Source organism: Nicotiana tabacum, chromosome 24, assembly GCF_000715075.1.
Source record: "Nicotiana tabacum cultivar K326 chromosome 24, ASM71507v2, whole genome shotgun sequence".
NCBI lineage: Eukaryota > Viridiplantae > Streptophyta > Magnoliopsida > Solanales > Solanaceae > Nicotiana > Nicotiana tabacum.
This window is the reverse complement of record NC_134103.1, coordinates 76,690,452-76,749,703: the sequence shown is the minus strand read 5'-3', so window position 1 is coordinate 76,749,703 and position 59,252 is coordinate 76,690,452. Positions and strand designations below refer to the sequence as shown.

Genomic DNA, 59,252 nt, shown 5'->3' with positions numbered 1-59,252 from the left:
CAGTTCTTGATTTTAGGGGAAAACATATGAAGGTCCTCGAATTAAAATATAAAGACCTTGTCCTTGTGTATATAACTCTTCTAAGCCCAAAATAGCTTGGACTTCAATTGATTTATTCAGTTCAGTTCTTTGCATAGCACATGACTATAGAAAGAAATTTTCGTTCCTGTTGCACTATTATTGTTCGAATTGTTTGACGATCAATAAAATTTGAGGGTATTTTATTTTCCATCATTGACAACCATTAAAAAGTTAAAGGCTTTGAATTCAAATTCGGCATGTCGAACAATATATTGGACAATAACATACAAATATAAAAATAAATTTCGTACAAATTTAATACAAATTGATATATCTACAACAATATACATACTAAAAATAAATTTCATACAACTAATTATATAGTATACACTTATTTACAACTTTCATACATTATTTTTACCCATTTAAATACATCTACAACATCATACAACTTAAATATAATTTTCATACAAATTTTATTGTGATGACCCGATAGGTCATTTTGAGTTTTAGCCTTTATTTATGTGTTCCGAGATCTCGATTAGTTCCGTTTAGCATTCCTCGATTTGCATGCACAGTCCGTGTCTTATTCCGGAAAGTCTTTATGAAAAAAATTGAATAAAGTGTGAATTTTTACCTTAAAAATGATTTGAGTTGACTACGGTCAACAATTTATGTAAACGGACCCGGATCAGTATTTTGACGGTCCCGGTGGGTCCGTATCATGATTTGGGACTTGGGCATATGCCCGGAATTGAATTCGAAAGTCCCTAACGTGATTTATTGAAAACTAGTAATTTGAAGGTCTAAAGAATTTTGAAGTTTTACCGTAGGTTGAATTTATAGCTATCGGGTTTGGATTTCTGTTCCGCGACTTGGTATAGGTTTATTTTACTATTATTGACTTGTCTGCAAAATTTGGTTCAAAACGGAGTAGATTTGACACGATTCGGACGCTCGGTTGTAAATTTGAAAGTTCTTAAGTTTCGTTAAAAATTTTATACATTTTGATGCTCGATTCATAGTTCTAGGTGTTATTTTGGTATTTTTATCGCGCGAGCGAGTTCGTATGATATTATTACACTTGTGTGCATGTTTGATTTGGAGCCCGAGGGGCTCGGGTGAGTTTTGGATAGGCTACAGGTCATTTTTGGACTTAGAGGTTGCAGCTTAAACTCGTTTTCTAATATCTGGTGTTTTGTTCTTCGCGGTCGTGAAGCAACTCCCGCGATCATGAAGGATAACTTGGGCTGGGATGGTTTTTCTTCTACGCGAATGCGAAACATCGAAGGGATTAATCTTCGCGAACCCGACCCTTCACTCGCGAACGTAGTGAGTAAGGGATTATGGGGGTTTGTTCTACGCGAACGCAAGCCCACGTTTGCGAACGCGATGGCTAGGGGAGACAGAACATCGCGAACGCGTGCAATATATTTTGTTAGATTTGATTGGTTTGGAGATGAATTTTAGAGGAAAGACCCCGGTTGAGCTTTGATTTGATTGCAGAGTGAGGTAAATATTGGATCTAACCTTGACTTATGGGAATTAGGAATTTTTGAACTATGTGTTGTGTGAATTATGTGAGAAAAGAGCGTATATGCAAGGTGACCAGTGTATATACGCTGTCAAGATATTTGTTTCAATGTTTCTCGTTATTTCATGAATTGTCTTATCCCATGCCTTAATTGTTACATGCTTTATTTGACTTCTATGTCGTAATAGTTACTTGTAATTTATTTATTCTTGTATTATATTGTTCGTCCCTTCCATGAATCCGTGCTTAATTGCTACTTGCCTTTAATTATTTTACTTGCACATCTTGATTGTCACATGCTTTACTTGTCCTATTATTTTTGTAATATTTGTTGCATTCTAAGATGTAGTTTCATTTGCGTGAGTTGTTGAGTTTGTTAGGCACCGATAAACTTGTAAAGTAGAAACTTCGAATTTTAAAGATTCTTTGATTATTATGTGGTCCTTTATTGCCTTGTACTTTTACTCTTTGATGTAGAAATTCTTGTAAATTAAGTATTGGATTATTTATGCTAATTAAAATTATTTGAGGATCGGGTTGCATGTTGCAACAGAAATTGAAGGATATTGAATTGAAATGGTAGATAAGGGCAAATACTTGATGTTGATAAATGATGATATGGCGGGATCGGATTGCGGGCTGCAATAGATTGTATACGTAGAAATTGATGTTGATAAATGATAATATGGTGGGATCGGATTCCGCGCCACAACAGATTGTATACGTGGTACTTGATATTATTAACGGATGATATGGTGGGATCGGATTGCGCCGCAATGGATTGTGTGTGTTATAATTATTGTTATTGTTGTGTTGGTTTCAACATTTTTATATGAGATTACGAGACTTGTTATTCTAGGCTTTCTGATAGTGAGGTTTGAGTTCATTTTCACAAATTAATTATTTTACTTCCATTTCCTGCTTTTCCTTTCATGTTATTATTATTATTACTGCGTACAGGTTAATGTAAGTGGACCACTTTAGCCTCGTCACTACTTCGTCGAGGTTAGGCTCAGCACTTACAGAGTACATGAGGTTGGTTGTACTCATACTACACTTTGCACTTCTTGTGCAAATACCGGAGTTGGTCCTAGTGGCGTTCAGTAGCTTTTGCTCGGATTCAGTCGCTGGCAGAGACTTGAGGTACAATTGTACGGTATCCGCTGCCTTGGAGTCCCCTTCCTCCCTTCCTTTACTGTTTTATTAAGTTTCAAAACAGTATAGTTTGTTCAACCATGTTTGTAGCACTTTAGATGTTCATGTACTCGTGACACCAGCTTCTGGGTTTTATTTAGACTTTGCTGTTCGGTATTATTTTACTATACTTCAGACTTATATCGTTTTTATTGTTAATATCTTGTTATAAATTGTTAAAATCGGCAAATTTTCTGTTCCACGTCGGCTTGCCTAGCAAGTAGATGTTAGACGCCATCATGACTCTGAGGTTGGGATTCTGGATCGTGACAAGTTGGTATCAGAGCACTAGATTGCCTAGGTCTCACGAATCATGAGCAAGCTTAGTAGAGTCTGGAGAATCGGTGCGGAGACGTCTGTACTTATCTTCCAAAGGCTATGGAGTTTTAGGAAAAAATTCACTTCTTTCTTTCCCTATCGTGCGATTTTGTTCTATCATTGATGTTTGAATCATTCCATTCTTGCTCTCGCGCAGAGTGTGAGAACACGCACAACATCTACAGTCGGGCAGGAGCCGGAGCCCCCTATTGCAGCTACTACCAGGGGTAGAGGCCGAGGTCAAGCCAGAGGCAGATCTCAACCTAGAGCTCGAGCAGCAGCACCCGCAGTGGAGCCTCAGATTGATCATGAGGAGGAGATCCTAGCTCAGACCGTACCAGTCGGACTAGCTCAGGCCCCTGAGGGATTTTTAGCCACTCCAATGCTTCAGGACGCTCTAGTTTGCTTGGTGGGCCTTATGGAGAGTATGGCCCAGACCGGTATATTTCCAGTTGCACCAACTGTCTCTCAGGCTGGGGCAGGAGCACAGACTCCCGCTACTCACAGTCTGGAGTAGATGGCTCCCCTATATCAGACTCTAGCAGCCTAGCCAGTTGGGGTAGTTCAACCGGTTGTTGTGGCCCAGGCGGGGAATAGGGTCGATATGTCTTCTAAGGCCTTGATGAGGCTGGATAAGTTTACCAAGCTCTTTTCTGTTCATTTCAGTGGTACACCCTTTGAGGAACCATAGAATTACTTAGACCGTTGCCACAAGGTGTTGCGCAACATGGGTATTGTTGAGACCATTGGGTCAACTTTGTAGTGTTCCAGATGACTGGTTCTGCCAAGAGATGGTGGAGAGATTATGTGTTAACCAGACCAGCTGGTTCGCCTTCACTTACCTAGGATCAGTTTCATAGCTATTTCTAGAGAAGTTCATTCTTTCACTCTGAGAGAGGAGTATCGCAGGCAGTTTGAGCGCCTTCAGCAGGGTAGCATGACCATTACCCAGTATGAGACTCGAATTATGGACCTAGCTCGCCATATCATTATCTTGCTCCCTACTGAGAGGGAGAGAGTAAGGAGATTCATTGATGGGCTCACTTTCAGTATCAGACTACAGATGGCCAAGGAGACTTGAGATGATATTTCTTTTTAGAGGGCCGTAGAGATTGCTAGACAGATAGAGATGGTTCGTGGTCAGGAGAGGGGGGCGGTGTCAGATAAGAGGCCTCGTCATTTTGGAGGTTTCAGTGGTGCCTCATCTAGAGGCAGGGGTACTTTGGGTAGAGGCCATCCTCCCAAGCCGTTTTAGTCAGCACTTCAAGCATCTCATGGTAATTCGGGTAGTCGTGGTCCTTATGTATCTCGTCCTGGGCAGCTAGCCTGCAATGCACCATCAACTCCTATTAGTGCGCCTCTGATCTAGAGATACCACAGTGGTTATCTGGCTTGTTCGGGTCAGCCTCAATAGCCACAGTAGCCGGGAGGTTGTTTTGAGTGTGGGGGTACAGGTCACATCAGGAGGTACTGCCTGATATTGTTGAGCAGCATGCCATAACAGAGTTCTCGTGCAATGGTTCAGGCACCAGTTGTTGTACCGCCTGCTCAGCTAGCTAGAGGCGGGGGTCAGGCTGCCATAGGTGGAGGTCAGACCATTAGAGGTGGAGGTCAGGCTGTTAAAGGTGGAGGCCAGCCAACTAGAGGCCGTCCGAGAGGTGGAGGTCATGATGGTGGAGCCCAACCCCATTTTTATGCATTCCCAGTTAGACTTGAGGCCGAGTCATATGACGTCGTTATCACAGGTATTGTTCCAGTTTGCCATAGAGATGCTTTAGTTATATTTGATCCGGACTCTACTTATTCCTACGTGTCATCCTATTTTGCTTCATATCTGGTTGTGCCTCATGATTCTTTGAGTGCTCATGTGTATGTGTCCACACCAGTGGGAGATTCTATTATTGTAGATCGTGTTTATCGCTCGTGTGTGATTACTATTGGGAGTCTTGAGACTAGTGTAGATCTCTTACTACTTGATATGGTAGACTTTGATGTTATTTTGGGCATGGATTGGCTGTCACCTTATCATGTTATATTGGATTGTCACACCAAGACGGCGACCTTAGCCATGGCGGGGTTGCCTCGATTAGAGTGGAGAGGGACTCTTGGCCATTCTACCAGCAGTGTTATCTCTTATATGAAGGCTCGACGTATGGTCAAGAAGAGATGTCTAGCTTATTTGGCCTATATTCGCGATTCTAGTGCGGATATTCCTTCCATGGATTCGGTACCAGTTGTGCGTGAGTTTTCAGAGGTGTTTCCTGCAGATCTGTCGGGGATGCCACTCGACAGAGATATTGACTTCTGTATTGACTTGGTTTTGGACACTCAGCCCATTTCTATTCCACCATACTGTATGGCCTCGCCTGAGTTGAAGGAACTGAAGGAGCAGTTGCAAGATTTACTTGATAAGGGATTCATTAGCCCTAGTGTCTCGCCTTGGGGTGCGTCCGTGTTGTTCGTGAAGAAACAAAATGATGGTTCGATGAGGATGTGTATGGACTATAGGCAGTTGAACCTGTTGGTATTATTATACTTGATAATGCAAAGCCAAAGATTTCTTTGTGGTCCATTTTTCTTCTTTACTTCTTTGTCTTTTGTAAAAGACAAAGTGTCCCTTATTGGTTGTGGAAAGTCCTTTTTTTTCCTTATATTGAATTGTTCTTTGTTGGGCTTGTAAAGAGCAAGTAAAGGGAGTGGTCTCACGCACATGAAAAATTAGTCCTAAAGGCAAAACGGGGCGATTTGCCCCCCCTGCGCGCGAGATATACGTGAGGCCTAATCCAAATTTGGTTTTGCTAAAATTATTTTTTATTTTTTGAGCTTACCAGAAAAGTGTACAAATACATGCTTACCAAAATTCATTCTCTTTGAATCGGATTTTGTAATGTCCAATTTATTACTTTGTAACAACCATGATTTAATTCTTGTAACAGTTGTGTTTAATTCTTGTAACGGTTGTAGTTAATTTTGTAACGGCCCCATTTTAATTTCTGTAATAGCTACAAATTAATTCCTTCATCTGTAACTGTTCAACAACTTTGCAAAGGCAGTCTTATTTATGAATAATGGGACATAGAAAACACCTTCAGCTCTCTTCTTCTTCTTCAATCGATTTCTAGGCAATTATTTTTTGCAAATTCTAAACTTTCAATCACGAGTGCACGTGTTTGAAGGTGTTGTGGAACCTTGAGAGCGACCGGTCTTAACAATTTGCACCCAGTCAGACAGAAATCGCTTTCAAGGCAGTGACTTGCCATGACATAGTATTTTTGATAAGTTGTTCTTGCTTCCTTCTTGTTCTTCGTCAATATTATCTACTCATTTTTCTTACAATTTAAAAGAGATTCTTTATATATAATATTGACTAATGGCTACCACTTTGAACAAAACACTTTGTGATATGTCAAAGCTTGAGCCTTTAGATGGAAACAATTATAAGCGCTGGTCCCAGAAACTTTTAATTTTCTTTGAACAATTTGTAGTTGATTACGTGTTGTTCACCAAACCTCCTGCTAATGTTGTTGCTGATAGTTCTAATATTGCTACTATTGTTGTTGCTGATGATGCTGCTAAGAAGAAATTTGAAAAGGATAATAAAACTGTTCGAGGGCATATGCTTAACCATATGACTAACCCTCTCTTTGATCTGTTTATAAATTATAAATATGCTAAAGTCATATGGGACAATTTGGAGAAGAAATATGGTGCAGATGACGTGGGAAAAAAGAAGTATATGGTTGGAAAGTGTATCATGTTTCAGATGGTTGATGATAAGCCAATCATGGAGCAGGTTCACGAGTATGAGAACTTGACTGCTGATGTTTTGAACGAAGGCATGGAGATGTGTGAGATTCTTCAGGCTAATGTTCTACTTGAAAAGTTTCCACCTTTCTGGAGTGATTACAGGAATCAACTGAAACACAAGAAGAAAAACTTAACTCTTCAAGAACTGATCAGTCACATGAGGACTGAGGAAGAAAACCTTCTCAAAGACGAGGAGTTTGAACGGCTTAAGGATAAGATGAAATCTCTCTCTCTCTCTCTCTCTCTCTCTCTCTCTCTCTCTCTTAATTCTTCTAAAGCTAACCTTGTGGAATCTTCTAGTACTTTTGTGAAAGACGGGTTTAAAGGAAAATAGAAGAAAGGACATGTGAAGAAGCATAATTACTTCAATAAGCCAGAGGGCCATATTCAAAAGTCGAAAGAACCTTGCTATGTCTGCGGCACAATTGGTCACAAGTTTTTTTAGTGCAACCAGAGACAAGGAGAAATCTTAAAGCAAGGAGGAAAAGCTCCAGTCCAAGCTAACCTTACTGAGGGTGGTGATGTCATTGTTGTTGTGGTCATTGAGGTGAACATGGTGGCTAACAAGACTGACTGTATACTAGACACAGGCGCTTCAAGGCACCTTTGCGCCAACAAGGAGTTGTTTCACGATTTTGAGGAATTTGCTGATGGCGAGTGTGTCTACATGGGTAACTCCACTAGAGCTGGAGTTATGGGTAAAGGAAAAATTCTATTTAAGTTAACTTCTGGAAAAACCTTAGCCTTGAACAATGTTCTGTATGTACCCTCCCTTTGTAGAAACTTAGTTTCTGGTGCGCTTCTCAACAAAGTAGGTCTTAAACTTATTTTTGAATCTGATAAAGTTGTTATTTCTCGTGGGAAAGACTTTGTTGGGAAGGGTTACCTTAGTGGGGGTTTAATTGTACTGAACATCACTCAAGAGATTAATAATAATACTAGTACTTTCAATTCTGCTTATATTTATGAGTCTATTGATTTGTGGCATTGTAGACTAGGTCATGTTAATATTGCTTCTATTAAAAGACTTGAAAATGGAATTAATTTTTACAGTTAATGTTGATAATTTTTCTAAGTGTCCTGTTTGTGTAAAAGCAAAACATACCAAAAAGCCTTTTAAGAATGTAACTAGTAGAAAGACAGAATTACTTGAACTAGTGCATTCAGACTTAGCAGATTTCAAGAACACTGTTAGTAAGGGTGGAAAAAAATACTACATCACCTTTGTAGATGACTTTTCTAGATACACTAAGTTATAACTTCTTAAGTCAAAAGATGATGCTGAAAGCATGTTTTTGAAATACAAGGTAGAAGTAGAAAATCAATTAGACAGAAAAATCAAGAGACTTAGGTCTGACAGGGGTGGTGAATATAGTACTAATACTCTAGAAGCCTTTTGTGAGAAAAATGGTATTATATATGAGGTTAGTGCTCCCTATACTCCCCAACAAAATGGTGTAGCCGAACGAAAAAATAGAACCCTTAAGGAAATAATGAATTCTATGCTTTTGAGTTCGGGTTTATCTGATAATATGTGGGGGGAAGCTATTTTATCTGCATTCTATGTTCTTAATAAAGTCCCTCATAAGAAGCTAAATAAAACCCCGTATGAGTTATGGTAATAGTTTGCCCCTAACTTGAAAATTCTTAAAGTGTGGGGATGTTTGGCTAAGGTTGGTCTACCTGATTTTAAACAAGTAACTGTTGGACCCAAGAATTTTGATGCTATTTTTATTGGTTATGCTCAAAATAGTGTTGCGTATAGATTTATGTCTTTGAATGATAGTTTTGTTTGTGAATCTAGAGATGCAGAAATTTTTGAATATGTTTTTTCATTGAAAAATAATTTGCCTAGTGATGTGCATAATAATGCTTCTACACCTATGTCTGTTAATTCTCATATTTTGCCTTTTTCTAGTGTTACTGCTAATGAGCATGAAAATGAACTTAGAAGGAGTAATAGACGTAGAATTGAAGCTAGCTTTGGTCCTGACTTTATCACTACTTTCTTGACTAAAAATATTAATTTTGATGTTTTGAGTGACGAATTAGTATCAATCTATTTAATAGAAGAAGACCCGAAGACATATAATGAAGCAATGAGGTCAATAGATGCTAGTTTTTGGAAAGAGGCCATTAAAAGTGAATTATATTCTATAGTTTCTAATCACACTTAGGACTTGTCTGATTTGCCTAAAGGTTGTAAACCCATAAGTAGCAAGTGGATATTTAAGAAGAAACTAAGACCTGATGGTACAATTGAGATATAAGGCTAGACTTATTATTAGGGGTTTTAACCAAAAGAAAGGCATTGATGACTTTGACAATTATTCTCCTGTGACTAAGATAGCGACAATTAGAACTCTTGTTACTTTAGCCGCTATTCATAATTTAGTGATACATTAAATGGATATTAAAACAGCTTTCCTAAATGTTGATTTAGAGGAAGAGATCTATATGTCTCAACCTGAGGTATTTGTGATCCAAGGACAGGAGAATAAAGTATGCAAATTGAGAAAGTCTTTGTATGAGTGTATGGTCTAAAGCAGGCACCTAAGCAATGATATGAAAAGTTTAACAACACATCAGTGGGTAAAGATTTTGTTGTTAATGCATCTGATATTTGTGTTTATTCCAAGATGTTAGGATCAGATTGTGTGATTATATGTCTGTATGTGGATGACATGTTAATCTTTGGCCTTAATGTGAATGTTATTAATGAGACTAAGAACTTTTTGTCTTCTAAATTAGAAATGAAAGATCTTGGAGAAGCAGATGTGATTTTAGGAATTAAAATCAAAAGAACTTCTAATGGTTTTTCGTTATCTCAGTCTCATTATATTAAGAAAATATTGAAAAGGTTTAATTGTTTTGATGTAGCACCTATGAGAACTCCTTATGATCCTAGCATACACTTGAGAAAGAATAAGGAATCTAGTATTTATCAAACTGAATATGCTAAGATAATTGGTTGTGTAATGTTTCTCATGAATTATACAAGACTTGATATTGCTTATATTGTTAGTAGATTGAGTAGATATACTCACAACCCCAGTAGTGAACACTGTAATGCTCTTCATCATTTGCTAAAGTATTTGAGAGGTACTATGGATTGGTGTTTGCATTTTAATAAATTTCTTGTTGTTTTAGAAGGATTTTGTAATGCAAACTGGGTTACTGACAATGATGAAGTTAGCTCCACTAGTGGCTATATGTCACGATCCCAATTTCCCTCCATAGGATATCGTGATGGCACCTAGTCTCTAAGACTAGGTAAGCCTAACAGCTTGCAGAATAAATGAATAATAAACTAAACTCCAATCTCAACACTGTATATATAAATATAAAATTGCAAATCCATAATTACAACACTCAAAACCCGGTAGAAACAAGTCACAAGATTCTAAGAGCAAATACTAAGTGTCTCTATACATCAGAGTCTAAAGAAAAATAAGGAAAACAACATAGTAAGGATAGGGAGGGAGGGGGGGCTCCGAGGTCTGCGGACGCTGGTAGATATACCTTGAAGTCTCCACGTGCGGTCCAATTCACTGGTATCTGATCTAGTGGGAAGAACATTGGTTTTTATTAACTTATAATCTGTAATCTCAATAAACAACTTAGTAGTATCAGATACTCTCAAACTGGTAATTTAGAAATCATAGGTCTAAAGTGACGCCCTGCATCTGAAATTGCTTGCATATTTGTATGAGGTCATATAGAAACCATGTCTATAGAGCTTAATGACTTCAATCTTCTTCAATTCTGAAACTGCCTAATGCCTAAGGTAGAAATCTGTTTGCTAATTGCGGTGGCTAACGTGAGCCTTTAACTGTCCTTAAGTGCAGTCCTATTTGTTTTGAATTGTCGCTTAGATTTATCATTTTTGAGCAACCTAAGTAAAGTCTAGAACCATCCAAATAGAGGTCCAAAACCTCTTGGACCATAGGCATGGGACGGGTAGTGCACGCATAGGGTACGACCTATAATCAACTAGTACGCTTTAGGCAATAACTTAAAGATAGTAATCGGGTAGCAGAAAATGATAGTATGTGCGAGTAGTGAAGAGATCAGGTCAGGGCCAAAGTAAATATGCAGTACATGGGGAGCTCCCGAGGTACCGCCTCATAGTCCCAAAAGTAAATATGCAGTACAGGGGATCTCCCGAGTAAATGTCTCGTAGTCCAAAAGTAAATATGCAGTACAAGGGGATCTCCCGAGGAACCGCCTCGTAGTCTCAAAGTAAATATGCAGCATGTAATCGAAGGAAACACGAATTTTCAGCAAGGATCTTACAGTGAAAGATTTAATTCAAATCAAGGAAAGCAGGAAATTCAGCTAAACATATTGCACAAATTTGCAAGAAAGAGTTAAGGCACGTAGAAATCCGATACTAGGCTAAACATGATGTCTACATATGCTAAGGCAACTCAGTAAATGATTTTTTTTTAAAAAGAGACAATTCAGTTAAGGAATTCAAAAGATGACAAATCAGCAAGAACCGAATTTTGCATAATCAGCCCGTGTACACACTCCTCATCTCGTGTACACGGCGTCACATATCACAAATGGTTACAACAGTTCCAAAACCTAAGGGGATTCCCCCCCCCCACACATATAAGGTTAGACAAGTCACTTACCTCAAATCTCGCTCAATCAATCGATAAGGAGGCCTTTCCCTCGATTTTCCGACTCTGAATGGCCCAAATCTAGCCAAAAGTAATTACATATCATGAATACAATTACGAGAAACTACTTTAAATAATAAATCTATGACTTTAGCAAAGAATCAAAAATTCAACCCAAAAAGTCAACCGGATCCATGTCACGGAATCGGGAAAAATCACAAAATACGAACACTCACTCGACCACGAGTTCACCCATACTAAAATTATCAAAATTCGACACAAAATTGCCACTCAATTCCTCAAATCAACTCACCAAATCCCTAACCTCCAACTCCCAATTTTTACCTTAAATACACACTAACTAGGTGAAAAAATAAATGGAAAAGCAAGATTATTGATAAAAAATAAGCACAAGAGACTTACCTCAAGAAATCCCTCGAAAATTCTCTTAAAAATCGCCCTAGACCGAGTTTGCAAAGTCCAAAATAACAAAAATCACGAAGCCCTGCGGACTAGTCTCAAACTCCCGCGTCCGCTTCTGCGACCCTCCAAGCGCAGGTACGAGTCCGCACCTGCGAAAAACCCTCCGCATCTGCGCTCCACAGCCCCCAATTCGAACCTTCGCATCTGCAAAACCTGGCCCGCACCTGTGAGCTCGCACCTGCGATCAAAGCTCCATAGGTGCGGTTACACCAGCAGAGTCTTGCTTCAGCCATGCACCAAGTCCTTTTTTCGATCCGTTAGCCATCCGGAATCCACTCGAGGCCCCTGGGACCTCAACCAAACATACCAACAAGTACTAAAACATCATACGAACTTAGTCGAGCCTTTAAATCATATCAAACAATGCTAAAAATACAATTCACGCATCGTTTCAAGACTAATGAACTTTAAAACTTTAAACTTCTACATCTGATGCCGAAACCTATCAAATCAAGTCCGATTGACCTCAAATTTTGCACACAAGTCATAATTGACATTATGGACCTATTCTAACTTCTGAAATTAGAATCCGACCCCGATTTCAAAAAGTCCACTCCCGGTCAAACCTTCCAAAAATTTATCAAATTTTCAACTTTCGTCAATTGATGCTAAAATGACCTACGGACCTCTAATTAAATATCCGAACACGCTCCTAAGACCAAAATCACCCTACAGAGATATTGGAACTGTTGAAACTCTATTTCAGAGTCATCTTCACACAGTTCGAACTACGGTCGATTCTTACGACTTAAACTTCTATTTTAAGGACTATATGTCACATTTCACTCCGAAACCAAAAAAAAAAATCCTCCCGATAAGTCACAAAATCCAAAAATGAAATAGAGGGAGCAATAAATAGGGGTTCAGGGCTAATACTCTCAAAATGATCGACTGGGTCGTTACACTATGTGTTTACTTTGGGTGCAGGTGCTATATCATGGAAGTCTTCAAAATAGACTTGTATAGCACGATCTACTATGGAGTCTGAATTCATTGCTCTTGAGTTGGCAAGCCAAGAAGCTGAGTGGTTGAGAAACTTATTGGCAGACGTGCCTTTATGGGGAAGACAAGCTTCACCAGTTTCTCTACATTGTGACTCACAGGCGGCAATTGGAATTGCCAAAAATAGTGTGTACAATAGAAAAAGAAGACATATTTACATTAGGCATGATGCGGTAAAACAGTTGTTGAAATATGGTGTTCTTTCATGGAATATATAAGATTCGAAAGAAATTTGACAGATCCTTTAACCAAGGGTTTGGCAAGGAGAGTTATCCTTGAAACGTCGAGGGGATGGGGCTAAAGCCCATGGATTGAGAAAGTATGGTGGATACCCGTTTGTGATCAAACGAAGCCATATGAGACCTCAATATGCACTGTATTTCCTATCCCTATGGCGTATGGTAGTATTTTATAAGGTTGAGCTTATTTTGCTCGTAATGATTTCATAGCCTTAAGGTGGTCTATGTGTAGATAGACTTGATGGAATCACCTACGTGAGTGTAAAGGTGCGGTCGCCTTTTATGAAAAACCTGGGATGTCTTTCTAGAGCACTCATGAGACCCAAGGTATGTGCATGACCATGAAAGCACTTTGTTAATATCGCGGAGTTTGCATAAAATTAAGAAAAAAGTATGTGATGTGGGGGTCTCAACTAATGTTCATTCAGTTCAAGAGTACTTCACTTCGTGGATGTTAGTTGTCGCCTCATTTCACTATGTGTCAATTCAAATCAAAAGATATTGACACTTAAGTACATGTTCCTTCTTTTGCCCAGAATTGTTCTTATTCTACTTTTGTCTTTTTATTAGTAGGGGATTTTTGGTATTATTATACTTGATAATGCAAAGCTAAAGATTTCTTTGTGGTCCCTTTTTCTTCTTTACTTCTTTGTCTTTTGTGAAGACAAAGTATCCCTCATTGGTTGTGGAAAGTTTTTTTCTTCTCCTTATATTGAATTGTTCTTTGTTGGGGTTGTAAAGAGCTAGTAAAAGGGAGTGACCTCGCGCACATGAGAAATTGATCCAAAAGGCAAAACGGGTCGATTTGTCCCCCCTGCGCGCGAGATATATGTGAGGCCTAATCCAAATCTAGTTTTACTAAAATTATTTTTTATTTTTTGAGCTACCAGAAAAGTGTACAAATACATGCTTACCAAAATTCATTCTCTTTGAATTGGCTTTTGTAACATCCAATTTATTACTTTGTAACAACCATGATTTAAATCTTGTAATAACTGTGTTTAATTCTTGTAACAGCTGAGTTAATTTTGTAACAGCTCCACTTTAATTTCTGTAACAGCTATAGATTAATTCCTTCATCTGTAACTGTCCAACAACTTTGCTTACAAAAGGCAGCCTTATTTGTGAATAATGGGACACAAAAAACACCTCCAGCTCTCTTATTCTTCTTCAACCGATTTCTGGGCAATTGTTATGTGTAAATTCCAAACTTCCAACCACGAGTGCACGTGTTTGGAGGTGTTGTGGAACCTTGGGGAGAGACCGGTCTTAACGATTTGTACCCAGTCGGACCGATATCGCTTTCAAGGCAATGGCTTGTCACGACACAATATTTTTGATAAGTTGTTCTTGTTTTCTTCTTGTTCTTAGTCAATATTATCTATTCATTTTTCTTACAGAATAAAGTCACTATCAAAAACAAGTATCCGTTGCCAAGGATTAATGACTTATTTGATCAGTTTCAGGGTGCCAAAGTGTTTTCGATGATTGATTTGAGGTCTGGCTACCATCAGTTGAAGATTAGGGCATCGGATGTCCCTAAGACAACTTTTCGGACTGAATATGGGCATTATGAGTTCCTAGTAAACAATGTATAATTTTAAGTATTTATTTACTGTTTAAGCAAATATGGAAGAGAACATCTATTTTACTATTTAAGAGAAACGGGGGTGGCAAATGCAAGATTTTAGCAAGAAGACAATCAATGAATAAAGCAACAACTGCCACTAAGCCTTGTGCTCTCCACACTACACAAATTTTTTATGGCATCACTTCTAGCCATTTTGTTTACTTTTTACTCATCCTACTCTATAAATAACATGGACAGAGTTTATTAAACACACATCTTGCAAGGGAAAAAAGGACTTCTCCTTTAGCTAACAATTTCTCACAAGTTAATAACTTTTTTCATGGCTGCTCAAAACAAAGTCTAAATTACCATCCCAAAGACCATGATGATCAAAACCAAGCCCCTTAAAATGATCTTGACTACTCCAAAGAGCACAGTTGCTTCGAGCTAATTTTAGGAGCAAATAATGGATTAGTCTCAATTGTATCCTTGATGATGAGTGTTGGCGCTGTCCAAGAAAACGTTAAAACTATGATTATTACTGGCTTTGCAGGGTTATTTGCAGGTATTTATAGCATGGCAATAGGAGAATTTGTCTCTGTGTACAGTGTACTCTCAAGTCTCAACTAGACATAAAGCTAGATCAAATGAAGAAAAACAAAACAGGAGGACGGAAACAAGAACATCAACAAGAAAAAGAAGGTAACAAGGAACAACTGCCAAATCCATTTCAAGCAGTCGAAGTCTCGAGTATTGAATTTTCATTGGGTGCCATTTTTTCAATTAATTCTTGTTGTTGCATTTGTAGCAATTCATAAGGTGACGCTTGCTGTTAATGTGGTTGCAGTGAGCTTCGCATTTGGAGGAATTGATGCTTTCTTGGGCAGACCTTGTGATGACCCAAAATATCATCTTTAAATTTAATAAGTAATACTGTATTCTAAAATCACAAAAAATATCACTTATCATTTTTCGACTTACGTGCGCACTCCGTACAATTTTTCGAAAAGTTTTTATGTAAAAAATAGATTAAAATGGAAAATAGAGCTTTAAAACTCAACTAAGTTGACTTTGGTCAACATTTTGAGCAAACGGACCCGGATAAGTATTTTAAAAATTCTGGTAGGTCCGTATCGTGATTTGGGACTTGGGCGTATGCCCTGAATCGAATTCCGAGATCCCTAGCCCGAGTTATGGAATTTTGATGAAAAATTAAAAGCTTGAAAGCTTAATGATTTCTAAGAAATTACTGATGTTGGATTTATTGACCTCGGGTCCGTATTTTGGTTTTGGAGCTCGGTATAGGTCCACTATAATATTTATGACTTGTCTGCTAAATTTGATGAGAATCGGAGTTGATTTGACGTGATTCGGACGTCCGGTTGTAAAAATATAAGGTTTAAAGTTTTCTTGAAAACTTCCTTTGATTTGGTGTCCGATTCGTAGTTCTAGGTGCTATTTTGGCGATTCGATCACGTGAACAAGTTCGTATGATATTTTAAAACTTGTGTGCATGTTTGGTTTGGAGCCCCGAGGGCTCGGGTGAGTTTGGGATAGGCTACGGGATGATTTCGGACTTAGGAAATCTGGTTTTCTGCAGACTTCAGGCTTCTGGTGTGTTCTTCTTCGCGTTCGCGAAGGTACTCTCACGAATGCGAAGAGAAAATTGGGCTGGCACGTTTTATGCTTCGCGTTCGCGAAGGCTTGAGGTTCAAAGTTTCGCCTTCACGATAGAAGCCTCGCGTTCGCGGAGGGAAAGAGACTGGCCAGGAAAATTAGCCTTCGCGTTCGCGAAGAGTAAAATTCGATAGCACATAATTGTGCTTCGCGAATGCGAGGCACTGACCGCGTTCGCGAAGGGTAAAAATCCCAAAAACAGAACTTAAGTTCTGGAAATGGGTTTTCGACCCATTTTCAACTCTTTTCCATTTTTGAGCTCGGGTAAGGCGATTTTTGGGCGATTTTTACGGGAATATATTGGGGTAAGTGTTCCTTATCCTATATTGATTATATTTCATGATTTCATACTCATTTATATCATGAATCCGTGAATTTATGGAAGAAAAATTAGATTTTTATAAAATCTTCCAAAAATAAAAATTTAAGATTTGAAGGTCCATTTGATATCGGAATTGGACAAATTTGGTATGGTTGAACTCGTATCGGAACAGGTGTTCGAATTTCGTAAGTTTTTTCGGGATTTGAGACGTGGGTTCCACTACCGAATATTTTAATGAATTTCGGATTTTTATCCGGAAAATTTGTAAATTCATATGGAATTAATTCCTATGATTAGTATTGAATATATTGAATTATTTGTGAATATATTTGAAGTTTCGGAGGCAAATTTAAAAGAAAAAGCTATGGTTGAATAATTGATTTGGAATTTACAAAGCGAGGTAAGTGTCGTGGTTAACCTTGACTTGAGGGAATAGAACCCTTAATTTATTTGTTATGTGAATTGCATGTGAACGACGTATAGGCGAGGTGACGAGTGTCTATACGTCATCAAATTAATTGTTTGCCTGCCTACTTGAAAAATCATAAATTATTTTTAATCATAATTATTTCTCTCTTATTCTTTGTCAAATATTAATTCTTGAATTCCTGCATTAATTGTTACATGCTATTTGAATTATATGATTTAATTTTTATTTGACATTTAGCATATTAAATATTAAACTGCCTATTTTCTCCCTGATTTCTATAATAATTTGATATTTGTCATTGTTTATTTCATAATTAAATCATAATTGTTGTATACTTGTTGTCTTATAATTTTATATTAATTATTGCATGTATTGGGGAAATGTCTTCTATAAGAATTGATTGAAATGGATACATTGGAGGATCGGGCTGCACGCCGCAACAGACTTATTAAAAATTAATATTGGAGGATCGGGTTGCACGCCGCAACAGACTTATTAAAAGTCAATATTGGAGGATCGGGTTGCATGTCTATATATATATATATATATATATATATACTTGATTGAAATAAATATATAACAGACTTGATTAAAATGAATATATTGGAGGAGCATGTTGCACGCTGCAACAGAACCGAATGTGAATAGGTTGTGAAAGTGCGTTGCACGCTGCAACAGAATTGAATGTGAACATATGGTAAGAGCGGGTTGCACGCTGCAACAGAATTGATGGAAATGATAATTGGTTATCACTGCTGAGTTCTCTTCAATTATTATAAATGTATTACCTGATTTATTTCTATTATGGATGTTGTTGCTAATATTGCGTACAGGTTAATGTAAGTGAACCGCCTTAGCCTCGTCACTACTTCGTCGAGGTTAGGCTCAGCACTTACCAGTACATGAGGTCGGTTTTACTGATACTACACTCTGCACGTCTTGTGCAGATTTTGGAGTTGGTCCCAGCGGCGTACCATAGACTTGCTCAGATTTCAGCTACGAGAGGAGACTTGAGGTATAACTGCATGGCATCCGCAGTTCTGAAGTCCCCGTCTATTTTACTTTAGCTATGTGTTTATTCCCAGACAACTTTATTTTATTCAGACCTTATTTGTATTTATTCTAGAAGCTCGTACACTTGTAACACCAATTCTGGGATGGTATTTAGACACCGTTATTTTTATGGATTATTCACTATATTTCAAACTTTGCTTCCGCTTTTATTTCCTTGATTATTAATAATTTAAAAATTATTTAAAAATTAGGTAATATTATTCTAACGTTGGCTTGCCTAGCAAGTGAAATGTTAGGCGCCATCACAGTCCGAAGGAGGGAATTTCAGGTCGTGATAGTTGGTATCAGAGCACTAGGTTACATAGGTCTCACGAGTCACGAGCAAGCTTAGTCGAGTTTGAAGGATCGATACAGAGACGTCTGTACTTATCTCTCAGAGGCTATGAAGTTTAGGAACAATATCACTTCTTTCTTATTCTGTCATGCGATTTTATTCTATCATCGATGATTGAACCATTTTACTCTTATTCTCTCACAGATGGTGAGAACACGTAATACCTCTACCGATGAACAGGACCAGAACCCCCGGTGGTAACTATGGCCAGGGGTAGAGGTCGAGGCCGAGGTCATGCTACAGGCCGAGGTTGAGGCCGAGGTAGAGCTCAGTCCAGAGCTCGAGCAGCTGCACCTGTTGAAGAACCTCAGGTAGACCTTTAGGAGGAGGTCCCAATCTAGAATGGTACATTTCTAGTGGCACCAGCCATCTCACAGGCTGGGGGAGGAGAACAAACTCCCACTACTCCCGCTCCGGAGCAGATGGCTCCCCAGAATCAGGCCCCACCAGTCCCGCCAGTTGGGGTAGTTCAGCCAGTTGTTGCGGCACAGACCGGTAATAGGCCCGCCATGTCTTTTGAGGCCTTATTGAGACTGGATAAGTTTACTAATCTCTTTCCAGTTCACTTCAGTGGTACACCTTCTGAGGACCCACAGGATTATCTTGAACGCTTCCACAAGGTGCTGCGGAACATGGGTATAGTTGAGACCAATGGGGTTGATTTTGCTGTATTTCAGATAAAGGGTTCTGCCAAGAGGTGGTGGAGAGATTATACATTGACTAGACCAATTGGATCGCCTGCACTTACCTAGGAGCAGTTCTCTCAGCTATTCCTGGAGAAGTTCCTTCCTATCACACTGAGAGAGGAATTCCGCAAGCAATTTGAGCGTCTACAGCAAGGCAGTATGACTGTTACTCAGTATGAGTCCCGTTTTGTGGATTTAGCCCATCATGCTCTCCTTTTACTACCTACTGAGGGAGAGAGAGTGAGGAGGTTTATTGAGGGACTCACTCACCCTATCAGGCTTCAGATGGCCAAGGAGACCGAAAGTGAAATTTCTTTTCAGGCGGTTGCTAATGTCGCGAGGAGAATCTAGATGGTTCTTGCACAAAAGAGAGGGAAGAGGTCTGATAAGAGGCCTCATTAGTTCAGTGGTTTCAGTGGTGCCTCGTCTGGAGGTAGGGGTCATCCTCCCAGACCGTTTCATTCAGCACTTCATGTATCTCTCGGTACTTCAGGGAGTCACGGTCCTATTATGCATTACTCTAGGCAGCCAACATTTAGTGCACATTCAGCTCCTATCAGTACACCACCACTCTAGAGTTACTACAGTGGTTATCCGGCCCATCTGGGTCAGCTTCAGCTTCAGCAGCCACGGCATCAGGATGGGTGTTATGAGTGTGGGAACATTGGTCACATCAGGAGGTATTGCCCTAGATTGGCGAGTAACAGATCTCGGGAAGATTCTCGTGCCATCATACCGGCACTGGTTGCTTCACGGCCTGCTCAGCCAGCTAGAGGTAGGGGTCAGGCAGCTAGAGGTGGAGGTCAGACCATTAGAGGTGGAGGTCAGACCGTTAGAGGTGGAGGCCAGCCAATTAGAGGTCGTCCCAGAGATGCAGTTCAGAGTGGTGGGGCCCAGCCTCAATTTTATGCTTTTCCAGCTAGGCCTGAGGCCGAGTCATCTGATGTTGTGGTTATAGGTATTATTCCAGTTTGCCATAGAGATGCTTCAGTTCTATTTGATCCAGGATCTACTTATTCTTATGTGTCCTCCTATTTTGCTTCATATTTGGTTGTGCCTTGTGATTCTCTAAGTGCTTCTGTGTGTGTATCTACACCGGTAGGAGACTCTGTTGTAGTAAATCATGTCTACCGTTCGTGTGTGGTTACTATTGGTAATCTTGAAACTAGTGTGGATCTTCTACTTCTTGATATGGTAGATTTTGATGTCATCTTGGGTATGGATTGGCTGTCTCCTTATCATGCTATATTAGACTGTCATGCCAAGACAGTGACCCTAGCTATGCCGAGGTTACCTCGGTTAGAGTGGAAAAGAACTCCTGGCCATTCTGCCAGCAGGGTTATTTCTTATATGAAAGCTCGGCATATGGTAGAGAAAGGGTGCCTAGCCTACTTGGCTTATATTCGCGATCCCAGTGCATATGTCCCTTCTATGGAGTCAGTACCAGTTGTTCGTGAATTTCCAGAAGTATTTCCTGCAGATTTGCCGGGGATGCCACCCGACATAGATATTGACTTCTGTATTGATTTGGCTCCGGGCACTCAGCCCATTTCTATTCCACCATACCGTATGGCCCCGCTAGAGTTGAAAGAATTGAAAGAGCAGTTACAAGACTTGCTTAATCAGGGATTCATTAGACCCAGTGTCTCGCCCTGGGGTGCACTAGTATTATTTGTAAAGAAGAAAGATGGCTCGATGCGGATGTGTATAGACTATCGGCAGTTGAACAAGGCCACTATCAAAAACAAATATCCGCTGCCAAGAATTGATGACTTATTTGATCAGCTTCAGGGTGCCAAGGTATTTTCGAAAATTGATTTGAGATCTGGTTACCATCAGTTGAAGATTAGGGCATCTGATGTCCCTAAGTCAGCTTTTCGGACTCGGTATGGGCATTACGAGTTCCTAGTGATGTCATTTGGGTTGTCAGGTGCTCAAGCCTTATTTGGATTCTTTTGTGGTTGTATTCATTGATGATATCTTGATTTACTCCAGCAGTCGAGAGGAGCATGAGCAGCATCTTCGAAGTGTGCTTCACACCTTGAAGAATAATCAGTTATATGACAAATTTTCAAAATGCGAGTTTTGGTTAGACTCAGTTGCCTTTTTGGGGCATGTTGTATCGGCAGAAGGCATAAAAGTGGATCCTAAGAAGATTGAGGCTGTTCAGAATTGGCCTAGACCTACTTCAGTTACAGAGATCCGGAGTTTCCTGGGTTTGGCATGTTATTATCGTCGGTTCGTGGAAGGGTTTTCATCTATAGCAAGCACATTGACCAGACTAACCTAGAAGGGTGTTCCATTCAGATGGTCAGACGAGTGTGAGTTGAGCTTTCAGAAGCTCAAGACCGCTTTGACTACGGCGCCAGTATTGGTATTACCTACAGGTTCAGGATCGTATACGATATATTGTGACGCATCTCACATTGGGCTTGGTACAGTATTAATGCAAAATGGCAAGGTAATTGCATATGCGTCACGACAGTTGAAAGTTCACGAGAAGAATTATCCTGTTCATGACTTAGAATTAGCAGTCATTGTTCATGCGCTGAAGATTTGGAGGCATTACCTCTACGGTGTCTTGTGTGAGGTATTTACTGATCATCGCAGCCTTCAGTATCTGTTCCAACAAAAAGATCTTAAGTTGAGGCAGAGAAGATGGTTGGAGTTGTTGAAAGACTACGATATCACCATTTTTTATCACCCCAGAAAGGCCAATGTGGTGGCCGATGCTTTGAGTAGAAAGGTTGTGAGTATGGGCAGTCTTGCGTATATTCCAGTTGGTGAGAGGCCATTAGCTGCAGATGTTCAGACTTTGGCTAACCAGTTCGTGAGGTTAGATGTTTCAGAACCCAGTCGGGTTCTAGCTTGCACAGCCGCTCGGTCTTCTTTATATGAGCACATCAGATAGAGGCAGTATGATGATCCTCATTTACTTGTCCTTAAGGACATGGTACGGCACGATGATGCCAAACAGGTTGCTGTAGGGGAAGATGGAGTTCTGCGAATGCAGGGCCGTATTTGTTTGCCTAATGTGGATAGGCTTCGTGAATTAATTCTTGAAGAGGCACACAGTTCCAGGTATTCTATTCATCCAGGTACCGCTAAAATGTATCAAGATTTGCGGCAACATTATTGGTGGAGGAGAATGAAAAAGGATATAGTTGCACATGTAGCTCGGTGTCTGAATTATCAGCAAGTTAAGTACGAGCATCAGAGACCTGGTGGTTTGCTTTAGAAGTTAGAAATTCCTGAGTGGAAGTGGGAGCGTATCACTATGGATTTTGTTGTTGGGCTCCCACGGACTCAGAGAAAATTTGACGCGGTTTGGGTCATTGTGGACAGGTTGACCAAGTCAGCCCATTTCATTCCAGTGGCAGTTACCTATTCTTCAGAGAGGTTAGCTGAAATTTACATTCGTGAGATTGTCCGCCTTCACGGTGTGCCCGTATCTATTATTTCAGATCGAGGTACACAATTTACCTCACATTTCTGGAGGGCTGTACAGCGTGAGTTAGGCACGCGAGTGGAATTGAGTGTAGCATTTCATCCACAGACAGACGGATAGTCAGAGCGCACTATTCAGACATTGGAAGATATGCTTCACGCTTGTGTTATAGACTTTGGAGGTTCTTGGGATCATTTCTTACCACTTGCGGAGTTTGCTTATAATAATAGCTACCAGTCGAGCATTCAGATGGCTCCATATGAGGCATTATACGGAAGGTGATGCCGATCGCCAGTTGGTTGGTTTGAACCAGGAGAGGCTCGGTTGTTGGGTACCGATTTGGTACAGGATGCCTTGGATAAGGTCAAGATTATTCAGGATCGACTTCGCACAGCTCAGTCTAGGCAAAAGAGTTATTCCAACCGTAAAGTTTGTGATATTGCATTCATGGTTGGAGAACGAATATTGCTCCGGGTTTCACCTATGAAAGGTGTAATGATGTTCGGAAAGAAGGGCAAGTTGAGCCCTAGGTATATCGGACCCTTTGAAATTCTTGAAAGGGGGGGAGGGGGGTGAAGTAGCCTACATGCTTGCATTACCACCTAGTTTATCAGCGGTTCATCCGGTGTTCCATGTGTCTATGCTGCGGAAATATCATGGTGATCCGTCCCATGTGTTAGATTTCAGCTCAGTCCAATTGGACAAAGATTTGACTTACAAGGAAGAGCCGGTGGCTATTATAGCCCGGCATGTCCGACAGTTGAGGTCTAAGAGTTATCCTTCAGTTCAGGTGCAATGGAGAGGTCAGTCGGTAGAGTCATCTACCTGGGAGTCCGAGTCGGACATGTGGAGTAAATATCCACACCTTTTCTCCAGCTCAGGTACTTTTTCTAACTTCGTTCGAGGACGAACGTTTGTTTTAGAGGTGGAGAATGTGATGACCCGAAATGTCATCTTTAAATTTAATAAGTAATTTTGTGTTCTAAGACCTCGAAAAGCATCATTTATCATTTCTCGACTTATGTGCACAGCCCGTACAATTTTTCGGAAAGTTTTTATGTGAAAAATGGATTAAAATGAGAAATAGAGCTTTAAAACTCAACTAAGTTGACTTTGGTCAACATTTTGAGCAAACGGACCCGGATCAGTGTTTTGAAAATTCTGGTAGGTCCGTATCGTGATTTGGGATTTGGGCGTATGCCCGGAATCAAATTCCGAGGTCCCTAGCCCGAGTTATGGAATTTTGATGAAAAATTAAAAGCTTGAAAGCTTAATAATTTCTAAGAAATTACTGATGTTGGATTTATTGACCTTGGGTCCGTAATTTAGTTCCGAAACCCGTTATAGGTCCACTATAATATTTATGACTTGTCTGCCGAATTTGGTGAGAATCGGAGTTGATTTGACGTGATTCGGACGTCCGGTTGTAAAAATATAAGTTTTAAAGTTTTCTTGAAAACTTCCTTTGATTTGGTGTCCGATTCGTAGTTGTAGGTGTTATTTTGGCGATTCAATTGCGCGAGCAAGTCCGTATGATATTTTAGAACTTGTGTGCATATTTGGTTTGGAGCCCCGAGGGATCGGGTGAGTTTCGGATAGGCTACGGGATGATTTCGGACTTAGGAAATCTGGTTTTCTGTAGACTTGAGGCTTCTGGTGTGTTCTTCTTCGCGTTCGCAAAGGTACTCTCGCGAATGCGAAGAGCAAATTGGATTGGCACATTTTGTGCTTTGCGTTCGCGACATAGTGACCGCGTTCGCGAAGGCTTGAGGTTCAAAGCTTCGCCTCCGCGATAGAAGCCTCGTGTTCGCGAAGGGAAAGAGACTGGCCAGGAAAATTAGCCTTCGCGTTCGCGAAGGCCAAGCCAGGCATGCATCGCGTTCGCGAATTAGCCCTCGCGTTTGTGAAGAATAAAATTCGACAGCACATAATTGTGCTCCGCGAACGCGAGGCACTGACCGCGTTCGCGAAGGGTAAAAATCCCAGAAACAGAACTTAAGTTCTGGAAATGGGGTTTCGACCCATTTTCAACTCTTTTCCATTTTTGAGCTCGGGTAAGGCGATTTTTGAGCGATTTTCACGGAAAAATATTGGGGTAAGTGTTTCTTATCCTATATTGATTATATTTCATGATTTTATACTCATTTATATCATGAATCCGTGAATTTATGAAAGAAAAATTAGATTTTTATAAAATCTTCCAAAAACAAAAATTTAAGATTTGAAGGTCCATTTGATATCGGAATTGGACAAATTTGGTATGGTTGAACTCGTATTGGAACAGGTGTTCGGATTTCGCAAGTTTTTCTTGGATTTGAGATGTGGGACCCACTACCTAATATTTTAATGAATTTTAGATTTTTATCCGGAAAATTTGTAAATTCATATGGAATTAATTTCTATGATTAGTATTGAATATATTGAATTATTTGTGAATAGATTTGAAACTTTCGGAGGCAAATTTAAAAGAAAAAGCTGTGGTTGAATAATTGATTTGGAATATGCAAAGCGAGATAAGTATCGTGGTTAACCTTGACTTGAGGGAATAGAATCCTTAATTTATTTGTTATGTGAATTGCATGTGAACGACGTATAGACGAGGTGACGAGTGTCTATACGTCATCAAATTAATTGTTTGCCTGCCTACTTGAAAAAATATAAATTATTTTTAATCATAAATTAATTATTATAATAATTATTTCTCTCTTATTCTTTGTCAAATATTAATTCTTGAATTCCTGCTTTAATTGTTACATGCTATTTGAATTATGTGATTTAATTTTTATTTGACATTTAGCATATTAAATATTAAACTGCCTATTTTTTCCCTGATTTCTATAATAATTTGATATTTGTCATTGTTTGTTTCATAATTAAATCATAATTATTGTATACTTGTTGTCTTATAATTTTATATTAATTATTGTATTTATTGGGGAAATTTCTTCTATAAGAATTGATTGAAATGGATATTTTGGAGGATCGGGTTGCACGGCGCAACAGACTTATTAAAAGTTAATATTGGAGGATCGGGTTGCACGCCGCAACAGACTTATGAAAAGTTAATATTAGAGGATCGGGTTGCACGCCACAACAGACTTATGAAAAGTTAATATTGGAGGATCGGGTTGCATGCCGCAACAGACTTATTAAAAAGTCTATATATATACTTGATTGAAATAAATATATAACAGACTTGATTAAAATGAATATATTGGAGGAGCGGGTTGCACGCCGCAACAGAACCGAATGTGAATAGGTTGTGAGAGCGGGTTGCACGCTGCAACAGAATTGAATGTGAATATATGGTAAGAGAGGGTTGCACGCTGCAACAGAATTAATGGAAATGATAATTGGGTATGACTGCTGAGTTCTCTTCAATTATTATAAATGAATTACCTGATTTATTTCTATTATTGTTGTTGTTGCTAATATTGCGTACAGGTTAATGTAAATGAACCGCCTTAGCCTCGTCGCTATTTCGTCGAGGTTAGGCTCAGCACTTACTAGTACATGAGGTCGGTTGTACTGATACTACACTTTGCACTTCTTGTACAGATTTTAGAGTTGGTCCCAGCGGCATACCATAGACTTGCTCAAATTTCAGCTACCAGAGGAGACTTGAGGTATAACTACATGGCGTCCGCAGTTCTGAAGTCCCCGTCTATTTTACTTTAGCTATGTGTTTATTCCCAGATAACTTTATTTTATTTAGGCCTTATTTGTATTTATTCTAGAAGTTCGTGCACTTGTGACACTAATTCTGGGATGGTATTTAGACACCGTTGTTTTTATGGATTATTCACTATATTTCAAACTTTGCTTCAGCTTTTGTTTCCTTGATTATTAATAATTTAAAAATTATTTAAAAATTGGGTAATATTATTCTAACGTTGGCTTTCCTAGCAAGTAAAATGTTAGGTGCCATCACGATACGAAGGAGGGAATTTCAGGTCGTGACAGACCAATTGTGAGGTCTTGGGTCTTGTGCCAGAGTTTTAATTGGTGGTTGGATGGCTATGGCCATTACTTTTGGGCTTACCAAACTATTGCCTCTACTAGCCAGAAAATGTGATCGGAATTTTATGCTCCTGTCTAGCTCTTATCGTGATTTAGTTTCATATGCTTATTGTACTGCATTGTGATTAAATACCCTTTGTCCAATAATACCGTGAGGCATGCTTTGAACTTATATTGATCTTCCTATTGAAATGATTAGCTCTAGTATACTGCCTTAGATCGTACTTATCTATTATTTGCTTGGCATCATCTATAATCGTAATCTAACATTTCGATGAAACTAAATAAATCAACTAAGCTTCAATCTCAAACAAAATCGAGGTCAGCAATGTGAATTTTTCTTGTAACTATATCTCAGTGCTATTCATGCCAAAGTTCCAACAAATTTAATTTATTAATAAGAGGATTCATCCAGAGGCTGATGGAGCTAGCTCATTATTAACAATTTCAACAAAGTTGCATATTTCAAAAGTGCAATAAATTTAATGGTAAAAACATTATAATTATTTATAAAAATTTACTAAAATTATAACAAATAGTTGATATGAACCCATAATTGTAAATATATAATGGGATCAATACTAAAAACTTTAAAGGTTAAACCTATAGAATTTAAATCCTGAATCCGCATCTAATTGTTAAGCTAACCATTCATTTAACTAGAAAATACTCATTCTTTATATTAACCTAGGACTGACTATGCTCTTCTAAATTAGGTGGAATTAACATTCCATCAAAGCATAATTCGACAAGAGTATGATACTAAATCATTATAGAAAGAGAGGCAGGAACAACAAAGCTTGATATTTTATCTTTTAATATAAATCAACTATGATACAAAATAAACACGCTTTAGTATTTAAGCATATCAAATCTACTAAGATATTTCATAAGTTTAGAATTACATTTGTACAAAAGTACTACAGTCCTAAAGACAGTCACAATAATCTTTTGACTAGATGTTATGTGTGACAAGCTGGATAATAGCTAGTATCCAATCAAGATTTGTTTGCTAAGGAAATTATGAAAGGTCCCAATCCCTCATATTGCGATGTCTTAATTTTGCAACCTTCTTATGCCCATAATCATAATTGGACTCTAATTACGTACTTATTTTTTCTGTCATTGTGATGAGAATACTGTTTATCACAAGGTTATTGAAGGACTTAAAACACAATGCTAAAAGATTTTTCTGTTGTATTTAGTGAGTTTTAAACAATGTGAAAATTCAAAACTCTTTCACATTTTTAAAAGGCCACCACATATCTCAGTCATCCAAGCTTGGGATGGTCTAAAAATCTATGGGACATAGGACACATATATGTTTGATAGAAGAAAGAGTGCAGAACATTCTGAAGATGGTGCTTGTTACCCGTTATGGATTAAATAATTTGGAGTTCGAAATTAAAGTATGGTTCTTTTGGACTCAAATGACATAAATAGATAAAAAATTAACTGTGTACCATTTTATATATAGCGTGGTTATTCACTGCGTTATACCTTAACGACATGTTTGTCCATCAAGGTATATGATGAGAGCATAACAAGCTGGCGTGTAGCAGTTAGTTAGTTAGCTAGCTAATGAGTTAGTTATTTATGTTAAAAGTTAGCTTAGTCAGTTAGAGGAGTAGTTAGCTGATATGTGTATATATATGAGGTACACCTCATTATTGTAGCAAGTGGAAGAAATGAGAATCTCTTAGATTTCTCTCCAAGTTTTCTTCAGTTCTTCTTCTCTCTATTATTATATCAATTTCACTCTCGGTCATTGGTGAATTTTGACATGGTATAAGAGCATATCGCTCGAATCCAAATCGCTCAATTGTGTGTTTGATTAGTTCGAGTTCAATTGCTCAGTTCTGTATCTGCAGGTGAAGCTCAACAATGGCAAAAATTGATAATGAAGTTTCTGAGAAGCTAAGTCATAATCATCCTCTGTTCCTAAATTCAAATGATAATTCTGAATCAATTCTGATCTCACTACAACTACGAGGTCCGGAGAATTACTCGGTGTGGAGTCGCGCAATGAGAATCGCCATTTTAGGGCAAAATAAGCTAGGGTTTATAGACACTACTTGCAAGCGAGGAAATTATGGTCCAAATCTAGTGGATCTATGGGAGAGATGTAATGTAATAGTGCTATCATGGATAATGAACTGTGTATCACCTGAATTACTCAATGGAATTATTTACTCCTCAAATGTGAGTGCTGTGTGGAATGATCTAAAAGAGAGGTTCGACAAGGTTGATCTCTCTAGAATTTTTCAGATTCATAAGGACATTGCTACAATCAATCAAGGTACTAGCTCAATTTCTTCCTATTTCTCAAAATTGCATCTATTATAGGCTGAATTTGATAGTCGCTCCAGTCCCTGGGCGTGACTGTGAGAAATTGCGTGAATTTGTTGTGTTCATGGAAATATTGAAGCTTCTGCAGTTCCTTATGGGGCTAAATGAGTCATATGAGCAAGCTAGAAGTCAGTTGCTCATGATGATACCATCTCCCTCTGTTAACAAGGCTTACTCTATAATAATGGAAAGGGAAAGCCAGAGGGAAATTACACATACAAGTGTGCCTATAGAGAATCTTGATGTTACTGCATTTGTATCTGCTAGAGGTGGATTCCATCAGAAACCTAGGAAAATTTTTAACATCATATGTGACTACTGCAACTACAAAGGACACACCAGAGAGAATTGTTTTAAACTGAATGGTTATCTTGCTGATTTCAAGCATAAGAAGAAGGGAAGCACATTTCCTACAACTAATTTTGCAGGAAATACTGGTGGTGCTAGAACTAATACTGGATTACTGATGCATACTACTGGTAGTCAGGACCTTTTTTTCAGCAGCTAATTTTGCAGGTAACAATAGTGGAGGATACCATGGTGATAGTGGCAAAACTCAAGTGATAGCACCACTCCTTTCAGCACCCTACTTTACTCCAGAACAGTACCGACAAATTATACAGATGTGTGGTAAAGGGAATGAAGAAATAGGCTCTGCTCAACCAGCAGCAGCAGGTATATTTTCATTCCTATCCAAAATAATTGATGATAAGTGGATAATTGATACTTGAGCTACTAATCACATGGTAGCAAACTCTAGTTTGTTGAATAAATTGGACAATGAGTCTAGTCTAAAAGGTGGAAAAGTGCATCTACCAACTGGTAATGTGGTGTCAATTTCAAACACAGGGACATCTAGTATATTCAGTGATCAGGAATTACAAAATGTGCTGCACATTCCTGACTTCAAGTTTAACTTTTTGTCTATGTCAAAGTTGACAAAGGAACTAAAATATTGTGTGTCAATTTTTCCTGACTTTTACCTCTTCCAGGATCTCTTCAGTGGGTAGATGAGGGGGATTGGTAGAGAAGACTGTGGGCTATACTACCTGAAGCCAACTCCTACACAAATTCAACTACCAGCACAATTACAACTACAAAAGTCTAACAAAGAAGTTTGCTATTCTGTGTCTGCTAATATGCCATTATTTGTATGGCATAATAGACTAGGTCATGCTCCTTTAGATATACTCAGAAAAATAGAGTCCTTGAAATAGTTTAAACTAGATAAAAACCATCACTGTACTGTATGTCCACTTGCAAAACAGTCAAAACTCTCATTTCCTATCAACACTACTAGTTCAAATAAACCTTTCCAGCTAGTACATGGTGATGTTTGGGGATCCTTATAGAGTACCCATACATGATGGTAAGAGATACTTTCTAACACTAGTGGATAATTTCTCCAAGTATACTTGGATATTCTTATTGAATAATAAAGCTGATACTTTTATTATTGTGAAGCAGTTTCTGACTTTAGTAAAGAATATGTTCTATTCTAATGTTCAGACCTTGAGAACAGACAATGGTTGTGAATTTTTTAACTCTTAGTTTGATGAGTTGATTAAGAAAAATGGTATTGTACAGCAGAGATCCTGTGTCTATACATATTAGTAGAATGGTGTAGTAGAGAGGAAGCATATCTACTCAAAGGTTACCCTCTACTATCTTATAATATAAATTATTCTTTGAAATGTTGAATTCACATCCTCCAAATATTAGCCATTTGAGGACCTTTGGTTGTCTTGCTTATGCATCAAATCCTAGTGTTTCTGATAAAATGTCACCAAGAGCTATTCTTGCTACCTTGGGGTACTCCTCTTCTCAAAAGGGGTACAAACTCTATGACCTACATGCCATATCATTCTTTGTCAGTAGAAATATAGTCTATAGAGAAGACTTATTTCCTTTCAAACATTCCTCACCCTCTACACACTACCTCTATTTCCCATGCTATAACTTTCACCTGATCAACCAAAACCTTTACCAAACACAACACTTGACAACATAACAATTCCACTACCTATTCAAGAAGACTTAGTCACAAAAAGCCTTTCATATCCAATTCCTTCCACTACTGTGGATCACTCTATATGCCCAGCTTTACCTGACAGCATAATAGTTGATGATTCTATCATCAGTTCATTACCTATCTCTGAGCAACAACAATTTGAAATACTTAGAAAATCTTCAAGAACTGTTACACAACATTTGTGGATGCAGGATTTTGTTACTACCAAAAAATCCAATTGTGCCTACCCTCTATCACCTTATGTCTGTTATGAGTATTTGACTCCTTCCTATAAGGCTTCCTTAAAGTCCTACTCCTCTATTATGGAGACCTCCAGTTATAAAGAAGCAGTCGCAGATCTAAAGTGGATTGAAGCCATGAAATTGGAGATTACAACACTAGAAGGAAATAACACGTGGAGCATTGTGGACCTTCATAATGGAAAAACTCCCATTGGGTGCAAATGGCTATTCAAGGTTAAATATAAATCATCAGGAGAAGTGGAGAGGTATAAGGCACGATTGGTGGCAAAGGACTATAGTCAACAAGCAGGGTTGGACTACAAAGAAACTTTTTTACCAGTAGCTAAAATAGTTACTATTAGATCAGTAGTGGCTGTGGAAGCTTCGAGACATTGGTTCATCTATCAAATGGATGTTCACAATGCTTTCTTGCAAGGAGATCTATTAGAAGAGGTCTACATGACCATTCCAGATGGGTTTTCTAGACAGAGGGAGACCAAACAAGTCTGCAAACTATAAAAATCACTGTATGGTCTGAAACAAGCACCAAAACAGTGGAATCTCAAGTTAACTGAAGTTCTGCAGCAGCTGGGCTTTGTTCAAAGCCACTTTGACTACTCACTTTTCATATTGAAGCTAGGAGATGACATAGTTGTGATCTTAATATATGTGGATGACTTGATCATCACAGTAAGCAACAATGATCTGTTAGTCAAAACTAGGGAAGACCTTCGGAAGAAGCTCAAGATGAAATACCTAGGGGAACTAAAATTCTTCTTAGGTATTGAATTTGCCAGGTCAAAAAGAGGAATACACATGTGCCAAAGGAAGTATTCCTTGGAGTTGATCTCTGAACTTGGCTTAGGAGGAGCAAAGATAGCTGGTACTCCTTTGGAGTGAAATAAAAAACTTACTTCAATCGAGTATAAACAGAACATTTAACAAAGGTGCAGGTCATGAAGATCCTATACTAAATGATGCTGGAGAATACCAAAGGCTTGTAGTGAGACTTTTTTACTTGACCATGACTAGGCCAGATATCTCATTTGGAGTACAAGTGTTGAGCCAATACATGCATGCCCCAAAACAATCACACATGGAAGCTGCTTTAAGGATTGTTAGATATCTGAAAGCATCACTAGGTCTGGGACTCCTAATGCCATCAACAGAGACTAAACATCTACAGTCAATCTGTGAATCTGACTGGGGTTCTTGCATACAGACCAAGAGATCTGCCACAGGCTATCTAGTAAAGTTTGGAGAGGACTTGGTGTCATGGAAGTCAAAGAAACAAGAAACTGTAGCCAGAAGTTCAGCTGAAGCTGAATTCAGAAGCATGGCATCCTGTGTGGCTGAAGTTACATGGCTAATAGGTTTGTTCAGGGAACTTGGAATTGAACTGCACCAGCCTGTTGATCTATTTTGTGACAGCAAAGCTGCCATCCAAATAGCACCAAATCCTATATTTCATGAACTAACCAAACACATAGACATTGATTGTCACTTTGTGAGAGAAAAACTGAGCCAAGGAGTAATTACAACTCATCATATCTCAACAAAGGATCAGCTAACAGATTTGCTGACTAAGAGCATTGGGAAAGCACAACACGAAGTCTTGTTGAATTAACTTAGAGTTGAAAATATATTCAAAGCATCAGCTTGAGGGGGAGTGTTGAGAGCATAGCAAGCTGACATGTAGCAGTTAGTTAGCTAGCTAATGAGTTGGTTATTTATGTTAAAATTTAGATTAGTCAGTTAGAGGAGTAGTTAGATGATATGTGTATATATATGAGGTACACCTCATTACTGTAGCAAGCAGAAGAAATGAGAATCTCTTAGCTTTCTTTCCAAGTTCTCTTCAGTTCTTCTACTCTATTATTCTATCAATTTCACTCTCGCTCATTGGTGAATTTTGACAGTATAGCACACATATATGGCGCGCTATATTATTCCTACTTAAAAAAGTGGACCTCCATCTTCTCCGACCAGAAAACCAGTAACTCCCCCTTTTCCCATTCCAGAAAAACCTCCATTGGAGCCCACCCGTCCCATAAAAAGTGTATCTTCTCCGTATTGTAGCAAGCTAACACCGGATCTAAGTGGTTATCGCATAGTAGATTGCTCATTTCGTCCCCCAAATCATCAAATCTTAACCTTTCAAAAAAATTTAAATTGAGGTATTCCGACTTACTTTTTGGTAAAACTCATGTATAAAAAATGCGTATTAGTTATTTTTTTACTGTGGTCTATATTTTTTCGTGATTGTTTTGTGATTTAATTAATTTATTTTTTTATCCGGATTAGATTATTTATGTGTTAAAAATTAGTAAAATAGATAAATTATTTTTTATGAATAATTAATGTTATTAGTTATAAAAATGTTTATTAGTTGTTTATTTTACTGTGCTATATGTGTTTTTGTGATTGTTTTGTGATTAAATTAATTTGTTATTTTTTATCCGGATTAGATTATTTGTGTGCTTAAAAATTAGTAAAAGAGATAAATTGTTATGTTATAAATAATTAATGTTATTTGGATTTTATTGTTGTAAGTATATTAATATGTGACTTTATTATTGTTTAGTTAGGTCTGTTCAAAATCGAATCAAAATCGTTAACCGAACCGAACCGAACCGATAGCTTATTGGTATCGGATTATCGGGGTAATGGATGGGGAACAAATTGAGATTTTATAATTAACGGCTTAACGATTTGGGGGCAGATTACGCAATTTTCTTATCGGGTAAACCGTTAACCCGTTAAGAATTTTTGTATTTAAACTTTTACCCCTATGTACATAAAGTACCATTGTTTATCTGTCTTTCGTTCCCATTGTTATTTGTATATTACTATTCTTTTTCCAACTTCTTGATTCAATTACAGGTGGTTACCCAGTTTTATATGAATATTGATTTTCCCACATATTGTACCTTTATTGATTTGCATATTACAGAAACTAATTACAGCTTCTAGCTAAGTTAAGCGTCAGAGCTTTGAGGGCGAATGCTGAAGCTTTTGCCTTTTGATTGATTATGAACGAATGTCCTTTTGAAAGTTTGACTGACTACTGAACGAATGTACTTTTCTAGTTTTACAAATTTGGTTAATATGTGTAATAACAATATGTGTAGTCTTGGTATTGATTGAATAATTATTCAAAAAATAATTATTTGGTTTAACCGATAAGCCGCCCGATAACCGCCCTATAATTATTGATCCTATATCAATCCGCTCATTGTCTTATTGGATGACCAGTGGATTGCTATACTTATAATCCAATAGCCGTTAAGCCGAACTGTTAAGTGTAATTATTCGCTCGATCCACCCGATAAGCACCCCTATGTTTAGTGCCCTTTAGTGTTATGTTGTGCCCGTAATTGTAATATAGTGCTCATAATTATAATGTAGTACCCTTTAGCATAATAAATTTTAGCTAATGGTAGGTGACTTTGTTCATGTCCATTTAGAGTAGTGTTACTTTAGTGGAAAAATGTTAGAAACTAACATATGAAATATTAATATAGAAAATTTATCAACCTAAGTATCTGTTATATGAATAATTACTAAATTATCTTTGTAGTTATTGAAATTAATCTTTTAATTATCTTATAACTCCAAAAATATCTGAAAAAGATGATATTTCAAACACAAACTCTCTAGAATTTTCGTCAACAAATGTAAGAAATAACATAAAAACAACAATATTTGTCAAACTAAGTATTTTTATATGAATACTTATTAATTATATCATGTGTAGTTATAAAAATTAATTATTTAATTCTATTATACCCAAAAATAGCTGAGTAAGAAACAAACATATAAAATAAGAAACAAACATGTAAAATAATAAACTAACATATAAAATAATAAACTAATAAATAAAATAATAAACTAACATATAAAATAATAAACTAACATATAAAATAATATAGAAAATGTATCAACCAAATTAATAATATAGCAAAAATATTGATTAAATATTAATATAAAAGACATTGCAATATGTTTAAAGATGTTAAGCAATCAAAAAGAAAAATGCTTTAATTAATATTGTTCAATTTACAGACATCATCACGGAGGTTCCCCCTGCGCATCCCGGACCTGCATCTTGAGAGTTACTGTTGCTACAGGGCAACCATAGGTCTTCATACATCTGGGATGGGCAGTGTCTGGCCTAGACATTCCACCCCAGACGTATAAACGATATGTGGGAGTTCATTAGGGACCACCCACTCCATCCCTGTATAGTTAGACGCCTTCAGGATACGGGTTTCTACAGGATCATAGAGATTGGTCGGTTGCAGTTCGACTGGATGTTGATCACGGCTATGATAGAGTGGTGGCGACCGGAGATGCACACGTTTCATCTGCCCATCGGCGAGGCTACCATCACGCTTGAAGACGTGGAGGTTCTTTTCGGGCTGCCGGTTAATGGATTACCTGTAGCTTACCCGCATGCTCTTAGAGACTATAGGGGAGTGGATTACCTGCATATGTTGCAGCAGCTCACCGGTTTCTAGCCAGCGGAGCCGACTGCACTGAGTGAGGCCAGTCGATTGTAGTTGACGCCCATACGGCAGCATCTGGCGGCGATGGATGCGGATATTATGGATGATTCACCGCCGGAGGATATCGACCGGCACACGAGATTGATGTTGCTGCTGATGTTTGGTGGTGTACTGTTCTCGAACACTTCGGGAAACCTAGTCAGTTTGAGATTTCTACATCATCTGGAATGGATAGATGATTTACTTGGTTACTCTAGGTTACTTGTATAGGCAGATATGTCGGGCGTGCATGGGTGTAACGACCCGGCAGGTTGTTTTGAGAGTAATAGCCCTGATCCCCTATTAACTGCTTCCCCCATATCTTTTTCTTCTATGTGACCTGTCGGGAGGTTTTGTTTTTGGTTTCGGAGTGTTTTGGGACACTTATTCCCTAAACGGAAGCTTAAGCCTTAGAATTTTGACCGTAGTCAAAACAGTGTAAAGATGACTCTTGAATGGAGTTCTGTTAGCTCCGTTGGGTGATTTTGGACTTAGGAGCATGTCCGGACTATGAATTTGAAGTTTGTAGCTGATTTAGGCTAGAAATGGCGAAAGTCGAATTTTTGGAGATTTTGACCAGTAGTGGACTTTTTGATATCAAGGTCGGATTATGATTCCGGAAGTTGGAGTAGGTCCGTAATATTGAATATGACTTGTGTGCAAAATTTGAGGTCAATCGGACGTGGTTTAATAGGTTTCGGTATTGGTTGAAGAAATTTAAAGTTTCAAGTTCATTAAGTTTGGATCAGAAGGTGATTCATGTTTTTGTTGTTGTTTGATGTGTTTTGAGGGTTGTACTAAGTTCGTATGGTGTTTTAGGACTGGTAGGTATGTTTGGTTGAGGTCTCGGGAGCCTTCGGTTAATTTCGAGTGGTTAACAGATCATTTTTTGACTTATGCAAATTGCTGAAGTTGCTGGTTTCTGGTGTTTTCACACCTGCGGTGGGATGACCGCAGGTGCGGACTCGCACGTGCGAGAGGAGGATCGCAGATTAGGGTTGGTGGAGTTTGGCCTGGGTCGTAGGTGCGACATGAAGGCCGCAGGAGCGAAGTCGCTTCTGCGGAAGCTTGAACGCAGAAGCGGAGAGGCCTGGGAGGTTTGGGATCGCAGGAGCGGAAGGGTCTCCGTAGAAGCGAGATCGAAGGTGCGATCCCTGCTATGCAGAAGAGGAAACCCTGGCCATGAGTGGAATCCGCACCTATGAAGGTGCGGCATCGCAGATGCGATAGAGAGTCCGCAGGTGCAAAATTTCTGGACAAAACACTTAAATGCAAGGGTTCGCGATTTTTGCTCATTTTTGACATTTTAATCTCGGGTTTGGCGATTTCTTGAGAGCATTTTCGAGGGATTTCTTGGGGTAAGTCCCTTGTGCTTATTTTTTATCAATAATCTTGCTTCCCCATTGATTTTTCCACCTAGTTAGTGTGTATTTAAGGTGAAAATTGGGAGTTTGAGGCTAGAGATTTAAAGAGTTTGATTTTGGGTTTTGAGTGGTCATTCGAGGTCGGATTTTGATAAATTTGGTATGGTCGGACTCGTGAGTGAATGGGATTTCAGATTTTATAATTTCTGCCCGATTCCGAGACGTGGTCCCGGATCGACCTTATAGGACGGATTTTGGAATTTTTGTTAAAGTCTTGATTTCATTAATTAGATTAGTCTATTACGGTTGTATTTATGATATGTAATTATTTTTGTCTATATTTGGGCCTTTCGAAGTCGGATATTCATGGAAAAGGCATTGCTACCGACTGATTGAGCTTGGTTCGAGGTAAATGGCTTGCCTAACCTTGTGTGGGGGAAATCCCCTTAGGATTTGATACTGCCGTGATATGTGAGCGCTGTGTACGTGAGGTGACGAGTACGTACACGGGCTATTTTTTTTGAAAAACCCGATTTATTTTACTGAGTAGCAACCTGTATTTCCTTTAATTTGAGTTATATCGTTTAAATGAGTATTAGTCTGTTTTTCATTCTTAATTGAGCTATTCCAACATGCGTAGTTATCCTGTTTAGTCTAATATCGCATATCTACGTGCTTTAACTGCTTATTTGACCTCTGTGAAGCATGCCTAGTTGATTTTCTGCTTTTCCTTGCTCTTTATCAGTCTTAACTGTAAAATTCTTGATGTTAACTATGGTATTTATCAGTTGAGATGTGTGTTTAATTTTGAGACTACGAGGCGGTTCCTCGGGAGTTCTCCCTGCATATTTACTTTTGAGACTACGAGGTGGTTCCTCGGAAGTTCTCCCTGCATATTTACTTTTGAGACTACGAGATGGTTCCTAGGGAGTTCTCCCTATATATTTACTTTTGAGACTACGAGGCGGTACCTCGGGAGTGCTCCTTGCACATTTACTTTTGAGACTACGAGGCGGTACCTCGGGAGTTCTCCCTGTATATTTACTTTTGAGACTACGAGGAGGTACCTCGGGAGTTCTCCCTGCATATTTATTTTGGGACTACGAGACGGTATCTTAGGAGATCCCTTGGTGTTTATCCTTGTGTGTTGCATTGTTATATCTTTGTGTTTTCGTTTTGTTAAATTCTAGTCTCTTATTATACTGTTATATTTCCTGTTGTATTTATTATATACCAGTGGGTCTGACCTGACCTCGTCACTACTCTACTGAGGTTAGACTTGGCACTTACCGGGTACCGTTGTGTTGTACTCATGCTACTCTTCTGCACATGTTTTTGTGTGTAGATCCAGGTGCTACTTATCAGCCCCGCTACTAGCTGGGAGTGCTTGATGTTGTACGGAGACTTCAAGGTACATCTGTCGCGTCCGCAGACCTCGGAGTCCCCCTTTATTCTCTAGTATGTCATTTACCTTCCGTACTTCTTTTGTTAGACTCTGGTGTATAGAGATACTAGTTTTCTTCTGTAGCTTGTGACTTATGATGTTCCGGGTTTTGGGAAAAGCTGTGTATGTCTAGTGTTTTGGTTATTGTACATGCCGAACGACATTGTTATTGGTTATTCAGTAACTATTTCAGTTAGTTGATAAGTGTTTTTTTTTATTTTGTTATTTTTCGCAATTTGTTAGGCTTACCTAGTTGTAGAGACTAGGTGCCGTCACAACGTTATATGGAGGGAGTTTGGGTCGTGATAAGTTGGTATCAGATCTCAAGGTTCATAGGTGTCATGCGTCACAAGTCAGTTTATTAGAGTCTCGCGGTTCGGTACGGAGACGTCTATACTTATCGTCGGGAGGCTATGGAACTGTTAGGAAATATTATACTTCTTTGATTCCTTGTCATGCAAAATTTGTTGACATAAAAAATTCTAAACTTCTGTATTCTATTCTCTCACAGATGGTGAGGACACGTACAGACGGATTTGATGAAAAGGCACCCGCACCCCCTGCTAGAGCCGCGAGAGGCCGAGCTGGGGTAGAGGCCGAGGACGTCCACGCGGTGTAGCCAGAGCACCCGTACGAGCTACTACAGAGGAACCCTAGTAACTCCAGCTGGAGGGCAGGCACCTGAGGTACCTATTGCTGCACCAGCTCTCCAGGAGACTCTAGCCCAGTTTCTGAGCATGTTCAACTCCTTAGCTTAAGCCGGATTGATTCCACTTGCTCCTGCCACATCTCAGGCTGGGGGAGGAGCACAGACTCCCGTCGCCGGTACTCCAAAGCAGCGGGCTCAGGTCGACCAGGCCCCAGAGTTCATCCCTATGCAGCAGGTAGCTCCGGTTCAGCACGAGACTATGACAACCGCTTCTGAGGCAGAGCAGCTCAGACTTGAGAGTTATAAGAAGTACCACCCACCTACCTTCAGCGGATTGGCTACAAATGATGCACAAGGTTTTATGAAGGAGTGTCATCGTATTCTCCGTAATATGGGCGTAGCGGAGACGAGTGGGGTTTCTTTTACCACCTTCCAGCTTAGAGGAGCATCCTATCAGTGGTGGCGTGCTTATGAGTTAAGTAGTCCAAATGAGGCAGCTTCACTTACATGGACTCAGATCTCGGACATATTTTTAAGAGAGTATGTCCCTCAGAGCCTTAGGGAAGCATGGCGCGCGGAGTTTGAGCAGCTGCGCTAGGGTGCTATGACTGTGTCAGAGTATGCAGTTTGTTTAAGTGATTTGGCCCGACATGCACCGGCCTTGGTTGCCACAGTTTGAGAGAGGGTTCGTCGGTTTATTGAGGGATTCCACCACAATATCCGGATTAGTATGGCCAGGGAGTTAGAGATGGATATTTCTTATCAGCAGGTTGTGAGTATTGCCAGGAGATTGGAGGGCATGCTTTTCCGGGATAGAGAGGAGAGGGAGGCCAAGAGGTCTCGAGAGTCTGGCACTTACAACAGTACTCATGCCCCAGCTGCAGTTCGACATAGTAGGGGTTATGTGAATCTCCTCGTTCATTCAGCTCTTCCAGCCGCCAGTGGTGTTCCAGCCCCTGCTAGGCCCCAGGAGCCTTATTATGCACCGCCAGTATCTAGTGTGCCTCCTACGCCGGGGTGCTTTTAGCGGCCATTCCAGCAGACCTGGCCCGAGCCAGTCACAGCAGCCACGCTCTTCGAGAGCTTGTTTTGAGTGTGGCGACACCCTCCATATGGTGAGGGATTGCCCCAGACTTAGGAGGGGTGCACCTCCGTAGACTTCTCAGCCACCACGTGTTCCACCGAGTCCTCAGGCTATGATTCCATCACCAGCTACGGCCCTACCTACTCAGCCAGCTCGAGGTGGAGGTCTCCCTAGAGGGGGAGGCCAAGCCAGATACTATGCTCTTTCGGCTCGTACAGAGGCAGTTGCTTCTGACTTTGTCATTACAGGTATTGTTTCGGTCTGTCATAAAGATGCGTCGGTATTATTTGACCAAGGGTCTATATATTCCTATGTGTCCTCTTATTTTGCCCCGTATTTGGGCGTATCTCGGGATTCTTTGAGTTCCCCTATTTATGTGTCTACTCTTGTGGGAGATTCTCTCGTTGTGGACCACGTGTATCGGTCGTGTTTGATTGCTCTTAGTGGTTTTGAGACCATAGCCGAGCCCCCACAGTTGAGTCAGTTCCAGTAGTAAGGGACTTTCCAGATGTGTTTCCAGCTGATCTTTAGGGCATGCCGCCCGACAGAGCTATTGATTTTGGCATTGATTTGTTGCCGGACACTCAGCCCATATCTATTCCTCTATATCGTATGGCTCCTCCTGAGTTGAAGGATTTGAAGGTGCAGTTACAGGAGTTGTTTGATAAGGGCTTCATTCGGCCCAGTGTGTCACCTTGGGGTGCTCATGTCTTGTTTGTGAAGAAGAAGGATGGTTCTATGCGTATGCGCATTAATTATCACCAGCTGAAGAAAGTTACAATAAATAACAGGTATCCATTGCCTCGTATTGATGACTTATTTGACCAGTTACAGGGTGTTAGAGTGTTTTACAAGATTGACATACGTTCTGGCTATCATCAGTTGAATATTCGGGAGCCAGATATCCCAAAGACAGCTTTTAGGACTCGGTATGGTCACTACGAGTTCCTTATGATGTCATTTGGGCTGACCAATGCCCCAACAAGTTTTATGCACTTGATGCATAGTGTGTTCCGACCCTATCTTGACTTACTCGTCGTTGTTTTTATTGATGACATTCTGGTGTACTCCCGGACTCGAGAGGATCATGAGCAACATCTGATGACTGTGCTTCAGACCCTGAGAGAAAAGAGGTTATATGCAAAATTTTCAAAGTGTGAGTTTTGGCTAGACTCAGTGGCATTCTTGGGTCATGTAGTATTAAGTGACGGGATCCATGTGGATCTGAAGAAGGTGGAAGCAATGCAGAGTTGGCCTAAACCGTCATCATCGACAGAGATCCGGAGTTTTCTTGGTTTGGCGGGGTATTACCATCGTTTTGTAAAGGGATTCTCATCTATTGTAGCACCTATGACTAGGCTGACCCAGAAGGGTGCTCTGTTCAGGTGGACAGAGGAGTGTGAGGAGAGCTTTCAGAAGCTCAAGACAGCTTTGACTACAGCCCCGATATTGGTATTGCCTATAGGTTCGGGGTCTTATACTGTATATTGTGATGCATCGCAGATTGGTCTCGGTGCAGTGTTGATGCAGGACGGTAGGGTGATTGCCTACGCGTCCAGACAGCTGAAGGTGCATGAAAAGAACTATCATGTCCATGACCTTGAGTTAGAAGCTATTGTTCATGCCTTGAAGATATGGCGGCACTATTTGTACGGTGTTACTTATGAGATCTACACCGATCACCGGAGTTTGCAACATCTGTTCAAGCAGAAGGATCTTAATTTGCGTCAGAGGAGGTGGTTAGAGCTACTTAAGGATTATTATATCACCATTTTGTACCACCCTGGGAAGGCCAATGTGGTGTCCGATGCTTTGAGTCGTCAGGCAGAGAGTTTGGGGAGCTTAGCATATCTACCAGCAGCAGAGAGGCCCATGGCGTTGGATGTTCAGGCCTTAGCCAGCCAGTTTGTGAAATTGGATATTTCTAAGCCGAGTCGAGTATTGGCTTGTGTGGTCTCTCGGTCTTCTCTTTATGATCGTATCAGGGAGCGTTAGTATTATGATCCCCATCTGCTTGTCCTTAAGGACACGGTCCAACACAGTGATGCTAAGGAGGTCACTATTGGGGATGATGGTGCATTGAGGATGCAGAGCAGACTATGTGTGCCTAATGTGGATGGTTTGCGTGAGTTGATTCTCCAGGAGGCTCACAGTTCGCGGTACTCCATTCATCCGGGTGATGCGAACATGTATCAGGACTTGAGGCTGCATTACTAGTGGAGGAGAATGAAGAAGGACATAGTGGAGTTTGTGGCTCGGTGTCTAAATTGTCAGCAGGTTAAGTATGAGCATCAGCGTCCAGGTGGATTGCTTCAGAAGATAGAGATTCCGGAGTGAAAATGGGAGCAGATCACTATAGATTTCGTTGTTGGACTCCCACAGACTCAGCGGAAGTTTGATGCCGTTTGGGTGATTATGGATAGGCTCTATTTTTCCGAGCAGCTGGCTCGAATTTATATCCGCGAGATTGTTAGGCTTTATGGCATACCGGTATCTATCATCTCTAACCGGGGTACGCAGTTTACATCACGGTTCTGGAGGGCTGTACAACAGGAGTTGGGTACTCGGGTTGAGCCGAGCACAGCATATCACCCTCAGACAGACGGACAGTCCGAGCGCACTATTCAGATACTAGAGGATATGCTCTGTGCGTGTGTGATAGATTTTGGAGGTTATTGGGATCAGTTCTTGCCACTTGCGGAGTTTGCCTACAACAATAGTTATCAGTCGAGCATCCAGATGGCACCGTATGAGGCTCTGTATGGTAGGCAGTGTCGGTCTCCAGTGGGTTGGTTCGAGCCGGGCGATGCTAGATTATTGGGTACAAACTTGATTCAGGATGCCTTGGATAAGGTGAACGAGATTCAGGATCGACTTCGGACAACCCAGTCCAGACAGAAGAATTATGCGGATCGGAAGGTTCGCGATGTTGCATTCATGGTTGGAGAGCGTTTCTTGCTCCGGGTTTTGCCTATGAAGGGCGTTATGAGGTTCGGGAAGAAGGGCAAGCAGAGCCCAAGGTTCATTGGTCTATTAGAGGTGTTGTGGCGAGTTGGAGAGGTTTCTTATGAGCTTGACTTACCTCCCAGTCTAGCAGGAGTTCATCCGGTATTCCATGTTTCTATACTCCGAAAGTATCACGGTGATCCGTCTCATGTGCTGGATTTCAGCTTAGTCCAGTTGGACAAGGATCTATCTTATGTTGAGGAGCCAATGGCTATTTTGGACAGGCAGGTTCGAAAGCTGAGGTCAAAGAACATTGCTTCCGTAAATGTTCAGTGGAGGGTCTAGCCGGTCGAGGAAGCGACTTGGGAGACCAAACAGGATAAGCACAGCCGTTATCCTCATCTTTTCACCACTTCAGGTATGTCTTTATGCTCGATCGAGGATGAACGATTGTTTTAAGAGGGGGAGAATGTAACGACTCGGCCGGTCATTTTGAGAGTAATAGTCACGATCCCCTATTAGCTACTTCCCCCGTATCTTTTTCTACTGATGTGACTTGTCGGGAGGTTTTGTTTTTGGTTTCAGAGTGTTTTGGGACACTTAGTCCCTAAATGGAAGCTTAAGCCTTAGGATTTTGACCGTAGTCAGAACAGTGTGAAGACAACTTCATAATGGAGTTCTGTCTGTTCTGTTATCTCCGCTGGGTAATTTTGGACTTAGGAGCGTGTCCGGCTTATGAATTTGAGGTCTGTAGCTGATTTAGGTTTGAAATGGCAAAAGTCGAATTTTTGGAGACTTTGACCGGTAGTGGACTTTTTGATATCGGGGTCAGATTCTGATTCCGGAAGTTGGAGTAGGTCCGTAATGTTGAATATGACTTGTGTGCATAATTTGAGGTCAATCGGACGTGATTTGATAAGTTTTGGCATCGGTTGAAGAAATTTAAAGTTTCAAGTTCATTAACTTTGGATCGGAGGGTGATTCGTGTTTTTGTTATTGTTTGACGTGTTTTGAGGGCTCCACTATTTGTATGGTGTTTTAGGACTGGTAGGTATGTTTAGTTGAGGTCCTGGGGGGCCTCGGGTTGATTTCGGGTGGTTAACGGATCATTTTTGGACTTATGCAAATTGCTGAAGTTGCTGGTTTCTGGTGTTTTCGCACCTACGATAGGGTGACCGCAGGTGCGGACTCGTACGTATGAGAGAATGATTGCAGATGCAGACTGGAGGAGTTTGGCTTGGGTCGTAGGTGTGACATGAAGGCCGCAGGAGTGGAGTCGCTTCTGCGGAAGCTTGAACGCAGAAGCGGAGAGGCCTGGGAGGTTTGGGATCGCAGGAGCGGAAGGGTCTTCGCAGAAGGGAGATCGCATGTGCAATCCCTGGTCCGCAGAAGCAAAAACCCTGGTCATGAGTGGAATCCACACCTGTGATGGTTTTGCCACAGGTGCGACTAGAGGTCCGCAGGTGCGAAATTTCTGGACAGAACACTTAAATGCAAGGGTTCGCGATATTTGCTCATTTTTGACATTTTGAGCTCGGGTTTGGCGATTTCTTGAGAGCATTTTAGAGGGATTTCTTGAGAGCCATTTTAGAGGGATTTCTTGAGGTAAGTTCCTTATGATTAATTTTTATCAATAATCTTGCTTCCCCATTTATTTTTCCACCTAGTTAGTGTATATTTAAGGTGGAATTTGGGAGTTTGAGGCTAGGGATTTGAAGAGTTTTATTTTGGGTTTTGAGTGGTCATTTGAGGTCGGATTTTGATAAATTTTGTATGGTCGGACTCGTGAGTGAATGGGCTTTCGGATTTTATGATTTTTGCCCGATTCCGAGATGTTGGCCCGGGTCGACTTTTTAGGACGGATTTCGGAATTTTTGTTAAAATCTTGATTTCATTAATTAGATTAGTCTATTGTGATTGTATTTATGATATGTAATTATTTTTGGCTAGATTTGGGCCATTCAGAGTCGGATATTCGTGGAAAAGGCATTGTTATCGATTTATTGAGCTTGGTTCGAGGTAAGTGGTTTGCCTAACCTTGTGGGGGGAGGGGGGAATCCCCTTAGGATTTGGTACTGTCATGATATGTGAGTGCCGTATACGTAAGATGACGAGTACGTACATGAGATATTTGTTGCAAAAACCCGATTTATTTTACTAAGTAGCAACCTGTTTTTCCTTTAATTTGAGTTATACCGTTTAAATGAGTATTAGTCTATTTTTCATTCTTAATTGAGCTATTCCAACATGCGTAGTTATCCTATTTAATCTATTATTGCATGTCTACGTGTTTTAACTGCTTATTTGAACTCTGTGAAGCATGCCTAGTTGATTTCCTGCTTTTCCTTGCTCTTTATCAATCTTAACTATAGAATTCTTGCTATTAACTATGGTATTTATCGGTTGAGCTGTGTGTTTACTTTTGAGACTACGAGGCAGTCCTCGGGAGTTCTCCCTGTATATTTACTTTTGAGACTACGAAGCAGTTCCTCGGGAGTTCTCCCTGCATATTTACCTTTGAGACTACGAGGCGGTTTCTCGGAAGTTCTCCATATATATTTACTTTGAGACTACGAGGCGGTACCTCGGGAGTTCTTCTTGCACATTTACTTTTGAGACTACAAGGCGGTACCTCGGGAGTTCTCCCTGTATATTTACTTTTGAGACTACAAGGCGGTACCTCGGGAGTTCTCCCTGCATATTTATTTTGGGACTACGAGACGGTATCTCGGGAGATCCTCTGCTGTTTATCCCTGTGTGTTGCATTGTTATATCGTTGTGTTTTCTTTTTGTTAAATTCCAGTCTCTTATTATACTGTTATATTTTCATGCTATATTTATTATATATCAGTGGGCCTGACCTGACCTTGTCACTACTCTACTGAGGTTAGGCTTGGCACTTACTGGGTAACGTTGTAGTGTACTCATGCTACTCTTCTGCACATGTTTTTGTGTGCAGATCCTATCGCGCCTCATTTTCCTTTCTCGCAAAAATCGGGCTTCGACGTCTTGACCACTCTTTTAAATGGAAGGGGTGTTAAAAGAGAGAGTCGCCACCTAACGATTTTTAAGGTGCGTTAGGGCACCTATTTTGCAAATAAACCTTTATTAACCAGCCACATCACCAAAGATCGGGTAAGGGCTCAAATTACCTTGAGGAGAAGGTGTTAGGCACTCCTCGAGGTCCACAATGGTGGGTCCTGGCTGAACTTGAGTTATATGAATTATTCTAAGAGAAGGGAAGAAATTTCGACAAATAAAGTGACTGACTTTAAACAAAGGTGGGGGGGGGGGGCTAAGTTTTTTAGCCTAAAGGATCACCCCGTACAACATAAATAATACTTCATAACTCCCTCAAGATAGGGTGTTACTCATATTATTCAGCGGGCACAGACTGTCATCTCCTGCTACCCGATTACTATATTTAAGTTGTTTACCTAAAGCGCACTAGTCAATCCTAAGTCATACTCTATGCGTGCACTACCCGTCCCATGCTTATGGTCCTGGAGGCATTTGGGCCTCTATTTCAGGGTGGTTTTAGACTTTAACTTAGGTTGCTCAAAAGGGAAAATACTAGGTGACAGGCAAAACATTTAGACTTTCACATATAAGCAAATAAGGGCTCAAGTTAACCTCCGCATCTAGACAACAAATGCACACCAAACTGATTAACATTGACAGATTACAGATTTTAATAAGTTTGCAGAATCCTATAGGCAAGATCTCTATGTGATGCTGAATTAAATATTGTATATGTGGTACTGCTCTCCCAAGTTAATTGATTTACAGATTATGGTGGGGGGTGTTATGAAACCTATAGGCATGATTTCTAAGTGACTATACAGTTTAGGAGTATTTGGTATTACACGCTGATTATTGAGACTGCAGGTTATAAGTTAATAAACCTGTAGACATGATCTCTAGGTGATTTACACAGTAGGGACAATAAACCTATTAGAAATGCTCAAAATTACTTATATCTCCTAATAATCGCGTGGATAACCGCGTTTGAAGAGCGAGTAGTGAGGTCTTATAGGCATGATTTCTAGAGACTGGTGATTGAGACTGATTCTCATATATTTAGCTCCTATATGCATGCTTTCTAAAGGTTGATAGTTTGAGCTAATTTTATACATATTTAGCTCCTATAGGCATGCTTTCTAGATGGACAGTATGATGCAATAGCGAATTTAAGTAATTAAAATCCTACAGGCGTGATATCTATTGAGCGTGGTGCAGATTGAAAAGGTTGTTATTAGCATTCATTCCCTATATGCATGATATCTAATAATCAGACAGAAGTAGACATAAGAGCAGGTAAGGCATTTAGTCAAACGATCATGCTTTTGAATAATGTGCAGGTATTAAGCAAGTTAAGTGAAGTGTGTGATTTCCTATAAGCATGGTTTCTAAGTCGTCGAAGCAGATATTATACATCCTATAGGCATGCTTTCTAGTGAATAACTGAGTAGTCATGCAAAGTGCTCACTTCATATAGATATGCTGTCTATAACCACGCAACAGTAGACATAGCGTCTGAATAGAAACAAGTAGGGTGTGTGTGTGCTTCTCCTAATATCATGATTTCTATAGGGCTCATGTAATCTAACAACACATATAGCAAGCATATTGTCAAGTCCTATAGTCATGTTATCTACCCATGATATATAGATATAGAATTCTACCCATTCCCTTCTCACTAACACCCCAATTGTTTATACAAAGTATTTTACAGATCCAGATTAACAAGTAAAATAGTAATATTACATGGCAATAGACAGGCCTATAGCAGGCCCAAATAAACAACTAAATACCCAGCCTTGCTGGGCCTTCAACATTTTCGGCCTAGCATACCACACGATCACAGGTCCATAGGGGAGTTCAGACCCCTTTAGTGAGCCACAACACCAAATATTGCATCACTTTGAATCAACACAATACATGATAGGGAGGTAGGGTATTATGGACAGGTTTTTTTAGAAGTTGAAGAATGACTAGAGCCTAACCCTAGTATGTTAGAGTTCACAAGGGCCTCAATTGGACCCCGAGCAGTGCTCATATTAGGGAGGCCAACAACAGAGCCTAGATAGCCTTGGCTTTCAGCCGGCTAGGAATAAGAATTTAGAATGTCAAAATAACAAGTAAGGAGGGTAGATAGAAATCACTGAACTGAACATACAGCACAAATAGTCAAGCAAGCCAGTAGGTTCAGGAAGGTGCACATAGCAAAGTATCACATAAGCGAACATCATAGGAATTAGGAGAAGAGACACGTTTGCAAGCATACATAGGTTGCATTGGTGGACATTTAAGGGTCTAAATTAAACTTAGTCTAACCTAATGCCACATTAATCAACACTTGAACACAATAGAGGGATACACATGTTGATAACCACAGAAAGGAGAGAACAGTAGATAGACCAAGACATACTAGGAAAAATGTTATCAAAAGAGTCTTAAAAGATAGAGTTGGAAATCCAGGACAGCATGAAACGAGTTTGAACAGGTCTTAAAACACTCCAATATACACAGGATTCATTGAAAGTTCATTCAAGTAAAGGGGTTCTCATAAAGCTAGGGCATTATCTAAGCATAACATGCAAAACACCATAAAACCACAATACCGAAGTCCAAATTAACATGTTAAGATGCTACATGGGTATAGAACTAATCCTAGAAGATAAGAGATCACAGGGTGCAGATTATGGTGAAGCATGACATGAACAATAGACTATTCTCAGGCATCAATTAACACAGAATGATATCAAAGATGAACGCCATCATAATTGAACCAAAGTTCAGATACATGTACAAAAAGAAGGAAAGAAATAAAACATTATGAAGGTTTAAATACTAACCAGTAGCAGAATTGAAAGAGTGCAGAGTGTAGTAGTAAAACCCCCAAATCCCCGATGCTTCAGAGTTCACAAGAGCCTCGAGAATGTGCTCCGAGCAGTGCTTGCACTGGAGGAGGTTGTTCAGCAATTTAGAGAACAATTAAGAGAAAAACTAGAAAGAACAAAGTCCACAGTAGCAAGAACCCAGAATTTCTGGCCTTGGCTTTCAGCCGGCCAGGAACCAGAATATAGAACAAGAGTATTTAGAGAACAAAGAGTGATAACTTCAGTTTTTTGTAAACTTTCACGATTCAAGTCTGTCCCAAAAGAGGAATGGGGAGGGGTTTATGTAGTAGTAGAAATTAACATCCAAACAAGGAAAATCATCAATCAAGCATGAGAAAGGAAAGAATCATCACATGCAATCAAATCAGTAAGAAAAGATAAAAATCTCAAACCCTAATTTTAGGGAAAGTGTAAAATCGGCAGAAAATCTAAAATAAATAAAAGGTAAAAATCACATGCTGCATAAAATAAGATGAACATAGGCAAAAATACCTTTTAAAATCAAAGAATTGAACCAGGTTTGGTTCGATTTAAAAGAATCTGAAACCCTAATTTTAGGGTGAGTAGGAATCATAGAAATACACAGAGATTCATACCAAGAATGAACATAGACGGAAAGAGGTCAAGGAACTGAACCAACTTTAATTCGAAATTGACAAGATACGCTTACCATGCTTAGGCAAGCTGTATATATAAGGTTCCAGTACCAAGGGGGAGTCGAATATGACAAGAAGTAATCGTTTAAACCCATGTCCGGTGGGATTAGGAGAGAAAATTGGGGAAAATGACGATTAGGGTTTGAGAGATGAGAGATGAGAGGTTTCAAAGGCGGCGGGCAGTGAGTAATGGTTAGGGTTAGAGGCTTTAGGTTAATTAAAAAGGGACGGGGTAATATGGGCCGTTGATCTCGGAGATCAACGGCCACGATTAGTAGGGGGTTTTGGGTCGGGTTGGTTAATTGGTTGGGTCGGGAGGTTAGTTGGTTTGGGCTCAAAGGTTATTGGGCTGGGATTGGGTAGTTTTAGGTCCGAAAATAGTTTTACAATTAGGCTATTATTTAAATACCCAGTATTTTATCAATAAATAATTTATAAAAGTAATTAATAAATATAAAAAATATCATTTATGCATAAAAATGATTAAAAACAATTATTTAAAATTATAAAAATATAAAAAGTTGTTTTTTACATAAATAATATAATTATACATGCATATGGGCTATTGTTGCAAAATGTGCAATTTGGTCCTAAAAATACAAATGTAATTACAAGAAATGCCCCTGAAAATATTTAAAACCTCATATTGGTATAAATGATAAATTTAGATGATTAAATAATCATAAAAATAATTTGTAGGGTAATTATTGGATATTTATATAATAAAAATGCAGAAATAAATTGATTTAAAGTCTTTAAAAATTATGGAAAATTCTGAAAAATACTTGTGTATGCTTGTAAATCAAATGATGATGCATATGCGCTATTTTGAAGGTATATATATAGCTGCCCCTCTTTACCCGTAAGGAAAGAGCTGGGTATCAACAGATCCAGGTGCTTCTTATTAGTCCCGCTACTAGCTGAGAGTGCTTGTTGTTGTACGGAGACTTCAAGGTACATCTACCGCGTCCGCAGACCTCGGAGTCCCCCTCTATTCTCTCCTATGTTATTTACCTTCCATACTTCTTTTGTTAGACTCTAGTGTATATAGATACTAGTTTCCTTCTGTAGCTTGTGACTTATAATGTTCCGGGTTTTGGGAAAAGCTGTGTACGTCTAGCGTTTTGGTTATTGTACATGCCAAGCGGAATTGTTATTGGTTATTCAGTATCTATTACAGTGGCTTACCTAATCGTAGAGACTAGGTGCCATCACGACGTTATATGCAGGGAGTTTGGGTCGTGAAAATGGGCACCCAGAGAGATGTTTCCGTATTTTTACCGCTACTGCAGGTGAAAACATAGTCAATTCTTTTTATGATTATAATATACATAGTAAAAAAATACCTTAGATTTTACATCCACAATCTATATTAGGTTTGGGCATGGGAGCGATTCCTGCAGTTCCAGCCACCTCTACCATCGATCGCTCCGGATGCACTACCTCTACCGTTTCTCCCTTTAGCTTGGAGGTGGGTTGATAGGAGAGGCTATAGACGCGAGGTCGAGGTTCGACATCATCTCTCCTATTATAGGAATTTTTATTGGATTTGCTTGAAGGCGCGCAAGTACATATATACTTAAGTTTACTTGGCCTGGCTTTATATGTGTTACGTTTACTCACGATTCTTGTGTTTGATAAATAGTTCGTATGGAGGCCATATAACGACGCGCTCATAGCTGGTTTGCCCGATTATTGATCCTGCGGCCGAGCTATGTGGAGCTCTTCCATCCCACTGATATGTCTCGATATAGTCGAGCATCATGCCACCGAGCGAGTCCTTCACCAGTTTGGTCGACCGCGGCTTGTACCTATTCCGCCCACTTGGGTTAGGACACATTACTAACGGGATGATCGTTGCAGGGTTGATCATATATGCTTGGCCTGGCTAGAGGCCTAGTTTGAGGTTTGGGACCAAATGTATGACCTAATTCAGCCACACCATCCACCTGAGCGTACGGATGGCGAGCATGAGTATATGGGTTGGTATCGTAGCGTTACCCAACTTCTCATCGGGAATTCCATTCATCGCGCTGGTGGTCGGTATATTCCATACGCCGAGAGGCATGAGGCACTGGTATGTTATTTGTTATACTTACTTATAGCATTACATTATCCTTCCGTAATTAATATTTTATATGTTATGCAGGTTATTGATTTACATCAGTTCTACCAGTTGGGACTGCAGATGCTGCAACATACCGATGATGGAGCGGCAGATTTGCACGTGTTTGGCCGTCGGGTTACTGATCTTACTACCGAGACATTGAGACGTGCCCGAGATGATGAGCACTTAGGATATGAGGCTGCTTTATGTGCCACCAGAGGAGTACCATCATGGGCCACCAGTGGAGCCTGAATGTGATAGACGTGGCAAGCGTGACCAGTGGAGCCTGAACGTGGTAGATATGACCAGTGGAGCCTGAACGTGGTAGACCTTGAAACCATCTATGACAAATAACCTTGTATACTTCCGGATATGACTCATGAACCATGATCTCACGATACTCTTTTATGTTGTACATTCACACCGCCCTGCTTATGCATGCTTTATCAGCAAAAAGCACGCCCTTTGACAACACCGTTGCTCTAGATTCATCCCACATTGTTGTCCGAATTTCTTCAAGATCCCTTGTGAGGGCATCGACATCTGGCATAATTGGAAACTGATCAAGGTAAGGAATCTCTCTTGAATGAAACGTCACATGCGACTCGTACACTCTCGGTCTAACGGGAGGTGGCGCACGCTCTCTCGTCAAATCAGGTTCATCATTCTCGTCCTCATTATCATCACCATCATCAGAGAAGGGTGTGTCATCTTCATACTCATAAGCATTGTTGTCATAATCACTATCATCTTTCTGACTCTGCGCATCTGCCAGATCTCGATTAAATATGTCGTCTTCGAGCAATTGAGTAAGGATAGGACCTTCAAGTTGCTCGTTTTCACTGCACAACCAATAAAATAATGAGTTTCTCAAATTCATCCAAACATTACATATAAATTTTATCACTTCACTTACAAATCATAATGTGTTGATATCCCATGATGCACATTATCCTGTTGATGATGACTCCCGGATGGACCACCATGATCCAACACACCAAAACTAGGCATATTCCAACTGTCTGTTAGTTCATAACTTGTAAAATTCATATTTGGCCGGTACCCCCTGTGGCATATATGAGTGTTAATACAAATTCAATACATAAAATAAATATCGTAACACAAAGGAAAATTGAAGTTTACTACTCGGCTTGTGGATTATGTAAACTTGGGAAGAAATTATGTCCTCGCTCCGCATTCGCCTGTGGAGATAAGTTTAGATCTGGTCAAACTCTTTCACCCGGAACCTGTTCGGATAAAACTGCTCCAAAAAAAACCACACGATGATGGATAGATATCCCTATTTTACGGAATCTCATTATTGCGAACGTCTTCAGCCTTGACGTACATTTCCAACATTTTTATCACAAGAAGTTCCTGGTGTTCATCTGGAGTCCTCAAAAAATATGTCAGAGTTTCATCATCTTCGATGTTAAACTCAGCACAACAAGCAACCCCTTGCAGAGTAATAGAATACATATATATTCTGGTTACTTTAATATTCACCTAACGTTTGCTCACACTCATTTTTTACATAACAATGATACTAATCTATCGTACTCCATTGTAAGTAGCAACTTAACATGACACTATGAAGAACAACTATAGCATACTGAGTTATTCTCCGCCACAACCTGTTACACCCTGCGCGTCTCAAGGTGACGTAATGAATATGAGACTTGTTAATCATGATTCAAATGATTTTAAAGTCATAATATGGCTATATATGATGTTTGTATAGAAAATATGAAGTTTGGAAAAAATCGGATTAAAGTTGCGGAAAAACCGACTAAGGATTTGCCTTGTAACAGAGCTTTTTTAGAAATAAATTTTGTATGCTATATGAGGTCTTTTGGGGACATATTATATACCAAATTGAAGGTATTAGAATATAGTTTCCAACGCTCTTAACCGTTTATTCATATGATACTCACATAAAATGTTATAAGCATTGGAAGAAGGGCCAATCATAGAGTGCCAAGTAGCACCTTTTTGACTTTTAAATAAATGGGATTTTTACATCCCATCTCGTCTCTTTCTCCATATTCCCAGAGAGCTCGCCCAAATAACACCCCTAACTTTACTCTTAAGCTCTCTGCAAGAGTTTCAAACACGATTATCATCCCGGGCACGGAATCAATAAGCGATAACATTAAAACGATCCCTATGACGTAAGTATCGCTATATCGCCTCTCTTTTTCTTTGTAGTTTGAGTTTTGGAAGGTACTTCATAGTTAGGAAAATGTGTACTTTCTGTATTTAATTATTTAAATATCAATGAATATTGATAAATTCGTTTCCTAATAGTTAGAACTCACGGGACGGTGATCGAAAGCCGTGAGTTCGAGTTATTTGACTTGTAGTGGATTGTTTTGTGGGCTGTTTCGTGTTGCTTTTGGGCTGTCTATTGTGCTGCTGATTTATGTAGTTTTAAAGGATAAAATGGCGTGGAGAAATGCCACATGTGGTAGGGTAGTAGGCTGGTCGTTCGTCGTTACATCTTTTAGGTTGTTTGACACTACTTTGGTTGTCGTTTTATGTATGAAGTGATTAGAGTGTGTGGGCTATTTTGTGATATATTGTGATGGAGATAAGGTTGGAAAATAATTCTTACATGTTGTTATTGTTGTGTTCTTGTTGTTGTTGGTATATGGTATTGGAGGAGGGCCTAGTTACAGGGGAGATGCTGCCTAAATTTACGTAAACGAGCTACTAGTTTAAGTTGCAGACTTAGCCTTTACTCAGCACTAATTTTGAATCTCCTTATGATGTGGTAGATTGAATTGAGTTGTTTGAATAATTTCTTGAAAGGTATTAAGGACTCAACGGAGTTAAGGTATGTTAAGGCTATCCCTTCTTTATTTTTGGCATGATCTAAATGATACAAACGAAACGAGCAAAATACGCAACTTTCATAAATGACTCTATTCATAGAAATACTAGGGGTGTCTATATTCTTGATTCCCCATGTGAATTATTATTATATCCTCTGTTCATGGGTCTCAGAAAAATACGTATTTGATAAAGTTTGTCCGAAAGGCATATTGATTTTATGATATTCGAGAAATCTTATGAACGTATTTCTTATGCATTTCATGCATTTATACATGTACATTGACCCATGACCAGAAGGCATTATATACGCGTATATTATATGTATATGGGATATGGAAAAAGGTTATGGCGTTACATACGCACCACCACCTGATCAGCTGGTATACGTTGATGATTTTGCCCCCAGTGGATGAGATGATATGATGGGATGCCCTCAGAGGATTGATGATGTTATGTACGCATATACCTATGCATGGTATGGCATTTATACGCACATGCATGACATTATAAATTTTCATGATTCACAGAGCTATTCAAAATTATAGGTTGAGTTCTTTACTCCATGTTTCTTTCACGTCTTTTATATACTACTGGCATGCCTTACATACTTGGTACTTTATTTGTATTGATGTCCCTTTTGCCTGGGGACGCTGCGTTTCATGCCCGCAGGTCCCGATATACAGGTTGAAAGTTCTCCTAGTAGGCTATCAGTTTAGCAGAAGATGTTGGTGCGCTCCATTTGCTCCGGAGTTGCTTATTTGGTCAGTATGATTCAGATCTGTATTGTTTAGTATGGCGGGGCCCTGTCCCGACCTTTATGGTATTTATTTACTCTTAGAGTCTTGGCCATATACGTAAAAGATTGTATGGCCTTGCCGGCCTACGTTTAGTGTACGAGTGATCATTTTGGTCTTATAGGCCCAAGTTGGTATTACATGTTTTATTCTAATTATCCTACGACAACCTTTCTGTCTCATTTACCCATGATAGCATGATACAAAAAGATACGTTATGTTGGTATTTAGTTGAGTAAGGTACCAGGTGCCCGTCGTGGCCCATTGGTTTGGGTCGTGACACAACCTCACCCCCCACCCCCCAAACAATATAATGAAACCCTAATTTCTCGCTCTTCAGACATTATAACAAAATGCAAAATAACTTAACGAACAAATATTTCTGAAGACTTGAAGGATCCTGAATGGATTTTTACCAAATTCTGAAACTCCTTAAATAAGAAAAAAAACAGTCCGGGGGGTACAATTATTTGATGTATAGCGCATGCATAATAGGCGTTATACCCATATAAATTATTGGTGGGTCAGTTAAGTACAGATGAATTATTGGTGTAACCGCGCTATATATAAAATGGTACACAAATATTTTTTATCTATTTATATCACTTAAGTCCAAAAGAACCATACTGTGGTTCCGGAATCAAATATTTTGTAGCCAAAAGAGAGTACCTTGTATATTCGGTTTTTATTAAAAAAGAAAAATTATGAGATGACAATCATGTGCTTCGAAAAAGTAGAAGAAAAACGATTAAGAGAAAAAGGCAAAGGTAGCTAGATTAAGCCGCTGAATGAATTCGAATTCGAATCTGAATTCCCGGTAGGCTTGTCTCTAGCTACCTGGGCCACAGTGACATTTGATTCCATAGTAGTTTCCCCCAAATAGTTGGCTCACTTTCTCTATGAGTTCCTTTCTTGCAACGCATTTTTCTTTCCTTATTCATTTTCGTACCTTTCTATTTTTTTTTAATAATCAAGTTTTTTGCATTTTTATTTTTATCTAGTGTTGAGTGTGTTCACTCAGAAAGGCCGTGTTGATCTTATCAATTTGCTTATTAACAATAATGTTAGGAAGCATGATCGAGGAAAATGTACAGTCTATGGACTTGGAAAAGCTTTTCAAGTTCGATGCAGTTGGAACAAATTGCAATAGAGAAGACATTATAGAGTTGTTTCCCGCAAGAATTGAGTCAGAAGCTCCTAATGCCACTGTTCTTCGGAAGCCACTCATTTGTTAGAGCATACATTGCAAAAGAATTTGGCCATGTCTCAACAAATATCTAAATTTTTAAACCAAAATTATGGAATTTTTGCTACTATCTCAAAGGTTGCTTCGAAGGTGGAGGAATCTCAATTCTCCATAGTTATAACTTGAAACTTAGTAAATTTTGAAATTGGATTTGAATTTATACAATAGGATGCATATATATTTTTATTTGAATTTATTTATAACGTTAGTATTTGAGCCATCTTGCACGTATCTCTAACATTCACAACAAATTTATGTAAAATTTTAAGAAACATTCAATGTTAACATAATGTTATTTAAAATTTTCATCACCTAATACTGGGGAAAAAATCATGAATAGACAGATTTACAACAGGTAATTGAAAAACAGTCGCATGTTCGAAAGTAATCAAAATTTAGCCACATTTTTATATAAAGATAAAATCTAAATAAAAAACCCCTAAAAATTCGAAAAAATTCCAGCATAATATGCTGGAATTCGAACTTTTTACATATGAGATTCCAGCGCAATATGTTGGAATTTCACAATGTGTTGGAGTTTCGACATAATATGCTAGATGTTTATACGCATGAACTCCATAATCCAGCATATTATGCTGGAACTTTCCATGTTTTAGCAAAATAATGATTATTTTTCAATGACTTTGCAAACACTATCTATTTTTTAATTACTAGTCCGAAAACTGACTAGCCCGTGCTATTTTAACCCTAATAATTTCAATCTTTACCACTAAGTAAAATATAAAAAATAATTTTATATACTTTGAATAGTTCAACGCTATAAAAGACAATGCTTCATACATGTTTTCTCCTCAAATACTTATCATCTAATGATCTAAACTTTTTATTGGTCAAATGAAAATATTATTACATATTATTGCACTAATAGTTCAACTAGTTAGAGAGCCTGTTATGTTTGCTTGCATGTTGGATTGCTAGTTTCCACAAAAGGAGGAGGAGTAGCTAGGTTAAGTTGCTTGTTGATACTGGTAAGCTTGGAACTTTCCTTTGCTAAACGATATACTACTTGGTTAGCTTTACGGAAGCTATGCCTGAGCTCTGGGCTCTAGAGCATTAGCCACATACAAGATTTAATGATGTAATTAAATACCAAATTATTTGTGGTTAAGAGTTCTATTACCTCAATCGTATCGATCGCAATCTCAAGTAGCATTAGCTGTCGTTCGTGGGCAAGCATCACTCCATGCTCAAAAGCCAATAATTCTGAATATGTAAGATTATATACTGACATAATTGTTGGAAAAAATAATATCCCGCCTAAGAATAATATCCACGATAAATAATAATGACACAAGAGAGTAACAATGACATAAAATCTTTTAACGGGATAAAATACAATATCCGAGAAGAGCAATATAATACCACTATAATATTATAACTTTGTAGTGCCAAAAGACTACTACGACTTAAAAGAAATAACACTCTTTATTTAAAATACATCACTACAATATTACTCACACTCACTATTTATCTCACAGACTACAATCTGTGAATTACTCTCTCTAACTTCTATTGCTTCTCTATGTTTTGGTGTGTTTGAGATGGAACTGAATGGATCTATTTATAAAGGGAGGAGCCGTCTAATTCAGCCCATCAAATTTGGTTTTTGCAATTTGCATTACAAATGGCTAACTTTCTTTGGCCGCCCACATGCAATGTAACTGACCAAATTTGAGTTTTTTATTTTGATTGGTCCCACAAATTGCTTTCCTTTTGCTTTTGCTTTTGCTTTTGCTTTTCCTTTTCTAAATAATTTTCTCTTTCTTTTCTTTATTACTTTTTTTATTTAAATAGCTCTCACAAATTTTCCCCTTAATTTTGATTTTTCTTATTCATTCCAAGATTTGATCTCAATCTCTAAAAATCTTCAAATTTGAGAGGCTTTGTAAAAATATCTGCAACTTAATCATAAGATTTCACATATTTGAGCTCGACTTCCTTCTTGGCAATGCATTCTCTGATGAAGTGATATCTTGTATCTATATGCTTGCTTCGATCATGATACACTAGATTCTTGACAAGTCCGTGTGTGGATTTATTGTCAATACAAATCTACGTAGCTTCAATTTGTAGCAAATTGAGCTCCTTTAATAATCTTCTCAGCCAAATAGCATGACAGGTACATGACGTTGCTGCTACATATTCGGCTTCACATGTCGAGAGAGTAACAATGGACTGTTTCTTTGAACTACAGAAAATAACACAATTACCCAAGAAAAATACAAAACTAGTTGTGCTTTTTCTATCATCAATATCTCCCGCATAAT

The 59,252-nt window shown here is 39.3% G+C and overlaps 1 protein-coding gene and 1 pseudogene across 1 annotated transcript; both read left to right on the top strand.

Annotated features, from left to right (window-relative positions):
- The first annotated feature begins 15,136 nt into the window (after positions 1 to 15,136).
- On the top strand, positions 15,137 to 26,912 carry LOC142178235 (vacuolar iron transporter homolog 3-like; annotated as a pseudogene).
- Positions 26,913 to 28,671: 1,759 nt separating this feature from the next.
- LOC142178234 (uncharacterized) lies at positions 28,672 to 29,644 on the top strand. The gene is made up of 2 exons (XM_075247559.1): positions 28,672 to 29,021; positions 29,134 to 29,644. The coding sequence occupies exons 1-2, from the start codon at positions 28,672 to 28,674 to the stop codon at positions 29,642 to 29,644; spliced, it is 861 nt and encodes a 286-aa protein (XP_075103660.1).
- Positions 29,645 to 59,252: the final 29,608 nt, after the last annotated feature.

Excerpts from the sequence above, each read along its gene's own strand:
- LOC142178234 (XM_075247559.1), top strand. The coding sequence starts at position 28,672 with ATGGCAAAAATTGATAATGAAGTTTCTGAGAAGCTAAGTCATAATCAT. Across the intron at positions 29,022-29,133 it reads TGGAATGATCTAAAAGAGAG|GCTGAATTTGATAGTCGCTC; the intron begins GTTCGACAAGGT and ends CATCTATTATAG.